The 69,308-nt window shown below is 45.3% G+C and overlaps 5 protein-coding genes across 7 annotated transcripts in view; 3 read left to right on the forward strand and 2 right to left on the reverse strand.

Annotated features, from left to right (window-relative positions):
* The first annotated feature begins 5,467 nt into the window (after positions 1–5,467).
* On the forward strand, positions 5,468–19,115 carry ncln (nicalin). 2 transcript variants are annotated; one of them, XM_088907818.1, is made up of 15 exons: positions 5,468–5,803; positions 7,805–7,995; positions 9,128–9,272; positions 9,615–9,709; positions 11,315–11,395; positions 11,540–11,643; positions 11,875–11,963; positions 12,292–12,431; positions 13,266–13,444; positions 14,495–14,582; positions 14,960–14,998; positions 15,797–15,960; positions 16,344–16,397; positions 16,620–16,698; positions 17,471–19,115. In XM_088907818.1, the coding sequence occupies exons 1-15, from the start codon at positions 5,629–5,631 to the stop codon at positions 17,531–17,533; spliced, it is 1,686 nt and encodes a 561-aa protein (XP_088763944.1). In that variant the 5' UTR covers positions 5,468–5,628; the 3' UTR covers positions 17,534–19,115. The 2 variants fall into 2 exon arrangements, with proteins under 2 accessions (XP_088763944.1, XP_088763945.1); XM_088907819.1 differs by having other exon boundaries at positions 5,469–5,803; positions 15,800–15,960.
* A 53-nt stretch (positions 19,116–19,168) lies between these two features.
* cers1 (ceramide synthase 1) lies at positions 19,169–33,561 on the reverse strand. The gene is made up of 7 exons (XM_088907820.1): positions 32,259–33,561; positions 24,254–24,413; positions 23,686–23,866; positions 22,757–22,918; positions 22,078–22,225; positions 21,062–21,207; positions 19,169–20,400 (listed from the first exon to the last, which is right to left on the reverse strand). The coding sequence occupies exons 1-7, from the start codon at positions 32,511–32,513 to the stop codon at positions 20,358–20,360; spliced, it is 1,095 nt and encodes a 364-aa protein (XP_088763946.1). The 5' UTR covers positions 32,514–33,561; the 3' UTR covers positions 19,169–20,357.
* Positions 33,562–34,674: 1,113 nt separating this feature from the next.
* cope (COPI coat complex subunit epsilon) lies at positions 34,675–41,235 on the reverse strand. The gene is made up of 10 exons (XM_088907711.1): positions 41,086–41,235; positions 40,454–40,516; positions 39,880–39,980; positions 39,326–39,478; positions 38,697–38,750; positions 38,214–38,295; positions 37,440–37,595; positions 36,255–36,323; positions 35,600–35,674; positions 34,675–35,033 (listed from the first exon to the last, which is right to left on the reverse strand). The coding sequence occupies exons 1-10, from the start codon at positions 41,185–41,187 to the stop codon at positions 34,986–34,988; spliced, it is 903 nt and encodes a 300-aa protein (XP_088763837.1). The 5' UTR covers positions 41,188–41,235; the 3' UTR covers positions 34,675–34,985.
* Positions 41,236–44,772: 3,537 nt separating this feature from the next.
* tnfaip8l1 (tumor necrosis factor, alpha-induced protein 8-like 1) lies at positions 44,773–57,667 on the forward strand. 2 transcript variants are annotated; one of them, XM_088907822.1, is made up of 2 exons: positions 44,773–45,022; positions 53,659–57,667. In XM_088907822.1, the coding sequence occupies exon 2, from the start codon at positions 53,664–53,666 to the stop codon at positions 54,222–54,224; it is 561 nt and encodes a 186-aa protein (XP_088763948.1). In that variant the 5' UTR covers positions 44,773–45,022; positions 53,659–53,663; the 3' UTR covers positions 54,225–57,667. The 2 variants fall into 2 exon arrangements, with proteins under 2 accessions (XP_088763948.1, XP_088763947.1); XM_088907821.1 differs by lacking the exon at positions 44,773–45,022 and adding an exon at positions 49,944–50,057 and having other exon boundaries at positions 53,659–55,561.
* A 5,424-nt stretch (positions 57,668–63,091) lies between these two features.
* LOC148813849 (uncharacterized) overlaps positions 63,092–69,308 on the forward strand; it is a 7,364-nt gene continuing 1,147 nt past the window's right edge. Inside the window, exons 1-4 of the mRNA XM_088907323.1 lie at positions 63,092–63,280; positions 64,528–64,568; positions 64,676–66,044; positions 66,729–67,405. Coding sequence (XP_088763449.1) covers positions 63,092–63,280; positions 64,528–64,568; positions 64,676–66,044; positions 66,729–67,316 — 2,187 coding nt within the window. The 3' untranslated portion in view covers positions 67,317–67,405. The remainder of the gene's footprint in view (positions 63,281–64,527; positions 64,569–64,675; positions 66,045–66,728; positions 67,406–69,308) is intronic.

Consider the following 69,308-nt stretch of genomic DNA (forward strand, 5'->3'; position numbering starts at 1 on the left):
AAACAACACTGAGGTTGACGTGTGCTCAGTCCGACAGCAGTTATTTCGCTGTGATTGAAAGTGTGCACATGTACCGGCTCTCAGCGGACACGATCACGCGATCGCGTCGCAACCTTTACTTTGTTTGTTCAGTTTTCCCATTTTCACTGCAAACCGCCTGTCCCATCGTGGGTGTGAGAGTAACGAACCACATGAGGGCAAAAAAAAAAGAACTAGCTTTGATTTTTATGCTGTGGCTTTTTAAAAAAAATTACCCTTCGAAATGAGCACCAAGCCGAAATGGGCTTTTATCCATTCAGTTCTGTCCTTGCAGTAGAGGAGTAACACTCAGGAAACTGGGGCTTGCAGGCTACTCTCTGGGCCCAGGGTCAGGTAAAGAGCTCGCTGCCATACTTAAAGAAGAGCTGAGACACAATGTATTTGAGATAAAAAACAATATAAAACAGAGGAGGCACAAACACAACTGCATCTTGGACCTAGAATGCATGTTTAGTACAGGGTCTCATGCAAATATCTGTACCCCTGTAGGCAAGGAATTGCAATGGAAAGGCAGTAGAGATCACTGCGGGGGTCGAAATAAGAGAGCTGGGATCTGTGCATGGCTCAGCCCCCAATTCCATGCATCCCTGACCAGCGTGTTGGAAAGAAACAGGGCCGGGAGCAGGAATAGAGCATTTCCGCACCTCAGCCTCCGTGCAAATAGACAGCCAGTGAAACAGGATACGAAAGAGATGAGTAGCCCCCTGCGCTCCTGAAACACATTAATGTGACTTAATGGAGTATCTGGCTCCACGAGGCCTTACCGTCCATTATCTGAGGCTTGGCATTACAGCAGAGATGGACTGTCTTGTTATAGTGACCTTTTGAAAAAATCATCTAGAAGCTACTATGCCAGTTAACCGCCTTCCCAAATTCCATAATGCATCAATCATCACTGTTATTGTATGCGCCCCTACCACCCCAACCCCCCCCCCCTTCTGGCACTTCCCTGCATCCGTTACTGATTTACGTCTGAGCAATTGTCTGTGCCTGATTTACTACATGTGGCATCTCTCGCTGCTCCTGTCCTCTTCTTGCTTTGATCTGGGGGACGGCGTCGCGTAATGAGGGGTTGTGGGTTCGAGCCCCTGCTGCGGACACTGGCACTGTTGTACCTAGAGGGGGAGGTACTTTGTCCCGGCTGCTCCAGCCCAGTGATCAGTGCTGCTGGAATGAATCCCTGCAGTGGTCCAGTGTCCCACCAGGTGGGGGGAGGGTGTTGCTCATGTACTCTCTCATCTGATGATGCTAAAGAAACCAGGACGAGATCTAGGTGTGTGAGATGCTCCGGTATGGTATGGACTTTGCCCTTTTTTTTACTTGATTGGAATGAAAACATCCAACATAAGCGCGGAGCTGTAGTGTCAGAGCTTTCTTCTGTGGAGATGGCAAGGGCAGTCTATCCTCCATGCTCCTGTACTTTGAGCTTTGCTGGGATGCCTTGTGCCCCACCGCGCTTGGCTCGTGACCCCGCCCCCTCCCTCTTCTGTTCTTGAAGTCTGGGAGACGTGGACGCTGGTGTCCGAAACAGCCCCCAGCCAGGGCAGACGAATGCTCAGCGGAGCCTGTTGGCAGTGAGGGAAATGGTGAAAGAAGGGGTTTAGGGAGTCAATAAAAACTTTTTAAAAAGCCTACTTAGCGCTGAAAGGCTAATCCCTCAGTAATCCCTGGCAATTACTCACACGGCGACTGCACCTTTTGTTCACATGGGGAAAGTGCATCTCCACCTTGAAGTCAGAATCCGCACAGAGCTGAGTCATTAGGTTTCCACAGTATGGCAGGAAGACCGTCAACAGCGTGGTCGCCCTGTACTGGCGATTCGGTGCCCAGAACTGCATGCGCCTCTCCTTCATAGTGCTGGCATCTTGTACAGTGAGGCCTGTGCGCACTGGGGTTTGAAAGCATGGATGTTCACTCCTAAAAGCATCACAACGCAACTCACAGACGTATGTCAGAAACCCGCCATTGGAATAAAACCATAAGAACACAAGGAGGGGTAAAAATTAGAGCAACAAAGGTTACAGACGAGGGGGTTACACTTGGCCCGTCTAGCCTGTTTGGTAGTGAGGAGTTAATTGATTCAAGGATCTGTTTCTTGAAAGAAGGCCACAAGCCTCTGGGTAGGGAAGTGCCTCCTGTTCTCGGGTTTAAATTTCCATTTCTTCCACGTGTGTCCCTGAGGTTTTTCCCCAGCATTCCGTCCCCCTTCTTGGCTTCCTTCACCAGAATGGGCAGTGAGAGCCCTCACTCTCGGGGGCAGGGAGCCGTTTGGAGGGTGTGTTGCTTGCGGTACAAGTACAAGCTCTTCCATCTCTGCACTGCGCTGCAGGTTCTCACACTGTCAAACAAGCTTAACAGATCGTAACAGGTGCTCGTTAAAGCCCATAAAGGGTGGGAAAACAAAACTGAGGCAGGGCAAAAGACAGAAGCGCATTTCCAGATTAAGTTGTCATCAAGGAAGACAGCGGTCTTGGCTCTCCTTTCTTTCTCTGTCGGGTGCTGCTGTAGGCCTCTGCTGTCATCGCTGTTGGAAAACCATCCATAACCGCACCCGGAGGATAGGATATTCTTAAGACCTGTGTTTAATGCATAATTGTCTGCTTACAAGTGAAATCCTGAACAAGGAGCGCAGATAGTTCAGCAGCTAATTGGTCTGGGCGCTTTTGTCTGCTCGTCGCCCTGTTCACAGCAGAGGCGAGATTCCACACGCCGATGGAAACAGCAAATCGTCGTGTCCATTAAGCGAGATTACAGGGCGTTATTTAGCCATTAATCTTCTACCTACTCAAGCGGTTTGCCAAAAAAGCAAACATGACATCATTTCATTCCGTACCATCTCTCTGCCACTGAATGCCCGCGTCTCGCTCTCTGGGCTGAACAGCGATCCCACTTCAAACCCACCTCCCATCCTCTGGGGGTGGAACTTGCCCGGTTTGCCCAAATGATTTATTAGAATCACATAAAAGCCTGGTGGCAGGGGTAAGGCCATTAGGAGCTCAATTAATGGTTTTGTAGTCTAAGAGATTCCAACCGTTTTTCTGAATATTGTGCTTCCCTGACATTTAGAAAATACACACGTCACAAAAGCACGGTAATTGCTTCCCAATCTAGGCGATGAAATGTTATATAAACCAAACATAAACTTGTCTCGGAGGTGGTAAATTGAGTAGACGCTTTGTTTAGTCAACGTAGGACTTCTAACAACTTGAAACATTATCGCGTTATTCACAGTGATTTAGTGTGGATTGTACTAGTGGGAAATGGAGCTTAACTGAGAGCAATTAACACAAAGTTGAAGGAAGGGCGCGTACACCGAAATGTGTTATTATTCTGTGGTGACAAGACGTTCAATATAACAAAAAAAAACGTGCCACCTTCTACAAACTGTAGAGGCATCTGACCACAATTGTTATTTTACTTTAGATTTCTTTTTCCTGTCTGGCCCACACTACCTTAATCCAGTTAGAAAATATTTTTCCTTATACAGCTTTTATTACGCTTATATTGCGAACGACACAAAGACACAGTTTTTTTTTAAATGAATGGCTCGGATGGTTTAGCGAAGGGAATGCGCTACAGGCAACGCAACTCAGGTAGTCGTAATGATGATTTGTGACAATCCGCAATCAGTGTGCCGCAGGGAAAAAAAACCAACATTATATTGTGGAATTTCACATTTCTTCTCGTTGGCACCACTAGGAGCACAAACGCCAAATTTGAAATGGCTGGGAATGGTGACTGTGCCCTGCAATGGACTGGCGTCCCATCCAGGGCGTACCCTGCCTTGTGCCCGTTGCTTGCTGGGATAGACTCCGGCTCCCCCGTGACCCTGAACTGGGAGAAGTGGTTAAATAATGGATGGACAGATTGTGGGGGCATGATTCATTTTTTTAGTTTGTCAAAGCACCAGTATGGGACGAATCTGATCTTGTGAAGTGGGTCAGATGGAGGAGGAAACATAGATGTAAGAGATCACAACATGGACACTTTCAAGGTGAATTTCAAAACTTGAAGTGAAGAGTCTAATCCCGTAGTTCTTGAACTGAACTGCTCCCCTTTTGTTTTCAAAATCTGTTCTCGCACCCCTGACCAAAAATCATTGAAGCAGGTTCACCTCTTTAAATCTAAGACAACTAACTATAAAATAAACAAATAATATTATACATTTATTTTAATTTCGCCAGAAAGTGAAGAGTACATTAAAAAATCTGCACTTTTTAAAGTTTATCTTAAAATACCTAGGTTTGATGGTTCTTACAGGCCTGTGTTTCATTTGTGTTTTCGATGATTGCCTTCTAAAAACATGTGGCCTTACCCACACCTCAGGTTAAGAACCCCACTACGCTAAAACCATGTGGTTTCCAAAAGTGGAAAAAAAAACAGAATTTAAAAGAGTGACACAGATCTTAAGTGAAGAAATTGGGATCAATTGGATATAGACTTGGGAGAGAAAGCCTGGGTACTCTTCAGAAACATGGTACTAGGGGCACAGGAAAACAATTATAACAAAGGCCAACAAATGACAATATAGAACATGGTGGCCTGCATAGATCTGATAGGCACTTGAGAATTAGGCAAAAAGAACCGCAAACTGGATCCTGACCAGAACATCGAGCTGCAAATACAAGTCCAGAAAGACAAGGCCGAGAGAGACAGGAAAGGAATATATTTATGGCAGCAAAAAAGAATGCAAAGTCATGCTTAAAAATACACAATGCATTAGACCTCAGTTGCAATACTGTGTTCAGTTTCAGACACCAAGCTTTAAGAAAGATATTGCTTCTCTATTAGCATTAATAATGAATGCGTTCTGTTTCAAAACAAAGCCCGCTTTTATGAACCATCTTTCCCAAACAGTGAAGACATGGCCTTAGGTGAAACGAATCCGGTAAGAATTTGACTTCATCATATTTTGTCTGTTTATCAGCGCCCTCTGGCGTCCATAAATTCATTAAAGGTAGACATTAGCTTTTTCAAAGTCATCAAACCAAAACAAGCGTTTCTAAACAACATTTATCTACTTATTAGTAAATGTTTCTAATAAGGGAAAATAATGAAAAAATATAAAACAGATACGCATACAGTTGAAATTTTAGTTTGACTTCTTTTCATAGTTTTGATAATTTACCAACTGTAGTTCCTGTATCTGTTCTTAAACAGATTTAATTTGAGCTTTGTTAGAACGTAACCTACGTCTCTTTTAGTAAAGGACTACACTACCCAGAATCGTTTTCTATTTCTGGAACAGACTTAGGTGTCTGTGGGCTCCTAAAGGACCTTTATTCAAAAAAGTGAACATTTCAAAGGACATATTATATATCTAGATATATATAAGGATTTATATTTTGTAATGTCATAAGAAACAAAGTTAACGTAAAGACAGTGGCGTCCATCTGGTGCCTGAAAGCCCCTTTCGTATTTAGGTGTCTACTTAGAACGCCTGTAGGACCCCGTATTGTGGTCGTGCCGTGTTTGTCAGCGTGAGCTGTCACTTTCAACCCATTGAATCAAACCGAAGACTTTCGTTTCTCTTTTTCTAAAGATTTGAAGCATTTCTTTTTTCTTTTAACCTTTGTTTACGGCGCCAACATGTTCGAGGAGGCCAGCGAGGTGTTTGAGAACATGCTTAAGTCTTCTTTCCCGTTAACTTTCATTGTTTTTCTGCCGGCGGTGCTTATTCTGGTCTCTCCGCTTCCAGCCGAAGCTGCACACGAATTTACAGTGTACCGTATGCAGCAGTATGACCTACAGGGGCAACCGTACGGTAGGTAGCATGCCTGGCTCGCGATGAATCTCAGAAAATCGTACCCAGGGTTTTTGGTTACGCGTAACGGGTATAAATAACAGCGAGGGCAACGTTTAAGCCCAAAGCAAAAAGAGCTAGATGAGGCCTTCATGTTGTAGAAGTCACCGAGGCTGTTTTGATATGTTTTCTAAATTGACTTCACGTTTTGACGACACTCGAGCGATACTGACTTGCGCAACAAGAAAAAAATGTCGTTTTTTTCCGCTTAAGTGCTGATTAATCGATAGCGACAGGAACGGTGGCAGGGCGCCTGCGGTGCAGCCCGGGGGCAGTGTCATTGTACTGGTTTACCTTAAACGAAACACAACGTGATATGAGAATGTGATTTTGTTAAAAGATCGATTGAGCCCAGAGGGACATGAACCAGATTGATTCAGGGACGGCAGGAACCGACGTGTCCCCAGTGCACGGTAGTTGCATGTCTTATGAGTCTCAAGCGTCCTGAACAAAATCTGAGAAGGAGCACGTACGACAAAAGTTAAAGGTTGAGGCGAATTTTAATCTCGCTCGGATCTATGCAAATCGGGCGACACGCCTGAAAACGCACCTGGTGTTGCTGGCTGTCACGCAAGAGTTGAAGATTCGCCTGCACCTCGTGTAAAACTGTCACAAGGTCGCACACGCCATCAAACGTCTTGGAAAGAATCTGCACTGGCTGTCTTTAGGGTGACACTGAAGGAAATCGGTAAAAGGTTTATTCCATGCTGGAGGGAAAAGAAAAGAGAGACAACGTTTCTACTGTGCAGTTTTGAAGCCGAAAGCGTTGCCCAGGACAGAAGTAGATGGAAAGATTAAATCTTTACCCGTTCTTTTTCAGCCTACTAATGCTGACACAGCTACCTATTCGAGCTAAAAGAAATCTGCAAATTAAGCGACTTTATAATGACAGGAGCTTCTTCTGTGATCTTGTGGTGGAGAGGCTTGCATGTCCGAAAGAGCACTATGCTGGTGGGGGGGTTTTGGCAGGTGAAACCATACCGGATTGGTCCCAGGCGGGGAGAGGCTAGACAAACTGTGGCACATCAGGTCCTCTAGGTTGGGGACAGTGCCACACTGGAAAAAGCAAACCTGTTCGGAAACTACAGTGAAAAACCTGACTAGCAACAGGTACTCTGCCCACTCCAGCCAGCCGACAGGCAGTGTGATCACTCCTGATGAAAGCCCTCCTGAAGCACAGAGTGTGAAGGGCAGAAGACGTTCAAGTAGTGAGCTGCATCAGCATGCACAAGCTGCAAAGGAACAAGTAAAGGTTTATCCCATGCTGAAAAGAAGAGAGACGCAACGTTTCGGCTGTGGATCCTCAGGTGTCAGTAGGCTACCCTTGACCAGGGTGAAGACTAGTCTACTGGGACCTCACTCCGAAGGCCACCTTGGGTCGTGGAATGTCCGAACCGTGTGTGAAACATCTAGGCACTCAGAGAAACGAAGAGATGAGATCTTGACGTCCTGGCAATCGGCGTGCATCTCCGGATCGGCTCCGATTGTCAGGAAACAAGGCATGGAGCGGTCGTTCTTCATTCGGGTCACGAGGACAGCCCACGCGCGCGTGGTGTAGCAATCGCGCTCTCTCGAAGGAAAAAAACAGATCCTTCCTGGCTGGTGAAAGAATGATGACTGTGCGCCACAACTCAGAAGTGTTGCAAACGTACAGTCTGGCAATCCTGGGTCTCCTCTGGGAACAAAGGAGCCCAGGACAGAAATAAGTGGCAGGAATTTGTTCTGGCCTCATGTCACACGTGCAACGGAGAGGATGCTTAGTGAGTTCTGATGACAGGAGGGCTGCATGTACGTTGAAACCTGTAGGCGATTGTGTTTTATGAACCAGAAATCGATGTGCGTGTCGATGGGGATTTAAAGGCATTCGCAATGTGAATGGTGATATGAGCGGATGGTAGCCGTGCTCTGAATCGGTGCAAGCATAACGCCTGCCCCTCTGCATGTCACTGCTTGCGTTCCCAGGCACGCGGAACGCCATATTGAACACGGAGGCACGCACGGTGGAAGCGGAGGTCCTAAGCCGCCGCTGTGTGTTGCTGCGGCTCGTGGATTTCTCCTACGAGAAGTACCAGAAGGCCCTTCGCCAGTCGGCGGGAGCCGTGGTCCTCGTCCTGCCGCAGAACATGTCCACCATGCCGCAGGACATCGTGCAGGTAAGGGCGTCCTGCACGGCAGCATCCGTCCGCCCAGGGCCAAGGTCGGCCTTTTGGGATCTCGTGCGCCCTGCAAGGTTTCTTTCCTCCCGTATCGTGGTTTGTCCTTGGTTTTCAAAGCCTTGGCTTCCTGTCTGTGCTGCTGTCCTGACCCTTCTCGTTCTCCCTTCATGTGGCCCATCTGCAGGTGCTTTTCTTATGTCCTGTGTGCCGAACTGTAAAACTGTGCTTTTGCGTCTTGCCCCCATGGCATCACGCAGTGGTCCAGGAAGTGGACCAAGCATTGACCAAGCAGTTGTCTTGACGATATCAGTTATTCTGGTGTGTTTCTAAGAGTTCGGGGACAGCAAAACTTGCATTCATTCAAGGTTACGTTGCTAATGCAGTGGTTCCAAACCCTGCCCCTGTAGGAACATGCTTGTTCTCATTCCAAGCAGCTCTTGATCTCTAGTGCTTATTGATAACTCTAGATAGTTGCTTAAGAGTTTTAACTTGATTCATCAGTCACTTCTGGGTTGTACAAAATACCCTGTTCTTGAGTACCGTTTCCAACAATGTCACCACACAAAAATCTACAGCCTCTTGCCACTTGTGATTATTTCTGACAAACAGCTCTTACTGGCTGATTAATGAGTAATGGGAAAGACTGTATCTGACATACCTATCATGAGCATTGTTTCCTTCTGTAGAGGTTCAGTTGGTTACATTTTAGGCAACACATCTGAATGAGGGCTGTTCTGAAACTCACAAACTGGTGTAGGATTGACACCCATGACAAATCTTTGAAGAGATGAAAGCAGATGTCTAAAATGCACCCCAAATAGAGAACTGAAATCAGTGAGCCTTATGAATGTTCTCGTCATTACAAAAAATCCCAAAGATTAAAAATTAGAAGTCAAGAATCGAGTAGATATAAAAAACAAAATAACTGGAAATCTGTTTTAAGTGGAAAAAAAAATAGTATCATTATAGATTATGATTATAAATTATTAAACATTAATTATAGATGTAAGCAGAAATTCTTACAAAAAACTCAGCTGGAGCAAAAACCAGGAGAGACAGGGCTGTCTCTCCCAGGACTGGGCTGGGGTGTCACTCCTCTAATCCCATCTTCTCCGGAAAACCCCTGCAGCAGTTTATGGAGATCGAGCCGGAGCTGCTGGCCACCGAGACCATCGTCCCCGTCTACTTCGCTCTGGAGGACGAGGAGCTGCTGTCCATCTACGAGCAGACCCTTGCCTCCTCTTCCTCACAAGGCTCCGCCTCTGCTGCCGAAGGTAGGGGGCGCCGTCTGCGCAGTCTTGCAGGCATGTTCGTTTTCTCAGGGAACTCGGGCATTGTCATTTTTGTATCATAGTGTGGATGGTTACGTCGTGATGAATTAGGAATGCTCAACAAGGTTATACTTGCAGAACACTGGCTGTAAAATGGGTTGGATTGCTGAATCACTGGGTGATATTTGAATGACAGGCATGGCTGCTTGAGCTGAGGTCAGAGAAGCTGAAATATTGCTAGAAAGTGGATCTGATTCTGTATTGGTGAAATCAATTGTAGAGGACCTAAACCAATAACAAATCTTGTTCTATTAACACAAAATTCTTTGTTTCCTTGTCTGCCAGTGCTGCTCCACACAGCGACAGCCAATGGGTTCCAGATGGTAACAAGTGGCGCTCAGAGCAAGGCAGTGAGTGACTGGGCTATCACTAGTCTAGAGGTGTGTACCCTGCATGTGAGAGAAGTGTCGTACTGTTGAGGACTGATGGGCTAAAGTGCAATGATTTGCCGTTCTTTGTGGCTTCGATTCTGTTACAGGGTAATCCTGCATGCTGTGAATGGATTGCGAGATTCTGTCAAATATTAAGTGGTTTGAAGATTAACATATGCGGGGTAGAGCAGAATATTCTCATTTAGAACTAGCACTTTTACAACGAGCATTTGATCAATCAATTTGGACATCAAGCCTAATCTTAAGAAGAGGTTTACTTTCCATTGCCTTGACTCATTCAGCTGCAGTGATCGCTGTTTACTCGTAGCTTTTCGGTCACATGAATTTTAATCAGCTCATCCCTAAGAAACCACATAGTTCTCCGTATTTCATTGTGTGGTTTATCCTATACATGAAATGCAATGATGCCCCAAATCGCGTTGTTTTAAATATAGTAATGAGTATGTGGGTAGGTCATCCATACCTACCCATGTTCCTTTTTCCTTTATAATGTTCCTAGGCAGGTTTTTCCTCAAGGTTGCCACTGCATTCTGCATGTGTTCCAGCACATGTTTGTGCTTTGCGGTAGTAATGCACAAGTTTTGCTGTGCGAGGATGGCTGTGTTTAATTAGCGGTTGAGTGAGCTGTGATACTGTTAAAGTGGGTTTGCAGTTAAGAGCCTTAGACTTCGGTTGAACAGGCTTGGTGATGCTGACCGGGGATCAGTGGAGAGGGGCTCCAGGGGATTCACAGGGAGGCCGTGATTGCTCCCTGCAGGGGCTGTGTCTCGCTCACTGTTGAAGGCAGGTTTGTGCAGTGGGACCCTGCAGGCCTTACGATGGGGGAAGGAGGCATGCGGTATTCAGCTTGGACGGGGAAAGAAAGGTCACTTGAGAGATGAGCATCTTTCAAAGCAGTACAACATTGTTCTTATGACACAGATCTAGACAAGAAACATGGGGGGTTCTGAGCTGTGGCTTAGGGAGACTGTAGCTGTGCCAGTTTAGAAACGATCCTAGACCTAGGTTGTGTAGATAGCTCTCTCAATATGGGCACCGGTATAGGGGCAAGGAGGGCTGACTGCCCCCCTTGCATATGTCATATGTGTACGTGAGGAGAAAACAAACTCCTTGTGTTTCACCCACAAAAACAAATACCGTTGCCTGCAGTAGTGATGGAGCAATACCTCCCCATACAGCGTAAAGGATACGCTGTTAATTTGTGAATCGCTTCCTGTTGATGCCAGACCTCGGATGCTCACCACTAAATGTGAGGAAGGCCAAGAATTTCGCCATCAGGTTAAACGCAAAGTTGTTTGTTTTTTTTTGCAAGGCGCCAAAAGGTCAGGCTTGGCAGTGAACAGAGACGGCTTCCTTGCAGATCTGTGCATCTTGCCTTTTGCATATACACGGCGACACCAGCCTGGATTTGCTCACCAGTATCAAAATACAAACCATGTCCTTAAAAGAAAGATTTTTGGTTGTTGCTAGAGGTTGTTTAAGACTGATGAGCAGGTTTAAGTTCTGATTTAATCTCATTTTCTTCTCTAAGCGCTGATGGTTGGACTGAAGCGTGGTAGGGCAGTAACCCTGTACGGTTTTCTCCCATCTCAGGGTAGGCTGGCAGGAGTGGGAGGAGAAGATCTCCCCACGATCGTCCTGGTGGCTCACTACGATTCCTTCGGCGTGGCTCCGGTGAGACTCCCCCCCCACACACATTTTCCCTAGACCCTAGTTAACATTCACTTCCCGCAGTTCACTACTCATTCATGAAAGGTTCCAAAGACACTGGCCTGTTTTATGAAGTGTTTCTTGAACCCTGTGATCTCTCCCTGGCAGTGGCTGTCTTATGGTGCGGACTCCAATGGCAGTGGGGTCGCGGTCCTATTGGAGCTGGCCCGTCTCTTCTCCAGGCTTTACACCTACAAGAGGACACACGCAGGGTAAGCACTTCCTGTCGGCCGAGTGGAGCGACCCATCCTGGAGCTTTGGGACAGTTGCTGCACTGCTGGAAGATGGGCAGATTGCAGATTCCTGCTAAATCGATCTCTGGTTGTTATTTGAAAGTGCGAAGTTAGCTGCATGAAACAGATATGTATCTTGCTGGGTTTTATAGGAAAGGAAAGGCATTTGTCTGTTCCCTTGAAGATTTAGTTAAGTGTTTTCTTCCTTAGGTACAACCTGCTGTTCTTTGTGTCTGGAGGGGGGAAGTTCAACTATCAGGGCACGAAACGCTGGCTGGAAGATAATCTGGATCATACAGGTACCGTCTTGGAGACTGCTGCTTTGATTAAGCCATGATGCTTAGGCATGGTGGTTCAAAATATTAAGGTTTATCTACTATAGATCCACCAGAAAGCACAGCAGATGCATTGTTTTTTTGTTTTACTTTAAGGGTATTTTGTTCTTGTAAATATTGCATGTGAATAAAGTTGTACTCTTTCCGACATGCCTCACACAAAGAGTTAGTGATGGTATTGGTCAATGGGGAGGTGTACTGTATAAACACTTTGCACATCCTGAGGGTAATGAGTGAGCAGTCATGCAGGTCTGGTCCCTTTGTCCTGAAAGCATTTTCGTCTCGTCCCCAGACTCCAGCCTGCTGCAGGACAATGTGGCCTTCGTGTTGTGTCTGGACACCCTGGGCAATGGAGACAGTCTTCACCTTCATGTGTCCAAGCCCCCCAAGGAAGGAAGCCCCCAGCACACTCTTCTGAGAGAACTCGAGACCGTAAGGGGTCCTTATTACATCATCATCTGACATATTTCCGGTCTCATTAATTTATATTCAGTTAAACCTGGGCTGCTGTTTGATTCTATAACTTGATTAACAAAAATATTAGCAGCAAAAGATTCTGGGTAAGGTGTTGTGTGCAAGCGTTAAGTCTATTATAGTGCACCTATCTATTGTGCTGTTTCTAAGACAGGAATCTCCAATCCTGGTCCTGGAGAGCCCCAGTCCAGTTAATCTTACATGTCACCCCAATTATCTGTTACTTGAAGATTAGGAGTACTTGTTTAACCAATTGATTGATTGAGTAAGTAATGTATCAATGAAGGGAACACTGTTCCTTGAGGCCTGAAGGATATTTTATTGAAATTACAAATTTATATAGAGGACTTCAATTTGCAGCTGTTTATACAGCTGGGAGTAAGTTTTACTGGAGCAATGTGAGTAAAGTATCCTTGCTCAAGGGACATCGGAAGCGTCTCATCTGGGATTTGAACCCACAACCTTCCAGTTAAGAGTCCAGAAATCTAATTACCGCTCCACACTGCTCTTATATCTTATATAATTTTCAGAATTGTGTTCCAACTGATCTCTCAGACTACGTGTTTAACTGATTCTATTTCCTCTGGGCCTTTTGAAAATTGATGCTTTAGAGGCTGAACCTCCTGGACTGGGCTCTCCGAGGCTAGTGTTGGAGACCCCTCTCTTCTGAGACAGTGTAGGACCGTGAGCTTCATCTCCACTTGTAGTCTTTAGCCTTTATTCTTGCGGGGAAATCCAGGCAGGGCAACAGGTGCTGTGCTGTGCTGACTGCTCTGGGTTTGTCCGTGCCAGGTGCTCTCCAGCCAGTACCCCGAGATGAAGTTCTCCATGGTGCACAAGAAGATCAACCTGGCCGACGACATGCTGGCCTGGGAGCACGAGCGCTTCGGGATTCGCCGGCTGCCCGCCTTCACCCTGTCTCACCTGGAGAGCCATCGCAGCGCACAGCGCAACAGCATCATGGACACGCGGTGAGGGCTCTCCCACGGTGCTCCAGTCCTGATCCCCCAGCAGGGCTGGGAGGAGCTGCTCAAGGCTAGTTCCGCGCTGGAAAGCTGAAGGGAGAAACGCGGCATTTTGGCTGTTGAGGTTTCTTCTCTGGAAGAAGGCTCAATAAGCCAAGACGTTGTTTCTCCTTTTGGATTCTCCGCGTGGAATTGACCTTTACTTGTTCCTTTGCAGACGATGCTCGCTGACGAATCTCCCCACTCAAACGTCATGCATTTTGGCCATATTGAAAACTCCGCTAAACAGGTGTTAGATGTATCAAAAGCCTAAGGCTCCTGTGATTTACGGAACTAATCCGTAACCTCCCTCTGTATGACCTATTATGCATTAATTAGTTCATCTCGTACTTTTATCTGAAGCGCGTTACGATTAACTATTTTTGCATTCAGGTTTTGTTGCACAAAACAGCTGGGGTCGCTGGAGCATTCTGGGTGAAGTGCCTTGCACCACTGACCCCACCTGGCGTTGAACCCGCAGCCTTCCAGTAAAGTGTTGGTGCTCAAATCCAGTCCTAGAGGGCCGCAGTGTGTGGGTTTTCAGTTTTCTGCTCTTAATGACCTTATTGAGCTAATTATCCACTTAATTAATTGGACCAGTTTAACTTCTCAGCACTCTCCAGCTATTGGTTTAAATAGAGCTAGACAGCCTGCTGGATTCAGGTCCTTGCCTAGAGATGTACAACTAGCACTCGTCTACACTGGCCTTTTTGATAAAAAATAATTCTGGGAGAGTGATGGGGGATTTCTGCAGCAAATGCCTTTGATGCATTGTGTTTTTGCACATGCACCTACATGATTTTTGGAAAATTATTAACTTTTTTCTTTTTTGCTCAGTTTAAAATATGGTAGTAGGATAGCTCAGGCTGGCCTACTGTACGTGATGGGGGGGGGGGGGGACCCATCCAGGTGCTTTCCTCAGTTGATAATCTGGTTCTCCTAGTTGCAGAGCATTTTGAAGGGTTTCAGTGTCACTGTGAAGTAGAGCTAACCTTGTGACTTATTTCCCCTGGTCAGGTCTCACGTTGACTTGCAAAAGCTAAGTCGAAATACTAAGATTATTGCAGAGGTGCTTGCCCGAGTCATCTACAACCTCACAGAGAAGGTAATGTCTAAACAACAGCAAGCCTACCTCAAGCACATGACGTTAAAGACTAGAACACCTTCTTCTTTATTGCATGCCTATATTTATTTAAATATTAGAAAAACACTCTTTTGTGCGAAGGTTATTGCAATTGACATTTCGATATGAGAATTAAAAACTAGATTTTGATAAAAATAGTTTCTGTTTTGAATTATTGTAGTATGGTTGCATGCAGTCTTATTGCAGGAAGTCTTTAAAATGAACAGCAGTAGCTGTATAAGGACATAGAGCATGGTGCATTTGTTTGCTTCTCTCAGTTGTAATCTCTGTTGTGTGTCAGGTGTGATGGCAGGTGCTGTAAACAGGTGTACTGAAGCTGTCCCTTGTGTTTCCTTTAGGGCGCCCCTGAAGAACTGCAGATCTTCACTGAACAAATGGTGAGAAAACAGCAGGAGTTGTTTGAGTGCCCCAGGGCTTAAGACCTCTTTAAATGATCTTTTTGACATCAGTATGTTTATGTTGGAGAGGTTATTTAGCAAGGCAAAGAATGTCCTGTTCGATGCGCAACAAGAATGACCGATAGAGAATTACTCCCTTAACTGTGTAGACCCTGCACTTACTCCATTTGGAATTCCACAATTTGTAGAGTTAGAACAGCCTTTAATGTATGTAGGAATAGTAACATTGTGCATGTTTAATCGCTGAAGGAGTAAAAGACTTGGATAGTTCCGGGTTGGGTTGGATTGAAAACCACGTGCAGAATTCTGATTCTGTTTTTCTTTTCTCAGTGTCTTAATTGGTTTGGATTTCTTGGTTTCACGTTCTGTGTTCTTTGGACTTTTGAATTATGGGCCCTGGAAATTTAAATAGTTCTACAAGCCCTTCCCTAAGGTGATCGACCCAGGTGTGCAGGATTTGTGGCTTAATAGTACTTAGTGTCTGCCTTAACGTCTCTGGAACATGACTATTTTAACCAGTTTAAGTGACTAATCGGCTCAATGCGTTGGGTTGGAATCCGTGTGTTGCTGCAGCTCAGAAGACATGGTGTGATTATTCCAGACATTCTGGCACATAGAGCAGCAATCAGGAAGCACAGTCCTGTTGCTAGAGAATTTCACCTCTGCAGAAGCCTGTTCCCCGAAGGCAAAGGGTGGAAGCAGCTAGGTGTCAGTGTTTTCCTCCGGTGGTGTGTAGGCATGGGAGTGAGAGTGAGAGGTCGTTCCCCTGATCTCCAGCAGGTGCAGGAGGAGCAGCTGTCTTCGGTCATCAACTGGCTGACGGCTCAGCCGCGGGCGGCCCAGCTGGTGGACAAGGACAGCAGCGTGGTGAGCACGCTGGAGTACTACCTGGGCCGCTACCTCAAAGACGTCAAGAAGCACTACGTCAAAGCTGACAAGAGGTAAAGCCGCAGAGCCAGAGATCTCCCGTACGTCACCTGGGAGCCCAGACCTGCAGTGATCAATATAACAGTACAGCCCGCTCCTCCTCTCTTTGCTGGGATGAAGGCTTTCGCCCCTTAGTCGAGCTTGGATACAGTGGTTTTGTGTAGAATATGTTGCCTTCTTCCACCTGGAGCTCCACTTCAGTTGAATCCCTGGAGGATCCAGACTGATGCTGGTGCCAGCTGTTTGGATCCTTGAATGCATTGGAAATTGATTTTTTTTTTTTTGGTCAATCACATTCGTCATCTTGAAGCAGCAGGTGGAGCTGATCTGCACATTGAGACCGTGGGGTTCTGAAACCATGCTGATGTGGCTAAACCATATTTCCTTCTCGCCACAGGGATCCTGAATTTGTCTTCTATGATCAGCTGAAACAGACTATGAATGCGTACAGGTAACATGCTTTTCTGGAAGTCCAAAACCTATAAATGGGGATCTAAATCTTTTTTTTGACTGTGTAAAGACAGAATGATACTTTTGTATTTAATGTGGCACACTTTCTGCAAGATAATGCAAGGTAATGCTGTTAGACGTAGTGCAAATAATAAAGACTGCATAGAATCGCAGACTTAGCCTAACATATTCCTACTAATTAATTTTCCTTGTTCCTCTCTAGAGTGAAACCTGCTATCTTTGACTTGCTTCTAGCAGTGTGTATAGCAGCTTATCTGGGAGTGATGTATTTCACCGTTCAGGTAAATATCTTGAAGACAATTCAGAATGAACTTCTCACTTAAACTCTCATCACTTATCAACATATGTTTTATAACACGGAAGCTGCATCCTGTTGCTCCTTGAAATAAATACAAAGGGAACCAGGGGTAGTCTTACCTCTTGACTTGGCTTCCATGCCAGTTCTTCACTGTTGTTGTTGGGGTCACTATTCTGTTGGAGGAACCGCCCTTTGGATGTGACAATGCAAAGTCCTAGTCATTAAGTATCCCAAGGAGCTATTAACATAAAATAGGGGCATTGACACTAGTGTCCTGGCTAAATTCCACTAAGGACCCACACAGACTGGACAGTGTTTTTCCCTTTTAATTCGGCTGAAGTAATTTTTTACCCCTCCATGTGACCTGCTGGGCAGTGGGGAATGCTGTGTCTCCCCCAGGTGGGGGCAGCACTTTAGTGGTGGATGAAGTGGTGGTGGGGGGGGGATTGCTCCACAATGCAGATAAATGTCGTAAAAACTGCCCCCTCACACACCATCGAAATCGGATACAGATACAAACGGGGAGCAGGTTTCCAAGATGAAATCCCACAGCACAGGGTGAAAGGGAAGGCGTGTGACCACCATGTTGGTTCTAGATGGTTTCTGTGTGTCCCCTGTGGGCATCAGTGTGTTCTGTGATATACTCCAAAATCTCATTTGTCTATAAACCAAAAAAATGTAGTAGTGATTCTGACAGCAGCATGAAGATTGGAGCCCCTCACACATCCTCTCTCTCTCTCTCTCTGACTCTACAGCACTTTGGCATGCTCTACAGTGTTGTGCGCAGAATGATGCAATCCAAGACCAAGCAGCAATAACAGGCGTGCTGCCTAGTTCCCAAGTTCGTCAAGACCCCCGAACTCCTGTTCTCTTCAGAATGAAAGGAAAACATGGGAAGCAGAACAAACAGCCAAACGTTTTTTTATTCTTTTTTTTTTTCTTTAAAAAGAACAACCCCTTGTGTGGAAGTTTCAGATGAGCCTGTGTTCTCCGTTGCTAGCACTCGGACAAGTACAGAGAGAGCTGGAGTCCCAGGAATATGCCTTTGCTGCTCGACACTGCCCCCTGCTGGCTGTTCTGCCGTATTGGTTCCCTCTTGGTCCTTATCACAGACTGTATTGGTGAAAGGTGGAGTCCCACTGGGGCAGCCCAACTGGTTAAGTACACATAATAATGGGACAAAGCCCGGCAAGGGATAACAGGCGGAGTCTCGTGAATTCTCAGTATTTGTTTAGCTCACATGTAGCACATCAGTGCCTTTTCCTCCCAACACTACAAAATGAAACTGCTCATCTGAAACAGTAATGTTGTCTTATCTTTCCATGGTAGTGTTCTGCAGTATTCTTTAAAAACTGAACACTAAGCTCATGAATTGCATTTCAATGAATTCTAGAAATTGGTATTCAAATAATTATATTAGAAGGTATGAATTCTGTTAGGCACTATTCAAAATATATATAACTATATCCAGATTCTTATCCTAAGTAAGCACTCTTGTGATATGAGACATGACCTTTCTTTTCCTAGGAGCCATTATAAATTCACAACACGTTTGCAATGGCCAGTGCAAAAATGCTGGCTTTTTGTAACGTTTCTAACATTGATCACAAGATTACCCAACTCCTTTACCATACTATCAGACAGTTCTTGTACTTTAGCTGTGCTTTTGTAAATTATTTTATTCCTCAGTTTGGAAATATTACTCTCCTGAATGGTTTTTAATTGCAGAAAGGCAGTATCGAAAGCTACTTTTATACAATGAGGCCCGCCTGGAACCTTGAAGGTTTCATGGAGATGGTGTATGGGCTACTCAGTCTTTCGCTGTGAGCAAAATTATACAGAGGTACGAGAATCAAACCTACAGCTATCAGATCTCAAACTACAGGTCTGGGAGGAAATAAACATATGAGGAATTTGGCAGTGCTTGAAACGCATTTGAGTTGCCTTGGCAACTTCTGCTGGACAGCACACGAGACCCCCACCTCACTGTCCCATTGTTAGCGTGCAAAAAAGAGCCTCCTTCAGTTTTTAATCTCAGTTTTTAGCCAAGAAGTGTTCAGTCTCTCTCTCTGCCCCTCTCCTCTGGGTTTTGCAAAGTCTTTCTAGTATCCTCGGGCAAAGAGGTTTGTCCTCACGGTTTCAGTGGTGAAGACTGAAGCAGGGCTTCCCTGACAATGCAAGGCCAGCGATGATGGGTACACAACCTTACATCTATTTATTGAAGCAGTGAATGCTGAGCGATGCACTGAATCTTAATTTTCCAACCCTTTGTTTACCTACCCCCCCAAATCCTGTTTGTCTGCACCGATTGCTGAATCGTGTTGTAGCTGTTCCAAAAAACGTGATTCTTGCAAAAAAAAATAATAAAATTCCTCTGTTGGATTGTTTGGGACGAGGAAATTGGTGTCATTCAATCTATTTAGAAGAAAAGTCCAAAGAGGAGGAGTAGCAGGTGTTTCTCATAGTCATTTTTTTTATTAGAAAAACAAAGTACATGTCATATTTGAGTGATCACATTGTAAGTGATTGAATGGTAACACTGAACATGCTTTATAAAAGGTGTGTTGATAGGGAGGAAATTACAAAGCTTTTTGTTGCACAGGAATAGGTTTTCAGCCACATAGCCTGGACACTGGATGCAATATACTCAAAAACTGGTGCAGAAAAAAGGTTGGGAAAAAGTCTGTTGTTCAACCTTTCTTGAATCAAATCAAATAGATTTTTTCCTAAAATCTGAATTTAATCTTTTTTCTGAAGTATGCTGTTGTTACTCAGCTTTCAGCCAACTCACCATGTCAACATTACAAAATACAGAATTGAACAGCAAAAACACAGTGCCAGTGTAATCCCATGTCTAGGAACTAACATTCTGCTAAGAAAGGGTGTCGTACAAATACGCAAACAAAAGTTCACTCTGCCTCAAAATAAAAGTAGGAAATTTCACATTCTGATAAACCTGTACTAAGCAGCACTGTCCCTTTCTCCTAGAAAAAGCAGACATCCTTTGATCATGGCAAATACTGTATCAGTACCTTGTGGTGTGCCAGTTCCTTAATGTAATTGCAATTAAACTCCATATGTACAATAACACAAATACTGCTTGGTGCTATTTGGCAAGCCAGAAGGGGTTCACGTGTGGTGGACACCATTAAATAGCCATTACTTCACTTGGGTTTTCTTAAAATCACTTAAAAGAGTGACCAGACTCTCGGCTTCTTTAAAAAGGTTTAAAAATCGGCAGTCCAGGTTGAATGACCTGCCTGTGTTATTGCAATAAGTCCAAGCATATATATATATACACCTCTAGATTTTTATACCTTGTTGAGGACCATAGCAGGAGAGGGTTAAAACAATCTTGGTGTACAATGTTAATATGTCAACATTTTACATACGCTCGGGACACTACAGAAAACATTCAAGGCACCCACATCACCTACATCCACCTTCTTTTCTGTTCACACAACTTCACAGTAAGACAAACGTCATTGAAAACAACATTCACAGTGCTGTTTAAAAAAAATAAAAGCCTAGACCGGGTTTTTTTTTTCTCTAGGCCAGCAAGCAAGTCAGGCTACTGATGTGAATTAATCTATTTGCTTGTAGCTACAGCTAATTGCCAGAAGGTGGAGTTAGGGGGCGTCATTATGTGTGTTTGTCCTTTACAATCCCATTCTTCAGGTGTTTCCTAAAAGGAAAAAAAAGCCTTCTGTCAGCCTTGTGCAAGGTATCAGCTGGACCCAGGAAAATGAGAAAATAACCAAAATTTTGCAGAATGTTATACAGCTACAGCAACTGAACAATCACTTAGTGCACAACCACACTCAGGCTGAGTGGTATACAGGTTCTTTGATCCTGCATCAGTCCTCCATTGACACAACAAAACCCAGATCAGTCGATCGATTTTATACAAAAGCACCGATGGATTATTCTTGTCTTAACCAGATAAGGTTAATGTGGCACTAGGCTTTGCGCCAACAAATATTGAGTTAGTCTAGACTACAACTGCGATCTTCAACTCCAAAACCCATCGGGTCTTGCATTTACAGTAAGTGTGGATAACATCATGAGCTTTACAATTAAGAAACTAAATAATTCCATTTTGGCTTGTAATGAAAAGAAGCTCTCCAGGACCAGAGATGGAGACTTATAGCCTTGTCAGGGTGACATACTATTTATCCATTTATATGCCTGATGCTTTTTTTCCCCAAAGTGACTGACTTTCGCACCCACTACACCGTGTGACCATTAGATGACACCCTCCAGAGTCTCTCATTACCTCATCAGGTGGGGCTGCTGTTAGATGTGATCTGTCATGGTGTCGGGTGAGAAGGACGGGCATTTCTCACCTCTGTTTCCAGGAGTTGCAGTAGGGCAGGCTGTCCTGTCTCTGGAGCAGCGCTGGCTTCTTGCTGTCCTCCACGTCATACTCCCGCACGTCGTTCACCTCCGTTATCTGCCCCGTCAGCACCTTCGCCACGAACAGCACGATGTACTGGGGGGGGGCAGAGAGAGGTTCAGTTTCCGCCCATCACCTCGTCCTGTGCTCACAGGCCTGGAATCAGCGCCAATCAGGACGCTGAGGCCCCCCAGGTGCCAGCGACACACTGCCACAGCCCAGTCCCAGCTGCGCCCAGGCCCTCCGGAACAAAACCCGAGACTCCTGGGGTGCACTGAACACGGGGAGCTATACAACATCATCTGCTGAGGGCCATCAGCCAAGAGTCTTGTTGGGCACACCAGTGAGCAGAAAGGTGACAGGGCCTTCTGTGTTTATAAAAAAACACAACTGATAGGATACCGTCTTAACCGATTTGGAAGCAGGTAAGGGTGCACTTACTTTTTCTGAATGTTTCTGAATTTCTTCAGATTTCTGAATGTTGTTTTTCTTTTGGGGGGGTTTAATAAATAATGAAAAAGTCAAACCTGTGTGTGTTATCTGTCGCTTGAGGATAGACTTACCTACTGTTAGGACTTGTTGGGGACTGGGTCAGATATGTCTCGATATGTAAAACCATAGAATCTTAAGGTGGTGTACTTTCTCTTTCACCTCACTCTGTGTGACAGGCCTGTGCAGTCAGCAGGGTGGGAGATGCTGCAGTGTGGCGACAGCAGGGGGACTGTCTATGTGACCGTCGCGGTTTCGTGCAGGCTCGCGCCCACACCGCTCCACCCCGCCCCACCCCACCGGTTTGTCCCGCCAAACACCTGGGCGTGAACCCAGGTCTCCGGCGTAACGCAACAGGGGAACCAGCCGAGTGAGCTGAAGGAGACCTCCCCCAGCCCAGACGGCTGAGGTCCCTGCTATGCGCAGGGAGGGCCATGACGTCACCGTTCCCAAACTAGCTCCGCTGCATGTACTCACCAGAAACCAGTATATATTCATCAGGGTCAGCGCCAACAGCAGGGCATTGAAGAAGAAGTAGAAGGGGATGTTGGGGACAGTGTGCAGGCTGGAGATGCAGGTGGCGTAGAGCACTTTAAGGGGAAACCAGTAAAGTCGGAACCAGTACCTGCGCCAGAAAAGAGACAGACAGACACCGCGTCACCGAGAGAATGGACACTCCTGGCAGGACACTGCACGCGGTCCTCAACTGACCTCACGACTTCCAGTCTTCACCAGGCTCTGAGGGAAAGTTCTCAGGCTCCGGATAAATAGACTTTGTGGGGCACCATTGACAGAGACTGTACTTCCTTTTCCAATGAGTCAACCTCAATTTAAAACACTTCTGCTTATGATGCTGTAACAGCAAGGAAAGAGATGTTCACCATGGAAACGTCATGTTCGAATTCCTTGAACGCCCGTACTTTGAATTTTTCTTATAAAGCAGACAGTGTTTCAGCGGCCCCTGTACGGCCCCCTTGTGGAGATACCACAGCTCCAGTCTTTGCTTGGTTTTTTTGCCCCCCCATCTTCCTTAATCAAACTCCATCGCTCATTTCTGACCATCTGCTGCACCACGGATGTCCCTCCGTCCTCAGGAACTCAATGTCCCCGCTATAAAATAACCTCTTCCCTGGACCCTGAGCAGCGCAGGACGTACCAGCTGATGCTGAACGTGACACAGCCCATGGTGGAGACAATGTCGTTGAAGATGTGGTAGACCCCTCCCCTGTTCTTGAAGTAGACGTTGACCTTGGTGAACTCCAGCTGGATGTCATTGATGTCGTGCAGGAAAAGGACTAGCACCCCAATGTTGTGGTACCTGAGGGACACACGGACAGGCAGGGACGGTGAGCATGGCAATCCCTTCTTTCCTGGGATTTCTGTGTCTTCGGATTCACATTCTGCAGCTCAACTCTTCCCACAAGGAACACCTTTACACTGACAGCCTCTTAATGTGACAACACATCATCCCACTGAACGGCCTGGGCCTGCACAGTCTTATTAAGACATTCAGCCTTCAGGAGTCTGGTTTCCTGGTGTGTATCCACAGGAGTCGAAGGTTTTCGGATGCTGTACCCCATGCCACTAGACCTCTATTCCACACTCCAACAGGGAGACAGAAAAAGGAACTACATCCAAATTCTTTATGGCCTGGCTTTCTGTCACTGATTTCAATCAGGCATTTCTATTTTAATCCTGCTGGGCAATGTGGTTTTCACATAAAGGGTACCATATACAGTAGTACCGTATTGAAGAAAGCCCTGATCAGAGGTCAAGGAGAGCTGCTCTAATCTGCTTCCCTTCAAAAAGTCCTATAGGTCTGAGTTCATCAGTACTCAAGCATCTAGGGTAATGAAGACTGATATAAGATTTTCCCAACAGAAAATGGCTGGAAGACACCCTTCAGTCCTTGCTAACATGCATGTAAAGGAACTCTATGGCACTGAGAGCCTGGCAATACAGCAGGGGAAACACACAAGGGGAGGACGCAAGACTCCCGTCAAGAAAGGGAGGTAGGGGAGATGTGTGCAGGGTGGCACGAGCTGTCCTGCGCCGTGTGAGCCAGTTCCACGGAGCAGCCCTCACCTGAAAGCGTACGAGAAGGCGATGAGAGCCAGGGTGATGAGGTGATGGACCACCATGACCACTGAGTCCTTGCGCCAGGCGTCCATGTAGACCGTGGCATATATAGAGTGCCCGTAGAAGCTGCCCTGGATCAGGTAAGCAACGGCAATGTCAGTGGGCACAGACATCCCTCTCTTCCAGTCTGTGGGTGGGGGGGATGAAGAGGTACATGTATCAGACACAGGCCTGGTGCTCTCCCTGGCCATCCAACAGCTACTGTTAACAATCAGCCATTCAAATCATTGCAACTACCATGTCTCGCTAGCAAAAAAAACTTTGAAGCACAATATTTACAACTGGAAATCTTTCCCAGTAAAGTACATTCTGTGTTTAGTCATATCAGAAATGCAAAACACAACAAGCAAAAAAAAAAAAGGACCTTTTCTGGTTCTACATTCTGCAGTCTGTAACTTTCCACAAAGACGTCTCTGTGCTTTGCAAGCTTACAGTATGTTCAGAGAGGGGCGTCTACTGGGAGGTCAGAGGTGACCAGAGCTCCTGTACAGCCGTGACTTGGAGAGATTCCTACCATAGAAGGCAGAGGGGGGGTCCTGGAAGAATGTGTACCGGGTGCAGAAGAGCAGGTAGGAGCTGTAGGACCAGGACAAGCTGTAAAAGAGCAGCTTCCAGGAACTCTCGGGCATCTTGGCAGCATCTCTGGGCTGGAGGTGGCACCACTGACCAAACGGCTAAAAGGAAAACACACTGAGCCTCATCCTTCCATTCCGCTTCTGTGCTGGAGAGCAGTAATTCAGTGTACAGAGGGACCTGACACGGCAGTGCCCGCATCAAATGACGTCTTTGTGTTTCCTGCACAAGTGCCAAAGTCTGACCTCATCTCATCAGAAAACCTTTTTTTTTTGTCTTGTTTTCATTCACCCCGTGTTTGGAAACACATGAAAGAAAAAGAAAATCTGCAATTCTAGGTGGCCCAACAGCCAGAAGATAACTTGTTTGAAAATAAAAGCCTTCCGAGCTGTTGGACTGAGTTTGTGAATCTCTGGAAGCGGTGACCTGCTTTGGAAACGAAAGCTCAGCAAACGCTGGGCTGGGTTTCTAACGGGAGGCCAGCGGGCCCCTGATTCTTCAAGTTCCTTTGCAATTACTTTTGAAGTGATCCCTGTTTCCGGACACCCAAACAGGATCCTGGAGATCTCCTTGGACAAAGGCATCCTTCAGCACCCGGAATGCGATCAGACCCCAAACTGCAGAACTGGTTTTAGTACGCTTGTTTTTTTTAGAGATCAGCTCAGATGCAAACACACATCCCGTGACTGACAAGCATTTCTGTTGCTTCTCCAAGTTACATTTTTACACAGTAAATCTATACAACCCAACCTGCTGGCTCAAACCAGCAGGGACCACCCCCTGTTTCCAAGCCCCTAGGCCTCCCGGAGCTATTAATAGAGCCCAGCTGTCAGGTCAGCACCGCCTTCTCAAGGCCTGCTGGAGTTGGGAATAAAACGAGAGGTGGGCTGGGTCTGGCCACGCTGAAACCTGACCATTGTGCCCGTGCGGATGCCACACAGGGAGGTGGCAATGCCAGAGTGATCGCCTGGCCTGCTGCATGCCGGGTCAGACTCTAGCATCTGTCGTGACCCTGTACTGGATTAACTGGTTACAAAATGCATATATAGATGGATAATACAGATGTTGAGCGCATGATTTATTGTGTTTAAATGGTATTTAATCATGTTTGATCTATGAGATATGGAGCAATTTGCTCTAGAAACTTCATTTGATTTTTTTAATCCTGTCTTTACATTCTTATTTCTCACTGAGCTGGGACAAGGCATTTATACCCTTCCAACAAGTCAAATCTAACCAGCATGCTTTGAGGAGGCAGGAGTAAATCCACTTGAATGTGGGGAGATCATGCAAACTCCTCACAGACAGATACCCAAAGCCAGGACTCTGGCACTATTAGGCAACAATACTAGCCATTGTGCTCCTACACTGTGAGCGAGAGGTTTAAAAACAAAACAAAAAAAAGAAAAGAAGAATTTATTTTATTATTCGACGGAGGACCTCGAAAAGCGACCCTTGGTTTCCCTGGCAACATGCAAGATGGTGCTGAATCTGTTGCCATGGGAAAAACAGAACAGCAGCAGACACATCCTCCTCGGCAGAGCTCCAGCTCTCCTTTGTCGTCTAAAACTAAAAAATGGATGTAAGTTGAACTTACGTAACAGCGCTAAATGAAAAGCAGGACAGGATTTTCCTGCAGTGAACCCATTCAATAACCCCCCCCTTGCTGGGAACATTAGCAGACAGCTGCCAACGCAGTACAGAAGAAATCTCTCAGACAGGCAGCCATGGATGCAGAGGACTAGAGGGCCTTTGTTCAGAGCCCCCATCCTCCTCATCTACAAACAGTATAGCCAAGAACTGAGTGAGTCATTATTAAAGTGCTCCATACCAAGGAGTAATGAAAGGGAACAGGAATACAATCACGTCCGATATTGAGCATAGGAGATTGTGGGCAAATATTTTGTACAGCAATTATAGAAATTTGCTGTCCCTCAACTGCTGAATCTACACAGCAACAACAGGATGTCCATTACAGATAAAATAAAATGTAAAACTGCACAAAAATATATTGAATTCTGGGATTAACAAATCCTTCTGGAGGTGTTAGCCACTGTGTGTTCTTGTTTTGTCTTTAAAAACTGTTGGCTGAATTAGTGGTGCATTTTGTGTCAGACACGCTTGCTGCATTGTTTTTAAAAGCATTCCCTAATTTTCTGCAACCACGCTATTCCAGCCTGATTTTCTTAAATAACTGTACAGAGACTCCTGTGTGTCCAGTTGTCATCTTAACTCCATTCCTGTCATCACCACATAGAAGCAAGCCAGATTGTGCAAGCATCCCTTTGGAAAACACAAAACAGGATAGTCATCATTGGGGATTGCTTTTCACAATCAATACAAAATCAATATATGCATGAATAGGCTGCACCACTGCGGTTGAGGGCAGCTGGGTAACAGAAAGGGAGAAGGATTAAAGTTCTCCAATTAAGCAAATAGCCCAGATAGATCAAAATTCAGATCCTGGGACCTCCTGGAACGGATCTGTACACTATGGTCTTTGTGAGCCAGTCTCAGCCCAGGATGCTGACTATAGCCACAATGCACTGAGTAGCAAAGCAACTAAAGTGTTTCCCAGACTGTGCCATGCGTATAGGGTCTCACTGAAGGCTCGAATCATGCGTAACTGAGTTTTAGCCAGAATGTCAACAATCACTTGTTGTAATTACTGGGAACAATGGAATGTGGGCATGTGCTGTTCCCAGTCTCCACTTGTGCGACCAGCCCTAGCCCCGCGTGACGTGTGGAAAGAGAAAGGGCAATGTGGGCCAGAATTAATGAAAAATGTGGCTCTTTGTAGTCCCCAGACTTGTGTAATTCAGCACGAAGGGTGAGGGTGGGGGTTGGTCGGCTCTCCGATGGTCTCAAAGGAAGCCAAGCTGATTAGAATGCAAAGCGAGCGGGCAGCATGCCGGGCCAGGATAAACACGGACACATGATATTAATAATAATCACTTGCATTTCTATAGTGCTTTTCATCCCAAAGAATCCCAAAGAGCTTTGCACGTAAGAGAGAGCCCATTTCCCCCCAAGTGGGAGCTGCACTAACTGCAGACATTCTGCATCAGCTAATCAGCAAGGGGAGTAAGAATCTGCTTCACCTATTGAATTAAGAGGGACCTTAAACAACTTTACACTGACGAACAGTGTAATGGGATCTTTAATGACTGCGTCATTGGGACCTTGGTTTAACATTTCGCACGAAGGATGAATGACCTTCCTACAGCACAACGGTTAACAAATTGGGGCGTTAAATTGGAAATTGTGATCTCGAAGAAAGAATATCAGCTCCTGGTCTACCTACAGCAGTTACATACTTGCTTTCCCTTAGAGGCCTCTCATCCCACTAGTGACCAGGCCTAGTCTTGCTTAGCTTCTGAGGTGAAATCAGGCTACAAGATTGGGTAAGTGTTGAGTGGGGGTTATTACAAAAGTGCTACCAGGAAATGACTAGATTTCTCACATTTGCACACATGCCTCCTGACGTTCCCTGACTGTTGAGTACAATAAAAGAGGCATTACAAAGGATGACATTCTGCAGCAATTTTTTATTGTTTATGTGTTTGTCTGGCTGCCCTGTTCCATCAATCACTGCCAGCTCTGTCTGACACAATGTGTTCCTGTCTGCTGCTTTCATCTGAACAAGCGGTCCGTTGTATCTACAGGCAATAATATCTTGCTTGTTAGGGAACAACTCACTCTCCGGCATAGGATTCCATGTCAAAACCAGAGTTCGAATCCGATCGGAGACTAGGTGATTCCTATCACTCACGGAAATTTAAAACAAGCGCAGCACTTCAAGCTTTGGTGTTTACATTTGAAGCATAACCGAGACCGACTGTCACGAGCGATGATTTGGTAGAACCAAACGTTCAGTATCTACTAAAACGAAGAGGGGAAAAAAACAACAAATTTGGATACAAAAGTCACCGTATCTGGGTAAACTTTCAGAAACCTGGCTTCCAGTGAGCACAAATTGAACAACAACAACAACACAGACCTTCTCTTGGAATTACAGAGAGATGGATGGTGCACTGAGGAATATCGAGGGAATCCTGTCTGCATCTTTGCAGTGACTTCTGGAAATTGCGCTGGACGAATTTGCCGCACACTAGTCTCTGCTCTGGGGTGCCAAGTCAGCAGTTTGTGCAGTAAAGGAGGCTGCCTGTCAACAGACACAGCATCCCACTGCGGTTACTGGCAGTGCTGAGCATTAGAGCAGGAAGCTAGGAAAATCACTAAATCATCACATTTTAAAAGCTTTTTGACCTTTAAAAATCAGTTCTGCAACCAGCCAGCATGTACAGCTTGTACACACACTTATCTGCCCAATTTTTTAAAATCCTAGAACATAATGTCTTTGTCTGGGTTTCAGTTTTAAGTTTACCTTAAGCAGTCCAACTAAACTCAAGTCTGCAGTACCTTAAAAAGCTGCTATTTTTTAAAATCTGTGGACATTTCGAAATAATCTTACTGTAATGATCCAGTATTGTTTGTGCAGTCAAGACAGTAGTTCACTGGTAAGCTTGTTATAGTTGGAGGCTTGTGGCACATAGACTTGTAAAGCACACTGACGCAGCTCAAATTGCAAGTCAGTGGTTTGGGAACAAATTAGTTGGGTATCATTAGTTATTGAGCCACAGCTCACTCAAAAGCATCTAGAAATCAAGCAAGAGTTGTGGTTCATAGGCATTTTGTAGTATGAGGAGACTGCAAGATCATCCATATGCATGTTCTCTTCAACATCATTGCACTAAAACAATCCCTGGACTTGTTTCACACCTCTGTCCTCAAAAACCGTACAGAAGTAGGTCATCTGCACTGACTCAGCACTCAGCCTCAGTATCCTGCTCTGTTCTCAGGCTGTCATGGCTGAAAGATTTTGGTGTGGAACCATCTGTTATAAAACAAGCAGGCACTGGTCTGTAAGTAGCACAAAAGCCCAGAGCCTTTTACCAAGCTAAGTCCTGTAATACACATTGGGTTACACAAACACGAATCATTTGTTTCCAAATAAAGCTCTGGTTGTCATACAATTAGGGCCAACCGGTAGGAATCAAGCTGAATTCCTCTGAAGTGGACACAAAGAAGAACAATTAACGTGGGTGTCAGAGGCTGAGATTTTGTTGAGTGAGAATGCTGTAAACTACAGCTAAGACATGAATTAGCCAAGATGATCAGACAGAATTTTCCTTCTGAATTAGGCTCGACATGTACAGTGCTGGCTGTTATACGCCCTCACCTCTTGGCAATATCTCCAAGTATTATTTAACAAAGAGATGCTGCAAAAGCAAAAGCTGACATATTAATATATTGGACAGCTCCCATGTGGCCCTAGAAGCAGCCAAACTACTTAATGGTCATGTCTCACATACTATTATGGTTAACATGACTGCAGTAGGATGCATGTTAACAACTGGATAGGCATTGCTCAGTCCAAAACCATTTTAATAGAGGGTTTCCTGCAGTGCTGTGCTTATGTTAGCCTGGGCACAACCACTCATTTGTGGCTTCAGCAGATTGCCACACACCACATAATTTGTGTTCCTGCCCTGTCTTTCACTTTTCCTGTGAGGCTCTGAGGCACACATTGCACAGTAGAGGCAAAATCAGACAAGCCCTCTGCTCATCTTGATTCAGGCTGTCCCTTTGTACAAAGAGCCTCCTCTTGTTCTCCCGGATCTGTCTGCAGAGAGCGGGCAGGAGGGCACCGCTGGCAGTATTGGGGTGCTGCTTTCACTTTCAATGTCATTGAGGTGTCATCACCACCATCCCCCACCCCACCCCCCCAAAACCTCCCTCCCTCCGTCAGGCAGCTGGCCAAACCTCTTCCTTCTTCGAGTCACTTTGAATTCACCATAGTCTTTAAAACAAAGCTGACCAGACCCCGTCACCCTTTAAAATTCTCCTGTGAAGCACAACCAAATGACACGTGGTAACTACTTGGAAGGGCATTTAAAACCCAGAATAGGGGGCATCTCTTTACGCAAAGGGGTGTGGGAGTGTGCAACAAATTACCCAGGCATGTGGCTGAAGCTAATACTTTCACTTCATTTAAGAAAAAGCTAAATCAGATCCTTGTAACAATAAACTACTAATGACCAAAGCTATATATGGGCCTGTTCCCCTTTGTAACCTTTCAAATGTTCTTAATCTTACAGATGGCCCCTGCGATTGTCTCCAGAACATTTATTTTTTCTCCCATTTCCTGGGACTTTTCATATCTTGGGAAAAATGAACATTTGCAGGGAACTGGGCATCCTGTGGGTTTAAATCAACTCTATTCTACTGGACAGGTGACAAACGAACCTTGGGCATAATTCCATACTCCCCCATGCTGCTACACAAAATGCCGAAGGCTGCTGATGATCTTTGAAACCAGAACCTTTGAACACTGTGTCATGCCACTGCAACTCATTATTCCTTCTTCAGCTTGAACGCGATTGCTGGGAGACAGGCAACGGCTCTAAATGACCCATGGAGCTCGTACCCCAATGCTCTCATCCTCCATTGACCAGCAAGAGCATGCCTGACACTGCATCACAGACAACCTCAGAACATACGAGGGCTGAGGAGGTCATCATGTCCACCTGACTGCTAGGGGCTGGCCAGTACCCAGTCTCATAGGACCCCAGAGTGTTAACTTCAGCCTCTCAACACCTGGGACCATTTCATTACTGGAAGACAACCTGAGAACACATTGATGCCATTCAGACACATTTTGATTTGGCTGCAACCCCACTAAGGCCACTGCAGTCCATGCAGGACTTTAGATAATAAAGAATAAGGAATTACAGCTGGGTCAATGTCACCACATTATCGCTGCAACACAACATGCTGAGATAAGAAAAAGATTAGCAAGTCAACAAAGTAGGTCAGCCGTTGATAGCAGGAGAAGTAAATCAGAAAAAAACTGCAATACTGACTCAACTTAACTGTAATTTTTATCTTTTTACATCTTTTTCCAAAAGATAAGTAAGTGGTCCAAGGACGCAATGTCCGTTGTCAGCCCTGGACTTTTATCCCCATTTTTGCCTTGAGGTGCTGATTTTCTTGGAACTGAGGGCAAACTTTGCAGATTTCAGAACTGCCGATAACCTTATGGTGTTAATTGAAGCTTCCAGCCATAGAATTGACTGCATCAGGCTTTTACGCAATCTCTTATCACCTCAGAGCAATACATTTCAACTTCTGATTTCACTCTGTTCTTTTTTACCCACTGAAGGGTCATCATCTCTAACACGTTTGAGCCTGGAAGGAGGCAGAGTTGTTTATTTGGCTAACTACAGCTAGGCATTGAGCTAGACCTATTTCCTATACCTATTGAGCTGGGTATTTGCTTTGACACCAAGTGTATTTTAAACACTGTGATAACTGGCTCACAAAGATGACACTGTCTCCCTACAAAACAAATACAAGATCTCTTCCTGTCTGATGCACAGGTATTAGACTGAATATATAATACGAATATAGCTGACTACAATATTAATAATCAATCTTTCAGGAAAAGACTATAAATCTTCAACACACATTATATGAACTTGGTGCACAGTACATAGACTTTTATTTTTTTAACAAATTCTTGTTCAAGAAGTAGGGAGGACGACATGTACTTGAAATAATCGGAACTATTAGGTACCTAATGATTAAAAATATCTTCGTGTAACAGCATGAGCGCTGCAGTGTTGGGGTTGTGGTTCTGATGCTATGACATCTCGGTACAAGGTCGGTCCGTTCCCATCAAGAGAGCGAGTTAACTGGTCCCACTTTTAAATGCGAGAGTAAAAAAAAAATGCATTTCGAGCTAAAAACGTGGTCGGTTTGAACGTCTGAGGAGGAGGCTACGTTATGGGAAGCAAGCATTAATAATAACGCGCATAACGAAGAAGGACAAATCACGAGAATAACCGAGCGCCGAAATGGTCTAAGCGGCTGACCCGACCTACCTCGAAGACCCAACATGTCAGCGCCTGGCGGAGAACCGTCCATCCCACGGCGCAGAGCGCAAACAGCCCCACCTCAGCCCAGGATATGCAGGCATTTTCCAGAAGCGTCTTTTTGGACAGCTCGAACCCACAGCCGCCGCAGTCTCTGAAGGCGTTGAGCAGGGTGGCGTAGCCCTGACTGATCAGGTCCGCATATCCCGGCATGGGCTCTGCTACGTGAACATTAATACCGGCATCATCGTGTTGTCTCTCCATCCTGGCGATGCGGGTACCCAAGACAGCGTTTTCACAAGGGCGCAGTTGGAGGTCGCTGATACAGACCTAAGTCTTTTCAAAACCCAACACCTTTATACAGGTGATTGTTGGTCACAACCTAAAACCAAAGAAAATCTCGCCCTCTTGCTTCACCAGCAGTTGTGTGTCCTGGAAATTAAGCCAAAGGTTCATTTCACGAGGGGCTGCGATTCCGTTATTTTTTATCATGTCACACTATCATTGATACTGGAAATTAGAGGCCTTGAGAATCATTTACCCCACGGGTAATCTTTAATTTTTAGGACCCAAAGAAACATTTTTGAAAATATTTCTCTATCGTAGGGTCAGACTTAAATCTAAAAAAAACCAACGAACATTGACTAATTGCATTCGCAGCAAGAAGAGAGGGCTGTCAGCAATCGCACAGATGCATGTCTCCGTGCCCTAATGATACTGTCAGATACCGGCGAAATAAACACCGCTGACCAGGTGAAACAGGCCCAACTGGAAAAAGATCAAATCAATTACTGCTTCACAGACGAGAGGATGCAGCCGGAGGAATCCCTCTCTCAGTCCCCTGCTCGCCTGCGTTTCAAAACCAGCGACTAGTCGTGCACCGTTATTTTCGCGTTTTTCCCCGGAAAAAAAGAAAAGATTTCTCAGGAAACCCCGGCCGGCCGGCCGGCGAAGTTAAAATATATCCAGTTAGGTTGGGGGTAAAAAAAAAAAGACAAGACATAACAAAATAACGAAAAGAGAGATGATATTGTGCCCTCTCCCGACCGAGCGACAGAAACCGAGCGCAGGCAGGATCAATGCGGACCGACGCAGTCTAGGAGATGGCACATTTTTAAGGAAGAAAAAACGAAACAAAACGTCATTTGAAAAAAAAAAGAATGTGTCCCTCTGCTTTCTTCTTTCACACCATCGCCCAGGTTTGCAGTCCAGTCACCGTCGCGGTGAAGGTGGGAGGTTATACCCTGAGCATGGTATAACGGAGAACAAAAAACACTAGCGGTGACGTGACGTCACCAGGACAGCTACCCCCCCCCCCCCCCCCCAGCTCGTTTAAAGGACCCGTGCACCCCCTTTTGCACCTGCCACCGCAGGAATAACCCGGGCTTTTAGATCAATCATGTCCGTCATTTCGGATTTGTTGGGGTGTTTTTTTTTTCCATCTTATTTAGCCCGCTGTCTGTTTTATTGCCAACCAGGCAAGGCGCCGGTGAAAAACTCGCAGCCCATTGCGTGAATAACCTCCTTCGCACAGCTGGCAGTAGGCGTCGTTGAACCGTCGCGGGGAACCACGGAGAGCACGCCACCAGCTTGGAGTTCGCATTTCATGAATGAAATAGCGCCCAACCCTAGTAGTGAGCCAGATGAAACCTAATTTTGGGATACTTGATTATCAGAATGCATGGGGTGCTGCTTTTTTTAAAACAGATTGCCAAATAATTCTGCCTCTGAAGCGCGTTACTGCCGCGTTCTCTCGATAAGGGGCCGTATTCACTATTTCCCCTTTAAAACGCGCGTAAACAGAGTAAAAGTCCATCAAACTCGGTGCGCTGCGTTTATCAGTCTTCCTTTTTTTAAACAATGGAGAAAAGAGACAAAAATGCTTAGAGCAGTGCGATTTTTTGCTCTCAGTGCCGTAGTCTGTGAACATCTGTCCATTGTTGATGACAGATTTTTATATCCCTACTCCTGTTCCGACTTGCGGAGCAGTAGCCACCCGTGTTGCAAATGGACTTAGTCCCGACGTTCACATAAATGGCTCAAGAAATAACACGAGTGAACGCGAGTCCACGCCAGATGCAGTTCCGAAACACAAATAACACGGTGGAAGAAAATTTTCTCAAGGGGAGACACCGACTCTATACATCTCTCATTTCCAACTCGAGTATCAACAAACCAGGCTGCAGACTTGCCTCGCTCGCTCCAAGAACCCCAAGCAGAAGTTATTTTAATCACCAGGAAGGAATATTCCCATCTATTACTGCCTTCCCTCCCTCCCACACACCCCCTCAGAACAAGCAAGCCGTTGACACCCCCTTACGTGGGTTTTGGGGTCTCACAGACACCCCAGCACCACAGATCCCTCAGTGAATGTTAGCTTCTACAAACGCACTGAAATGACCACCGACTTCAACTTGACAGGACCCCCCGACAAACAAACCTTTATTGTCTTTTAGAGTGACAAAATAAACGTACACAAAAGGAACACGCACAGCTCCCAGGATGCTTTGCAGCAGACAGACATCAGGGAATGGGGTCACGTTTGCTCGTATTTACAGCCAACTAACGTCTTCAGTTCAGGGACAACAAGAGAGGACACTTCCTTTCTTATCCATCTCCAGCTGCAAAATGTGCCACCAGCTCCGTGTGTTAAATACGGGAAGCGTGAGTAATGCCTGCCGTTTAGAAAGCAGAAATACGATCCCCAGGGGACAGCGGTCCTGGCCGGGCTGAGACTCACGCGCTGGGAGCGTACTGCATCACTAGTCGATCAAACTCGTTCTCCTGTTTGAGGGAGGAAAAGGAGGAAACAGCATTAACAGGAGGAAGAAGACATTTCAATTCTCAGTCAGGATCTCGTTTATTGGCCAAGTACATTTCATGTGCAAGGAATTACCTGTGGTGTTTTTGGCGTTGCAAAAAAAAATTCTACATAAACCGTACATAAAACATAATTAAGACAACACAAATAACTAGGAATTCCGGTTGAGCAAAAAGACAGCTCTTGGGCTACTGGGTGGTTCTGTTTTTAACAGACTGGTAGCATCTTCCTGAGGTAAGTTTATGAAACATTTGGTAACCTGGGTGGGAGGGGTCATTTATCTGAGTCGCCTTCAGGGCAAGAGGTGTCATACAGACACGTGTAAGTAGTATCCTATTGGACACACGTGATAACCGTGTGTCAGTATTCACAATACGTGCCCCCTTATGTGGACTGTCATGCAGAGTGGAGGTGGAGATCATCTGCACAGCTCGAGTGTCTCCGTAATGTGCCCGTCTGAACACGGGTGAGGTGACAAAGACGTTCCTCAGAAGAAGTTGCAATGTTTCACAGTTTTCCCATTCCTTACCTTTGCGACATACTCTTTGAGAAAGGGGTGTCCTTTGTGCGAGTCCTTCAGCTGGGAGAGATAGCGGTTCGTCACCTGCCCAGCAAAACAAGAAGGCTTTAAAGGGGGTGACCCATTTTGAATACACACGCACAGAAAAAAATAGTTCAGGAATACAAAGAAGAACAAAGTCCTTTCAATATTTAATTAACAACACAGCAAATCCAAGTGAGAATCTTAGATTTCTTCCATATATTTACAAACTAAACCTATCTCAAGTGTCCCAAGAGTGTAAGGCATTTTGCTGGACTAACACCAACTGCATCCACAGACATGATGCAGAATGGTGAGTCCTATTTAGTCTGGAGATGGTCACCAAAGGTCAAATAAACCAATCTGTTGCCTCTTATCTCTCAAAACTGTAAGCAACTCATCTTTCAAGGTCTTCAGGAACTCACTGATTACTTCCACCATGAAAATAACGTTTCCAGTGATCACTGAATAATTATTTAATGTACTTTTTCATTTCAAGGTTATAACCTACCACTTCCAGACTTTTAACTGTCTTTATATGCAGCGACATTTTTGTTTGTTTTACATCAGGAACAAAGAGTCGGACTAAAACAGTGATCTTGGAAATGAATGGGATAAAAAGTATTCCTGAGGGGTAGCTCACCTCTGGAGGTTTCCCCAGGTGCTGCGTCAGCACGATGAGATTGATGAGAGTCTCAGGGTGGCTGCTGTCCTGTTAGAGAAAGACAGACAGAAAGGAAGAGAGTTAGAGTGAGAGGTGGAGACAAAGGCGTGTTTTCAGAAATGCACGCACAACAACCAATTCCTATTACTACACCAGAATGTACACAACTCAAATTACAAGATTTCTCTTTGACACTCTCTATTAACTTCTAGCCTAAGTTAAAAAAAAAATTACCTGTAAGAAGACAAAGCCAAAATAAACCACTACCTTTTTAAAAACCAGTGCCTATGAAACGTAAGAATTTAAAAGACATTCAGGCCATTCCGGTTGCTTAAGTTTTTGTTAGCTAACTACTAGGAGAATGCTGCAATTTCCCTCACGGGATCAATAAAGTATCTATCTAATTCTGTCGGGACATTTCTTGTAAAAAGTCAGGTTTATCAGCTGCAACAACATGACTGGATAGGATTCTCCAGTTTTCGACACTATCTGCGCACGGATGGGCTTCCTGTTAGATAATCATTTTGCATCACCGAGACATCAAAAAGTACCAACACACATGCCACAAAAATGTATCACACAAAATCTCAACAGTACCCAAGAAACTAAGCTATTGTTTAACATTCTTATAACAGGGGCATGGCGCCATCTATGGTACAATATGGTGAACTACAACAGCAATGCCCCAACAGATCTTGAGCTGCAGCTGTGAATTATTGGTTTGAGAAAAGTCAGCTTAATCCCAGAGGCGCTTGATCCTTATGGTCTATGGTTCGAACTTGGATCACAACCGTAGCCGACTGATAAGGCCCTCTTTGCCTGCAAGACTGCAGCAAAGGCAGGGGGGAGATGCTCTACTCCCTCACTCACAGTTAACTCTCCTGCAAGACACTGTGAAGCAGCAGTGTGCCTCAAGGCACAAGGGTTTGACAGGTGAGCGTGTCTGTGTGCCTTTGTATACCTGTGGCAGCAGCGGAAGCCAGGTCTTGGCAAGTGCATAACAAAAATAAAAATAAAAAAATCGGATAATTTCTAAGAAAAAAAACAACAAAATGCTGTAGGAAAGCACTCTTCAACCCTGCCCTGTCAGAAAAAATGGCACTGGGTTATCAAGACCTGAATGTGGATCACTAGGCCCTTCCTTCCTCTGCATTCTGACTGTACCTTATCAAGAGCCTCTTGCAACACGCCTTCGGCTTCATCCCACTTGTTCTGCGCCATGTGACACACGGCCTGGCCGTTCAGGAGCAGCAGAGTGGACGAGTACTTGTCCGACATCTCCTGGAAGATGTAGTAGGCATCCTGGAGCTTCTCTCCTCCCTGTTGGCAAAGAGACCTCAGAGTACTGCGACCTCCCTCTGAGCCCACACAGCTAAACAGCACACCGGGATTCCTGAGGATTCGTGGATGGGAATTCACGAGGAACGGCAATTTGAGGACTCCTCCAAAATGTCTCAACAGCAGCACTTCACTCATGGGCTACGTTTTGCACAGGACTTTTATTATTTCAGAACGATAAATATGGTTCGAAAAGAAAATTCGGGAGGGTCCCCCCTCATTTCTGCTACTCTAACGCGTCGTTCTCTGTGACATCACTTCCTGAAAAACTATAAATATCCCAGCAAGCCTCTCTCTTGCTCGCATTTATCCTTCGGCGTCATCCTACACCCCTCCTCTCCATCTGTCCCTGTCCCCTGTCTGTTTGGGGGTCTTGACCTCCTTGTTCCTTGCTGACCCTCAGCTAGGCAGATAAAGCCAAAGCTTTTTGCTAGACTCCTCAATAAAAATTGCTAAACCCGTTTTCTTCGTAGGCGTTTGTCATTCCTTGTGAAAATCCCAGAAGGAGAGGTCTTTCTGCATCTGAAGCACAATCCATCCTATGATGCTCAAGACAAGTCTGAGGTGCTCAAACCCTGGTCTGAGGAGGCAGCTACTCACGATGGCCAGATTGACCCAGGCGGTGGCCAGCTGAGTCAGGGTGGCATCTTCATCCTGCTCCTGCATCTTTTTCAGCTCCTTCCTGTGGAGACACCCAGCAGTCAATGAACAAGTCTATGCACCGAACACAGTGCCAAATAGACTAGAACGTCTGAATTAATAACGGGAGCATTTCCAACATATCTGATTTCCCTAAAACTGTAGAATTTACCAGCAGGTTTTCTTTACAAACTAAATTTAAAAAACTGCACACATAACACCTGCAAATGAACTACTGACAAACATGTTCTCAAGGTTGGAAGGATGACTAAACCTGCACTCTAAACCAATATAGAGTACAAAATAAATTATTTTTAAAATTCACGGCATGCAAATCCTACTTCACACAGAAATGAATTGTTCAATATTTGTACACTGTAATGTTCACTCTCTGGCCTTTCAGATTTGGCCAAAGATTAAAGCATTCCCCCCTAACACATTTACCTGGCTAAATCCAACCTGTCCAGCTTCAGCAGCACCTGAATTGTCATCGCCATGCTAGAACGAGATTAATCAACAACAAAATATTTTTTTAAATAAGCCATGTTAGCACATTCTGGGAGAGGTGAAAGGTAAAAAGGGTACTGGGTGTATAGACATCATTGCTGCAAATTCACCCATTACAATCTGAACATTATGTTCATTTAATCACGGCCTCTGACACGAGGGTACAGGCTTTCTGAATATGTGGAAAAGCCAAAAGACAGGAACTAAAGCAGTTAAAAACTCTAGGATTATCTCACCACTGATTTCCCTGCAACTTCATAAAACATTCTACGTTTTCAAAAAGCATGGAAGGCAACAGGCATATTCCAGATCATGCTTTTAAAGGCAGACACATTTGAAATCAAATCAATTTAAAGAAGAATCAGACTTCTGAAGTGGCTGCAGACGGCAGATTTGGGATTCTTTTGCACTTTGGTGCCGATCAGAAACATTTTCAAATACCCTGCAGGCAACGGAGGCGAGAGGCTGCTCTGCTTCATCCCCGAGCTGATTTCTAAGCACCCTGTCCTCCTCCCTCGAGAAGAAGGGAGACAGAGGCAGACACTGCCGGGCTCAGAGAGTCTTACCACTCCAGGCTGTCTCCCTGGTGCAGGGTGCGCAGGGCCGCGTCCGTGTTTATCTCGTGGAAGTAAAGGGAGGCAGCCATGAGCAGGAAGGTCGTGTTGGCTACATCGACACTCTTCGCCATCTTCTTATCGAGCTCCGCCACAATGGCATCCCTGAACCGAAGGCAGAGATTCTTCAAGCAGCTAAAATAACCATTTTCGCATTCTCTTTCTTACACCTAAACAACTAGTACGGTCAAACGCACAGACTCGAGATAATTCACAAACATAGCAACAGAGGATGACACCTCTGAGCAAAACGCGTAGCACGATGACAGCTTGATCATTCATGAATTTAAGGGCATTTACATGCAGAAAAGATTCTGTCTTGGACTTTTCTTCCAAAATGTCTCTTATGCAACACAGAACTCACATGCATTCCCTCCATCTAGCAAGTACAGACAATCTCATTTACAAGACATGCAGTTAGCTCTGGTTTCCATTCATTGTCCCTTTATTTTGATGTTTTTCAGTTTGATTAGGTATTGTTTATCTTTTACGGACCCAAATCTGACCTTTTGGCCTCGTTAGAGAGGTATTCCGCAAACATTCTGACTGCCTGGAGCTCTGGTGAAGAGCTGGGTTTGACATCATCCAACACCACGCCATACTTCCTCTGAAAATCAAACAGCACCAGGGATTATCACGGTCAGCCCAGCAAAGCAAGAGCATCAACCCTTCAAGCTCCAGATCCAGCAGTAAATCAACCCAGGCCAACACCTGCACACAAACTGATACAATGCAAATCCTGGAGATGTGTGAACGTTGAGCAAACAGACCGTTTAAAATATTTGTGGTTTTATTAAGGTACAAGAATTTCCATACATAAAATAATAACCTAATTACTGTACCCCTGAATATACTCTCTGTTCCCACCCTCATGAAAGGATTCATCATTATCAATTAATCAGACATTTAGTAAAGTTCAAACAGACTTTTAATATTATAGCCTGGTTTCTGCTATGGTAAAAAAACATATGGCAAAAAAGTCCCTTTTTTTGGCCAAGAGACGATGGACAAGTCACAGCAGAGCAGGTGAAAACAGAGAGAGACTCTGCACAGGTGTGGAAATGAAGGAGCAGTACCTACCTGAGCTATGTACGCTCTGTACAAAAACACATCTCTCTCAACCTCTTTCTCCGGACTTGACGGCTGAAAGGGAAGGGGGGGGGGGAGAGAATCACTTTTTAACAACCTATTTCACTTACAAATGTGAGTTAAATTCAGGGAATTGGTTCAATGTCACTGTTTTATAAAGATTTAACCTCGAGTCCCTGTCAGCCACTTGAAGGACACGTCCGTGAATCCGGAAAGGTACTGAAACGCTTCAAAAACTGAACCTCTGATATCTGTGAAACGTTTACATAATAGATACAGCTTTAAACACAGATCCGCAGTTGTGGCCCAAACTCCTCTGTATTTCATTACAACGGCTCGATTTGTCCAACATTATGTAAGAGATGCACTATAAACACTGACAATAAGAAATCACGATCACACATTAAAAAAAAACGGATCTGGATTCTCCTTGACGTCTCTTTCACTCGTACTCAAATATAATCTTATTTTTACAACCGTATCAAAGTAGTAAAAATATCGAAGTATGATGTGTTTATATTATGTGCTCTCGGCTCGTTCTCTTCACTATAGTAACACCTTACTGAATCAACAGTGCAATGTTTAAAAAACAGTCCACAACAACGTTTCCAGATACTCCTTACCTTCGCTTTTTGCGCCTCATTAATGCATTGCTGATAACTACCGATATAATACGCATTTTTTACATCAAAAAGCTCATCAACTTCTCCCTGTTGAGACGCCATGTTGACCGACCCGAGCAACTTCCTGGACACGTTGGCCAGCCACGTCACCTCCCGAGCTGGCGTTTCTCCGCCCCCTGAGGGTTATGGGAGATGTAGTTTGAAAGTGGCAATTTTTCAATTAGAGATGTTTGAGTAGTGAGCTGCGTCAGTGTGCGATGGCTGCAAAGGCGCAAGCGGAGGATGCTTCCAAGCTGAAAAACAGAAAACGGTTCTGGTGTTCTCCTTCTTTAGATTTGGTTCAAGAACCAAAACGTTGTGTTTCTCCTTTTCTATTTTTGTGAGCATTGCAATTGTCTGCCTCTTCATGAACAATGACGTAAAGCCTTATATATATTCTTGTTTCTTATATAATAAAAGCTATGATTACTTAAATAGTTTCATATTTTTATTGCTAAAGGACTGTACTGCGTCGCGATATTTGCCTTACAGCAAAGACCTTTGTTATACTGTATTCGCTATTTGAAATAAGAATAAGAAACTGTATTTATATAGCACCTGTCACTTGTCTAATTATCTCTAACACTTTACATATAGGAGGAGGATTGACAGCATCCACCGCTGAGGTTCTGCCCCCTCCTGGTGACAAGGGGCATCCATTCTGCACCAGCAGCCCCCACGCACAGGACCTTCCTTAACCAAGTAAGCAAAGGAGGAACTCTAGGGAGGCCACGTTTTTCAAGCCCAGAGCGCTCAGATTAATGTCCCATCCGAAGGACGGCGTCTCCTACAGCACCGTGTCCAGGGCCGCCATGCCTGGGCAGACAATGGCCTGGAAATTGTGAACCAGGGATCAGAGCGCCACCTACTGGCCGATCAACAAAGCTAACAGCAGTTGACTTTTTTTCCTTAGAGCAGGGGAGTCCGTCCAGTTTTACGGGTGGTCTTTAATCATTTCTAAAGTTTCTAAAGTCTTGGATCTATTTAACTGTGGTCAGTTAATCAAGGGGTGGGTTCGACTGAGTAATGTAGCGATCACGTTGAACAAAAATGAGAGCCCTAGTGGCCAGCGAAACATTACTCGCCGAATTGTTCTGTTACTTAAAAACGTCTTCCTAGTTTTTCATAGTTTTCAGCACCATGTGCTTTAGGGTGACCTACAATATAAGATTCGTGCGGCGCTCTCCATAACGAGGGGTCAAAGGTCTCTCATCGCAGTACTAACTCGTCCCAACCTTGCTTGGCTTTCGAAAGCCACTTTAACGTAAAAGTTTAAGTCGCGATCGAAAAAAAGCAAAACAACTATCTCTACATTTGCGGACAATGCGAGCAGTACATTTAAATAATCCAAAAAAAAACAATTTTCTAAGCTCTTCTTCCAATCCAGCGTCGCGGGGAGTATATCCAGGTGGTTTATCCTATTCTGTCTCCCCTGGAAAACTGTATCTGCAATTTCCCTCACGGGATCAATAAAGTATCTATCCCCCCCTCGGCCATGCGCATGCGCTTCGCAAAATAAGCGGCTCCCGCGTGCGTTTGTCTTTGCCGATTTCAAAATCAGGAATAATAAGGGAGTCTGTCTGTTCGTGTGCGCTGAAATCTGCTACTTATCCCGAAAGAGGACACGCACACGCGCACACACACATACACACACGGTATGCGTCCTTTGTCCTTGTGTGTTCCATATAAATCATTTCACCTGCAGAGGAAGCAAAAAAAAAAAACCCAACTGTGTTCTTGAGGTAGCGGTGCGGTACAGATTTCCAGGGGGAAAGTGACTTGGATACGACCCCTTCGAGTAACAGACAAGATGCACCCTGGACGAGACGCCGGGGCAAACAGACACAAACACACACATACACTCAGGCCCAATAAACGTTCTGTACCAGCATGCTTTTGGACTGTGGGAGGAAACCCACCCGCACACTGGGAAGAACATGCAAGACTGGATATAGTGCGGGGAAAACATTGCTCTTGATATATCGCGTTATTTCTCATTCACATCTTATCATTTCTTTTGCAATTATAGGCCAAGGTAAGGAAACCTAGCACTTCGGATATAAAGTAAATCAATCGCGATATAGGTTAGAATGTAATTTCTTTTTAATCAGAATAGAAATCCCCGATCATGTACTGTTTGCTAGTGTTTAACACAGGAAAACGTACAATGCCGAGCGTTTTCCTTCCCCCTGCGTTAATATGACAAAGCAAATGTGCTGTGTGTCTGGATACAATGGGGCACGGCATTTAATTACAATATATATTTATTTACAATGCGTGTCTAGTTCGGAAATTGTCTTAAATACAGGAATTCCTCTAACAGGCCTTCCATTCATGCGACGGAAAGCTGTAACAATACCGTCCAGATAACATCCGTCTGTTAATATAAGGGACTATGTCTGGTCCGCTCTGGGGCTGATTGGGAAACCCCACTGTGAAGCTTTCCGTCTGAGCTCATAGAAACACACTATATCAACAAACAATAGGCACCTATAGCTGTACGGGTTTCCGAAGTAATGACAGTTCATCTCTGCCACTTGGTCAAACCGAGATAATTAAAGGTTCAGGTCATGAGAAAATGTGTAAAGCAAATCAGAGGCCGACTTCGACAGCAGGGCTGTGTATCTTGTTCCAGACTCCTACAACCCTTTGTGTACAGAAATACCTCCTGTTCTCAGTTTTAAAGGAGCTTGCATTTAGTACCCACATGTTGTGACGGAAAACTAGCTTTTAATTTAGTCTTGATGTATATTCTAGTAATAATATTCATGTTGCATTTTGAAGCACAGTGGTTAGGACTGCTGCCTCACAGCTCTGCAGCCCTGGGGTCAGTTCCTGACCTGGGGTGCTCTTTGTGTGGAGTTTGGATGGTCTCACTGTGTTTGTGATGTTTTCCTCCTACAGTCCAAAAACATACTGGTAGGTTAATTGGCTTCTGGATAAATTAACGCTTTCGTGCGTGTGTCTGTGTCTGTCCTACGATGGACTGGCGTCACATCCAGGGTGTAGCCCGCCTTGCGCCCGTTGCTTGCCGGGAAAGTCTCCGGCTTCCCACCAACTCTGATCTAGAAGAGGAGTATTAGAAAATGGATGTTACGTTTTGTGGATATCTTGTTATCGTCAGTAGTAGTAGTCAGTAGCATCTGGACTGCGATCTCTGCACTGTCAGGAAATGACATCATTTTATTTCTAAGACGAATAAGAACGTTATTAGTTTGGATTTCAGTTTTATCTTTTTTTAATTAAAAACGTGAATGCGTGCAGCTGCAGCTCTGTTTGTTTATATTATAACAAATAAATCCCTCTCAGTTCCCTCCCATTGTTCTGCTAATGCCATTTCCTTTGGGAAACTGAGCCACGGCGCTGGGACCCGATCTGTGGATAATTACTGGAAACGGGGCTGGGGGCAGGGAAGGGATGGGGCGGGCACATAACGTTCCGTGCCTTATCCGATTGGGCAGATTACAGCAGGTCCTGTGCTGTCATTGGCCACCCACGTTGTCAATCAGGCGGCCGAAACTCCAGCCTCCCAAGTCTCCCAAGTTTGAAACTTTGTAAGGAGTCAAGTTTCAACCCCCCCATCTGTAACTGATCCCAGAGAGAAAAAAAAACGTCTTCAATTATTTACAAGCTATTAACTGACACAGACCATACCGTCTAACGCAAGACGCGGATAAGCAGGGAATTAATTACCCGATTTCGACAAGTTAAGGCTCCGACATTGCGAAGCGAAGAGAGAGAAAAAAGACCATTGTCTGATTTGGCCATAATGAAGGTCCGGGATTTTGCTCCGATGAAGATTTGAAAAAGCAACTCTTGAGTAAAGTTTACAAAACGGACGGAGAGGCGCTTCTTGTGCGTTTACGCGCTGTATCCGGTGTGCATTGAAGAAAGGAAGGTAAGACATTGTTAATTTCAAATCTTAACCTATATTCGTGATAGATCGCATTTAAAACATGCCAAAGAACGCTTCTAGGTAAGTTCTACATGTATTCCTTGTGTGCAGAGCACGGTCTTATTAATTATGGGGGGCGTTGCCATTAGGAGAGAGCATTTTAAATTAAAAAAAAAATTAGTAACGGTAGAGTTGAAACGTTTAATCAGAGTTTACTTCCCCTCCTGGCTCCGCACGAGGTGCCGTTTCTTTGCCAGGTCCATAAATGTTTTAACTTCTTCACCGAACTTGGTGGTGGTCGTGTGTGCGATGTTCCCCGAGAGCTTGACAGCTGTCAGCGTCTGCTTGCTTGTCGAGATAAACAGAAGTAGCATGTCTGCTTTCTCTCACATGCGCTGCCTTTTTTTTTGGGGGGGGGGGGTCAAATGAATTTAAAAACGAGCGAGCGCTCTCCTGTCTCCCCACCCACCCAGCAGATCGGTTAGAAAACGGAGATGAACTTTGGCCTCGCATTGACTCGGCGACAGGGATGGCCGGCCTCAGCTGTGTGTGTGTGTGTTTCCACATACATGGGTTTGCATGAGAAAGCCTGAAGAGAAACTCTGCACAGCTCAGTTGCATTCGTGAGAACGGAGATCGATTATCAGTGTTTAATTTGTGCGTATGACGAAACGCAGCTTGTTTGGAGGGGAAACAAGCTGTATGGTTTTAGGGGCACTGGCGCGCGTGAAATATATCCTGTTTGATTTGTTGAGTCATAAAAACATCCTTAAGGAAACACAGCGATAAGTCTTCGCTGTGCATTGTCTGGATCTGCTTGCCCCTCCGAATTGCACTCGAAGACAGATACCTAAAGCTGTATCTTCTTACGGTATGTCGGCAAAATAGGTCAAAGAAAGGGACATTGTTGTTGTTTTTCTTCCAAGACTTTGAAATGTTAATGTACCATTTGGTTGTGGTTTGGGGTACATCATCGCCTCTGCGCGCGATGCGTTTTTGTGGTTCCGTTAACGCTTTGAGAAACAGCTCACTTATTATTGCCTGGTCAGTTGCAAAAAGGCATCAAGAAACGATTAAATATAAACGTCACTTCGTATCAGCTCTTTGCTGTGGGCTTTAAGCTAACTCCACCGGATGTCGATGTTAGGACTGCGTTTTCTAAATGAATGCGTCTTTCATTAGATTTGTTTTTTCTCGCCTGCAGTGCATTTAATCAAAACAATACTATACACTAAAGAACATTTATTGGAAGCTTACAGTTCTAAATCCGTTCGCACAAATACGCTACATTCCTTTAGTTCTCAGTGGGACTTTGTGGATCAATTCATAAGAGTATAATCCCTTGTTAGATAATGACAGTCAAACAATAAATAATCCACAGAAGCTTAATTGTGTTTTTTGCTGGGATGAATGCAAGATAACACAGCGCCTAACATCTTAGTGATAAAGTATGTGAACGTTCAGATTCCGAGAGCAGCAGCGAGGAAGCTCATCCGGGCGGAGCAGCTTCCGCGGTTGCCTAGGTAACCCGCAGATGCATCGCTGCCTTGGCAACGCCGGTGCCGGCTATGCGAGGACGTGAAATTTAAGAGAGGTGTGACCACCGAGGACCATGTGTTCTTCAACAAAACAGGATGACTAAAAAGCAAACACACCTGCCATGTTTTACAGAGAAACGCTAGATCTGTATGTCAATAAACCTTAATTACAGGGATATAACCCAGAAGTAAATGCTTTCCTGAATACAACAGCTATAGCATGTTGTTACACAAAAGATTGCGTCTTTCATTTGGAACCCAATAACACCATATTAAGTGAAACCTTTAGAAGTGTTGGTATTCCTTTTAAATGTAGATTAATTGTATTTGTTGCGCCGCGGCTGTACACTAGGGGGAGAAATTGCTATGTAGTTACCCGACATTGTACTGCGGCTGTCGCCTCAGCTGGGTTATCAAGAATGAAAACGTCATTAAAACTAGATTATATAATATTTCAAACGCCCTGAGAAAATAAACAGTTACTGGAAAACAAAGCCTTGCCTGCGTTAGCCAGCGTACAACTTCGTATGAATCCGTTATCGGGAAGCCGCCGGTTCCCAGTTAAGGGTTGAGTCAACCCAGAGCTCATCCCGGAAGACCAGCGCGCAAGGCGGAGCTGACCGCTGGACACACACACACACACACACACGTCCAGCTCAGAAACAGCAGTTACACTGATTAGCATACGTTTGGACAGGAGCATGTGGCGAAATCTGGCACTGGGAACATGCACACTCCACACAGAAAGTGCTTCCTTCGAGAACTGATCTCGGGATCTGTAACAGCTTTGAATATACTACAGTAATTCTGGCTGCAAAGGTATATTTGATTTTTTTTTCCACGCCAAAGTTGCATGACCAAAAATCCACCAAAAAAAAAGAGCAGTGAATTCAAACCACACCTATTGCACCTGACTTATTTGCTTTTAGACTTTATGTCACCTTCTTTGTACTGCTTTCTGTTCAAGGTTTGTGGAAGTTATGTTTGCCTACGATATCATTAGGGTTCTGCCTGAAAGCAGCTTAATACACCTGTTGCATTATTGTCAAAGACCTTTTTCCCGCCTCATTATGTCTAACAAAAAAAGTTATGCATTATTAATTAGGTTTTTTTTTTGTTTGATGCCCTTAATAATTTATGATGCAATGGGCTGAGCAGATCCAAGTAAATCCGCCTTTGGACAGCGAAGCCGTGTTTTCCCTGTTTGGAATTCTGTGGAAACCCTGACAGGCACAATGGCCAGGACGCAGGGGTGACGTGGAGATCGATTACAATACTGCGGGCGGCTCTTCCTCTTTCCTCTTGGCTGCACAGGCCACTGTCCGGAAGGGCCGGTAGGTGGGTAGTTCTGGATTCGGGCCGCATCAAGCCAGTTGGTCCAGAGCTCATCCTGGTTTCCATGGCGATACGCAAACAGAGAGCCCAGTCCACCACAGACCCCTCTCCCAGCAAACACTGGTCCCCATTCCTACAGCTGGGTGGACAGGAGCCACTGACTAACACAGCAGCGTCTGTAGTGGGGACTCGAACCCACAGCCCACCTGTAATGAATGCCGAGACTGACGCACAACTCTACACTGCCTGCTAGACTTGGAGATAATTGGGTCAAAAAGAACATTCAGAAATTCAGAGCCAAGTCAAAATAATCAAATATCCTCAAATCAAAAGTTCCTAAAAGAAAGTTCTCCATTGACCTTGACTGAGATCGCCTGCAAGATGTCCAGAGACTCACCCTCAATGCCACATTGCTCCCTTTCCAGGGGGAGACGAAAGACAGACATTTTCTAAACATCTGGATCAGGGTCATGGAATCGAGAGCCCGAGACTGTCCAGGCACCCGACGAGCGCAAGGCAGGGTACACCCTGTGCCAACTCCACACCGACAGAGCCCGAAGTCCAGGATTGAGCGTAGGGCCTCAGCTCTGTGAGGCAGCAATGTTAACCCCTGCGCCACCGTGCCATCACTATCTTTAATAAGTTAGATATTTAATCATATATATGCGCAGTAGTTAACACTTGCCTTCCGCTCAAGGAAGGAGAAGAAATGAGATTCTGACAGCACCTTGATTGTATCTCTGTGCACACAGACCCACAATGGGCAATTGCAGTCCTGCAGGAACTGCAGATATTTTTCAATTAGCAGCCGATTAAGGGTCTGACAATTCTGTTCCATAAAATCATTAAGATCAAAGAAGTACAGTGGAAACCCAGTCCTCTGGAAGCCTTTGAGGATTGCATTTTCTTAAGGCACTAGATCAGAAATTCCTAACTCCGGTCCTGAGAATCCAATAGGTCTTCTCTAGGTCTCCTTAAGTCACAATTGTAATAATATATTTTAATATGAACATGCTTCTTCTGTCGTCTCTATAGTTGTTTATACAGTAATAACTATATATATAGTTATGTGGCAAAGGCGCTATATAAATTAAACATTTTATTAAATTGATTCAGTTAAGGTTTGACTGGGATTGCACAGCCTCAAGCTGCGACTGTTTTTAAAGAGATAAGAAACCCGTTGGATCCTGAGGTCTTGTGTTAGAAACTCCTGCCTGAGATCATCAGATTCCAATGATATAGAGAAGAAGGAGAATTCCTTACACTTATACAGCACTTTCCTGGACACTCCACTCAAAGCACCTCACAGGTAATGGGGATCCCCTCTTCCAGTGTGCAGCCCCACCTGGATGATGCGATGGCAGCCAGAGTGTACCAGTACGCTCCCCACACACCAGCTCTCAGGGTAGAGGAGAGTAGAGTGATGAGGCCAGTTCAGAGATGGGGATTAATAGGAGGCAATGACCGGTAAAGACCAGTGGAAAATTTGTCCATAACACCAGAGTAACACCTCTACTCTTTTCAAGAAACGCCCTGGGATTTTTAGTGACCATGGAGAGTCTGGACCTGGGTGTAACATCTCATCTGAAGGACGGTGTCTTTTTTACAGTATAGTGTCCCCGTCACTATGCTGAGGCATTAGGACCCACGCACTGCATGGAGAGCGCCCCCTACTGGTCTCACTCACACCTCTTCCAGCAGCAGCCTTAGCTTTCCCAGGAGGTCTCCCATCCAGGTACTGGCCAGGCCCACACCTGCTGGGCTTCAGTGGGGCTGCCAGCTGTAATTTGCAGGGTGATATAGCTGCTGGCATAGAATGTATGAGCTCTTTGTGTCTGCAACAATGTGTTGTGGTCTGTACGTGCACACTTAAGTTAAAAGACTTAAATAATAAAAAAGAAAGGAGTTGTTCCCGGGCGGATGAGAGTGAGGGCGGGCGGAGAGGAGGGAGGGAGGGAGGGATGTCTTCCTCCCTTAGCTGGCGAGAATAGTGAATTCGCGAGCTCACCTGTCGTGGAAAGCAGACGGAGTGCTCCGCTGGCTTTAGAGGAGACCGAGTTACAGGTCAGGTCACACTTCTGCACTGACAACCCCCGACATACCCAGACAGACACAGCCGCTCAGTCCCACCATGGAACAGGACTCAGATTTGGACCTGCTGGATGGTGAGTCACGGAGATACTTGCTGGTCATATTGTGGGTCAATAGTTGGGGTTTTTCTCTGTGTGGGAAAGGGGGTCACCTTTCTGAAACACCGTCTTCCTGCATGAACAGAACAGTTTCCAGAGAGGAAAGATTCTGGGTACTAGATTTTACAGTTTTCTTATTCAACATTTTCTTAGTTATGTTATCTTTTTTCATTTTATTCATTCCAGTCATTTATTCTGTTTTTGGCAATGTGATGTGAATGTTGTATTATTACAAGATCATAGCTTTCCCCCAGTTTATTCTAAAGAATAGTGAAGAAACATGGAATATGATAAAAATCCTGTTTTGTATGAAGTCCTTGCTGTGTTTTGTTTAGATTAATTTAATTTTTTATTTTTAAAATACATAAGAAAGGACACCCACCATACATTGTATACAGATGTGCCTCTTGTCCTGACTGGAGGATCTCATCCAGCTGTTCCTTGAAAGAAGGCAGGGATCTGGGTTCAGCATCAGAGCTTGTTCCACACTCCCACAGCCCTTTGTGTACAGTGGTGCCTCCCATCCTGACTGGAGGATCTCGTCCAGCTGTTTCTTGAAAGACAGATGCAACATGCCTGTGTAGTTTGTTCCAGGCTTCTTTAAACTTTCATTTTCCTGCACAAATGCAGAGTGTTTGTTAGTCAAGTTGATTGCAGGCACCAGTATTATTGTTTTTATCTCAGTTTAAATGTATTTAAGGAAATTTAACCAGGTTATTGATAGGTGTTGTTTCAACAGGCTTTTAAAGTACTCCTGCATAGATAGCAAAATATTAGAGAGGTGTCGCTACTTAAAAACTTATGACTCAATGCACGTTCCTAGGGGACCTGTTCATCACGATGAATTAATTCATTCTTTGATGAGTATGTGCAGATCAGCCTGTTCTGAATTGATGCAATCTGAAGGAATTCATTATGTCAGAGGATAGCTGATCAGTAAGCTCTCTCAGACTACATACGCTGCTGAGTATCCATTAAGATTTAACTTTGAAGTGTTAGGTTTAAAATATGAAGAAAAAAATTGCTATGTGATTTGTTCCTATCCCTTTCTTGTTTATTTGAGATTTTTAAATGGCATCATTAATGCCCATATTAAGTGTGAGCATTGAAACACATAATCAGTTTCATGCTGTTTCTGAAGTGTGAGCAGCTCCTGTCATCTTATTGTTAAAGTGCTGTAATGCCAATAGGACAACAGCATTTTCTCTCAATGGAAACTGAGATATGAAAGTGCAGGCTGCAGGAATTATGATATCTACCACACAGGAACCCAGCCTGACTCTAGCTTCCAGTTCTTGTTGCTTGGCTGCATTCCTCAGATTCCAGTCTGGGGTTTTCCTGGGAAAAGAGGCTGAATATCATTCTATTAGCAAAGCAAAGTAACCACATATCAAAATATCAATTACACTGTGTTGTGCAGAAGCACTTAGTGAGACTAAATAACTTTAAATTTCTTCTATTAACATCATATACATTTTTGCAGACCTTTCCCCAATTCCATTTACTGGCACTTGTTATAAAATGTATGGTATACTGTGGTTTAATTAAAGTGGTCCCTTAAATGCATGCAGAGGCTTAATATCTCTTAGGCATGTATAATTCTAAAACACTCCCTCAGTCTTGCTAAGCCTTCAGCATGTTTGGTTGAGGGATGACACTGGCTCCCTGCATCCCCTCAGCAACACCGTATTTGTAGGCGCTTTGAATTTTTCCTGTCAGATTATGAGGCTTGAAAAAATTGATGTTTTTTCGAGGAGGAAATGCAGAAATGCAAAAATGCAAAAATGCTTTGTTATGTGCCTGTTTGTCAGCGAGGACCTGAGCTGCTGAGGCTGACAGAGGAGCATTGTGCTTGTTGCTGATGGTTAATGGCTGGGTCCTCCTGCACATTGCTGGCTTTGTATTCCAAACAGAGATAAGACACACAACCAACAGGATCAGTAATGCAGACTTTGCATATCAGTACACAGCTTCTCCACACACCTATAGACCGTGGTATTGCAATAGACCTGGTTGCCCCTCCCAGCACACAGCTGCTAACTGGCTTGTTTTTTTCTTAAATGTGCCAACAATAAATTAATCTTCTCTCCTCAGTCTTATCTGCAGCTTGAGAATGCGATCTCATTTATGTTCTTCAACGCGCCCATCTCCCCAAGACGTCTCAGTGTTTTGATGAGCACTGCTGACTTCTGAATGACAAAACACTTCAGAGCATAAAGGTCACAAAACAAAGGGTGGCCGTTCTGCGCGTTTGAAGTAGTTTACGCTTTGTGAAATGCAGTTGTGTGCTGCGTGGGCATACTGGCCAAACCAATCAGAGATGCCAGAAAACGAAGATTGCAGAAGCTGAGCTAAATGTGTAATACTGCTGCTCTTCAGATCAATAAAGACAGCAGAATTGAGGTCCACGATGCACAACTCAGATTGGCAAACTCCTCGCAGGCAGTTTTGAACTTTTTCTACTCTTTAGTTGATGGCGAATCACCCACTAATATTTTTCCTAGCCTCGAAAGGTTTGGAAAATTACACATTTAATTCAGTATTTCCGGTGTCAGAACTGAGGCATCTAGAGTAGTGAAAGGGACTTAGCAGAGAAACTAACCCACTGTGTGGTTAAGGAAATCGGAGTCAGCACTAATTTATCCCTGTTCATTTACCAAAAGGCAGAACATCATGTAGTTATGTGCGGGACTGAAGTAATGTGCACATCTGCGCCTGTTTAAGTAGAGTCAGATTTCCGAGACCTCAGTGTGCTCCTCTGAGTACCAGGAACCATATGTACTGTAGATCCTGAAGACAGAAAAAATCAGACCACACTATTCATGGGTTGACTGAAAACGCCTACAAACCCCACTAGCCCCTAGCTCACTAGAAACTAGAATCTGCTTTCAAGCAGCCAGGTCTCCATCCTTTTCCTTTACAGTTTATTTGTTTCTGCTACTTTTAATATTAACAGTATAGATGTGTTTAGACAGGCATTCTCTGTCTATTTGCTGATGGGAGCATGTTCAGTTTTTGGGTGGACAGTTTAATATCTGGTGTTAAAAGACGATCCCCCCACTCCACTAGGAAATACATGCAAATAAGTCGAGGTTGATCTTGTGTGGGACAACTGAGAAAAAGGAAGAAAAACAAACTGATTAGGTTGTGGATTCTTTTTCAGGTGTGAAGATTTTACTGTGAGCAAGATTTGTTCTGCTTTCTTTTTAATTACTCAGTGTGGAGTTGTCCCCTTTTTGTAACTTTTTCAGTAGGTAGGTTATACTGTATATCCTGATCAATGTGATAGAGGGACGGGTTCTGTAGGGTGGCGTGACTCTCCCAGCTGAGCGAATGGTAGCCTAACTGGGAAGATAATCTGCCCCCAACCCCCACTCTATTTTGCAAGGATTGAGCCAGGGAGCTGCTACAAGGGTGTAGATGGGGTGGTGGGAGGGGTGCAACAGATACTTGCAAAGGGAAGTCCTGGGTGCGCAAATGTAGATCTAACCTTCTTCCCGAACATCTCTTACAAAGTCCACGAAGTTTGCAGGTGAAAGCTTCCTGGCTTGAAGGAACTTTGTTTCTGTCCCTGTAGACTCCATGGACACCTTCAGCACCAAGAACCTGGCCCTCCAGGCGCAGAAGAAGCTGATGAGCAAGATGGCCACCAAAACGATGGCCAACATGTTCATCGACGACACCAGCAGCGAGATTCTGGATGAGCTGTACCGCGTCACCAAGGAGTACACCCGCAACCGCAAGGAGGCCCAGAAGATCATCAAGAACCTCATCAAGATGTTGGTGAAGCTGGGCGTGCTGTACCGCAACAACCAGTTCAACAGCGAGGAGCTGGCGCTGGTGGAGAGCTTCCGCAAGAAGGTGCACACGCTGGCGATGACGGCGGTCAGCTTCTACCAGATCGAGTTCACCTTCGACCGCCGCGTCATGGCCAACATCCTGAACGAGTGCCGGGAGCTCCTGCACCAGGCCATTAACCGGCACCTCACCGCCAAGTCTCACTCCCGGGTCAACCACGTCTTCAACCACTTCTCCGACTGCGACTTCCTGGCCGCCCTCTATGGTCCCACAGACGTCTACCGCCGCCACCTGCAGAAGATCTGCGAGGGCGTCAACAAAATGCTGGATGAAGGCAACCTCTGACCTCTGACCCTTGACCTCCCCTTGAGCTCCAGGGTCTTTTTTTTCCAAGTACATCTAAATATTTTTTATTGTTTCATTTCCATGTGTTTCTACACCTACTTAATAAGTCCAAAGATGGCCCCACGATTGCAGATGTGACCTCACCCTTGAAATTCAGACTGCGATGAATCAAACGATGAGTCTCGATACTTCGGTTTCTCCCTGTGAAAAAATGTTCCACGCCATTGAAGTGCTTTCTGTTGGTCTTTTCTGTCTAAAGTGGATTGCTTGTGTGTCTTTTTTTATTTATTTTTTTTGAGAGAAGGAGAGGTAGGTTTTGAAACATGTAATCAAGAAGCTTTGACATTCAGACACATTTGTGTTTGTTCATGAAGGCTGTTTTGAGTCTGGTATTTTTGCTTTGGAACCAAAGCTTCAGAGGCCTTTTCCAAATATCTTCCGCTTTCTGTTTCAGAAAGAATAGGTTTTGCATAGAATTGGTAACAAATCTCTCGCAGATATTTAGCACTGTAATGTCCAAGCATGTCTTAAGCATCCTGGAAAAAGAACTAGAAGAATTGGGCAAAAAATATTTAAGACCTCAAATGGGAAGATAACTGTCATAACTAATCAGCAAAACACTTAAGATCAGTTTTACACAATGCAGAATCTCATTTGATGGTAGTTTTCTGCACTGATGAGCTCTGTTAATGATTTTGGTGTAGGAATTTGGACTTTATCTCCTTACAGTTTCCAAGTGTTCCTTCAAAGTGCCAGATCAGCTCAAGAAGAAATGGTTTATTCCATAGCATTTATTTTCTATGTTGGGGTTGTTGGACTCATATAGACAAAACACAGATACAGACAAATATATCCTCTAGAAAGAAAAAGATGAATCTATGCAATTCTTAAAAGGTTTTGTCTTATACAGGTAAATTCCTCACATACTGAAAAAAAAACATATTACTGAGAGGGTTTCTATAGGATTAGAGTGCAGCAGTATAGTCAATCAGTGTGCATTATATGTTGCAATGTTTACAACTGTAGAACCTGGGTCTCCCTGGTGTTTTTATGAATTTTTAGAATATCAAGGGCTTTTTTTGTTTTGCAACCTGTCGGACCAAAGAGAATGTGGGAATTTTATATTGGGACAAAGCTTTGTCAGGCACCAGGAGTTCTCTGAGTGCATTAGCCTGGAAAAACCGAGAAGGATTTGTCAATCAGTCCCCTGTGGAGCAAACTCAGAAATGACCCTGCCTGCCAGTAACGGAGAGGGCCTGTAAGCCAGGCCGGTTTTGCTCATTGACTGTTTTAGAACCTGAGTTTACAGCTGTATTTGTAAAAATAAAAAGAAACCGCAACTCTCAGTGCCTGTCACCCAAAATGAAACAGGGGACTCAGCCAGCTGGGCCCTGGAAATGAGCATCCCGACAAGATTATTCCATTGCTTCATCTGTCTCTTCTTCGGAAAAGGAAGAAAAGAAAACGAAAGCAAACTTGGTGCTCTGGTACATGTTTTATAGATCTGGCCCCCCATTATAAACAGTGTTTTTTTCCCTGGTTTTTAAGGTGTGCGGGGAAAGGGGAGTTGTGCCTCTGTAGTGGCTCACTTCTGATTTAGAGGGCCTCTGGGTTTTAGCGAAGGAGCTCGAGTGTCGTGGGGGGGTTACGGCTCTGTGAAAATGTCCGAATGGAGTAATCGGCAGAAACGAGAAGGGGGGGGAGAAAAAGAGCTGCCCCCTCGATAATCGCAGAGCTCTGCTTCGTCACCTCTCGTTCGGTAGCTCTCTGGCGGCTCAGGTGCGCTCGGGCCGCACTCTGAAGCCGTGACGGGCTTGCGGGGGAAATTGCTGTGTGGAACTGACTCACTGCTGGGTGCAGGGAGGCCTTTGAAAAGCCTTGTGCGTCAGCCAGGCGCTTCCAGTAGCGCAGCCTCCCTCCTCTTTGCAGGGGTGTTCGGCACTGCCATTAGGCTTGGAGGTGCTACAGCCATCCCACCTAACAAAAATCAGACTCTCAGACGAGACAGATACCTGAGCTCAATAAAATTCTTCTTCAGTGCTTGCAGGCTTAACCTGAAGGAACAGCTGCAGAAGCAGCTTCAGAGGCAGCTGGGGCTAAAACAGACGCCAGAGCATATTGGAGCTCCACTTTCACCTGGGTGTTACCTCATTCTTTCCTTAACTAAACCGAGCTCCGTCACACGGTGCAATGAGCTGTACAGCTCTGAACCCCAGCCCCTGCACACACACACACCCCCCCCCCCAAATCACCCATGCCGCTGTCTGTGCAAAGAGACTGGCAAGAGACTGTGCAAAGAGGGAGCACTGTGGTCCCGTTGCTCCCAAACGGGCCCTGGCTGGGCTGTGACGTCAGACCGAGCACCAGACTGTTTTGGAAACCGTGCGGCGCCCAAGTTCCCCTAAAACACGGGCCAGCGGGATTTTCCTCCTCCGATGGTGCCGGATCGTCTTCTGAGGGCTCTCCGGGCTGCCAGAGGGTTGCCGAGGGGATTTGTATTTATTGTGTTTATGGGCTGGCGCTGGAATGTGAAGAATAAACATTCGACCGAAGAGAGGAAAGATACTAGTGGCAGCCATGGCAACAGCCGCCTAGACTGTTGCAGTCGATCATCACATGACCCCAGCACACGCTCTTATCCACACTGTAACATTCGCCACGGGTGAAAAGCACAGCAAGGCGTGTCCACATTGCCTCATTTGCTGCCCTGGTGCGGTTTGCTCACTAAATACCTGGGTGTGTTCTGAAACACAATTCCTCTTTGATATTTAATGAGCCATCTGCCCTACAGTACGTGTGCACCACCAACCCACATAGGAACCTTGCTCATTTTATTCGGCCAGAGCACTATTTAATTAAGCAGTATGCAGGCCCAGGTAATTATACCTGCATGGTTTGTTGGGGTTTTTTTTAGAAATTGGGATTCGTATCAGAATAATTGTAGAGAAACGTTTGATCCACCATTTGCTGGTCACACTTGAGACAGAAACCATTAGCTGAGCAGCTTTTATTAGAAAAGGTCAGCTGGCACTCTCTATATATACACACACACTGCATTCTCCTGATCTCTTCCACGCCTTCTCAGGGGATAATGGTCTGAGACAGCCTGTGCATTTGCTCAAAAAAAGCCTTGGGAGAGGCTTGGGAGCACTACGGCCATCCCATTAGAAACTGAGAGACTCCTCTACCTTCTCTGCAGATCCTGTGCCCAGCTGCTCTTGTGACAAGAAGTTCTGTTATAGAAACTCAGTCTTGTTTATTTCTATTTTTTATGTTTATATTTTTATGATGGATCTTTGTACCGTGCTTGTTATGATTATTTTGCATCGAGTTCTTAATTTTTATGGAAGAAAATTATTGTAAATACAGCTGGTTTTTGTTTTCTGTGTATTCCCTATTCTAGAAGAGTAAAAATATACTTTTTTGGGGGGAAAAAAACAAAAGCTTTGCCTGTGGGTGTTTCTTTGTCGATGGAAGTCGTTTTAATCCACAGCTCTTTGAACTGTGCTGCGGCGACACGTCTAGTTTGACATAAATCTTAAACTGTCTTTGGGTTGCATAGCTTTTTTTGCGCCTATGTGAAGTCCAGTTATAACCATGAATAGGAAATACTTCTTTACACAAAGGGTTGTGGGGGTATGGAACAAGCTCCCCTGTTGTTGAACTGTTGTTGAAGCTGATACCCTGGTTTCTTTCAGGAAACGTCTGGATGAGATCCTCCGGTCAAGTCAAACTATTTAATGGTATAAATGGGTTGAATAGTCACCCTTTGTTTCTTTCTTTTGTTTTGGCAAATTCTTTCCGGTCTGCTCACACTTTGTGGATATTTCTGTGTGTGCTATGAAAAAACCTCTTCCTGGATCCCAAACCAAAGTTATTTGATTTGTATTTTTGGTTTAATCTTGTTTGTTGTGCTTCCATAAACAGACGCACCCCACCCAATACGTCAACAGACTGGGCCATGCCAGGAGTTTGAAGCGACAGGAAATGAAGTTATGAAGCGATCTGAGTTAGGCATTCTCTTGAGTCAGCTCAGGAGGGAGGGGGGATGGATTTCCTTTCGGGCCTGTGCCATGAATAAGCTCACAGTTTCTGTGACAATCGCTCAAGAACATACTGGAAATGACAGACCTACACAACACAATGTAACAGACACGCGACTCAGATATACAGCCAAGTGACATTTGTAACAAAAGACGGGGAGGGATGACAACAACTAAGTTCGATCAGACTCGGCTGTCAGTTATTACAATCACTCCTGACTCATTTCATCTCCGAAAACACTGTAAATACTGTACGTAATCCCCATCTCTCCCTCGTTAGTCTTTTGCATCCTTCCTCCACCCCCATCTCCACCTCTCTAACTGCCCCTTGGTCACTCCTCATTTTCCACAGGGGTGTCTTGACCTTCTTGTCCTATGACCAGGAGGTCAGCCCTCAGCCAGATGGGTTAAGTCATAACGTTTCACTAAACACTGCATAATCCATTCAGAACACTATATCCTTGGGTGTTGTTATTCCTAGTGAAACACATTTATTGCAGTACAGCAACCTTCACCCAAGCCATAGTTTTGAGAGGCATTGCATTTCCATATGCGTGTTTGGAGGAAAGTTTTCTTTAAAAAAAACTTTGTAATATCCTAAACTAAACAGAAGAATTAGCCGATAGAATAAGAAACAAATCCTTTCCTTTTGTTTTCCATCCCACTGAGGTGGAAAGGTTTTTTTTTGTTCTTTATGCTGAGGGAAAAAAAAAACAAATGCATTTTTAAAGGTGTTATCAGTGTTGCTATAAAAATCTTAAGTGGTTTCTCTCAAGAAAAAACTCAAAAATTGCCCAATTAAGATGCTGTATTATTAAAGCTTTAATAGAGTCTAGGTTTTAATGAAACTGGTTTCCATAGAAACATGATTGTGACTTTTTTATGTTATAATTGCCAACAGACTAAATAATGGCTCATGCCAGTCACCAGAGAAAAGAAAGATTTTTAGAGACGGTGCTGTGGAACCCTCATAATTTTCATCTAGGGTTTTGCTCAAGAGATTCTTTGCAATATCTCAGGTGAAAGCACAGAAAACTGTTTTAATACCAGGATGCAAAATATTTCTTTTTTTGAGCACCTAGTGGGCACTGTTACCTTTTCTACAAGTCCTACAATGTGTTCAAATGCTGTGCAGATATGCATTCCTTTGTCTCTTCCTAATTATTTTTTGTCTTCAATAACCCAAGACACAGAGGTCATCTGGTCAGGTTCTTCACTGTCTGCCCACGATTGCGGCTCTCTAGGGAAAATCCATAATTCAAACCTTTGGCACAACCTCTGCCCCTTTTTTTTTTAGACTTTTACTAACATGAAAGACTAAATCAGGTCATTTGAAGTTGATTTCTAAATTGAAGACGAGTGCAGCCCAGATTGACATTTTTCAATTACTACCTCAGGTGTGTTGCAGCTGTGTGCAGTTTTGTATACTGTATGACCTGAAAATATAAATATGACCTGAACAAGGTCTTGATCGTTTATTGGCTAAAATCCAGCTGCTGCAAATAATACAATCCACCCCGTCACTGCTGGCTTCCTCCTTATAATGAAATTCAGAGATGAACCTTTTCATGTTTGTGTTCCTTCATCCTCATAGGGTTTGCCTGCCTTCACCGCGAAGCAGAAACCTGTCAGCTACTAGCTGTTCATTACAAAGATCACAGAGTTCCAGATTCTTTTTTCCTAGCACGTCTACCTTCCTATTCGGAAAACAGGCCTGCCCCGAGTCGTCAATATAATATATGACGGGTAATTTTACATTCCTCTGCGACAAATCTAAAAAAACACATTTTATTTGCACTTACCTTGCTCCTCTCAAAACCCTCCCCCCCTCCCCCAAGAAATTACTTGTTTCTCAACACTGCGTGTTGTCTCCAGCCAGCCCCGTTTCCACTCTCCGGATCACACAAAGTGCTCTGGAGCCTCCAGACCTCTGCCGTCTGCATGTCCAGCTCCTTCAGGGTACGCACGCTGTACAGCAGCGCAGGAGTCAGTCTCAGAGCCAGCCAGCTTTGAGAACCACTCTGCAGTGCAGGGCATCCAGCATGCTGGCCAGCCTAGGACTGGAAACAAGGGCTGTGAGGGGGGCTGGAATATAACAGTGGCTTTCCAATTCCAGTTCGATTCCGGTTCTGGACTTTGGTGGAGCCGGCTCAGGTGATAAGAGGCCTTCTTGCATCGTGGGGGCCTCACTCCCTGCCCTCGCTGTGTAAGAGCGGGCTGCGGTGAGGAGGAGACTGTGCCCCATCTCCTGTGGTCCTGCCATTTTGCTAAGGGCTACTGGGTTGGACCCAGCCTGGTTACAGGCTCTCTCACCTCACTTTTCCCTGACCGCAGCCTTATAATAATAATTGCTTACACTTATGTAGCGCTTTTCTGGACACTCCACTCAAAGCGCTTTACAGGTAATGGGGATCCCCTCCACCACCACCAGTGTGCAGCCCCAGCTGGAAGATGTGACAGCAGCCATAGTGCACCAGAACGCTCCCCACACACCAGCTCTCAGTGGGGAGGAGAGCAGAGTGAGGAAGCCAATTCCTAGAGGGGGATTATTAGGAGGCCATGATTGGTAAGGGCCAATGGGAAATTTGGCCAGGACATCGGGGTTACGCCCCTACTCTTTTCGAGAAACGCCCTGGGATTTTTAATGACCACAGAGAGTCTGGACCTGGGTTTTACATCTCATCCGAAGGACGGCGCCTGTTTACAGTATAGTGTCCCCCATTACTATACTGGGCGATTGGGACCCACATGGACCGCAGGGTGCGCGCTCCCTGCTGGCCCCACTAACACCTCTTCCAGCAGCAACCTTCGTTTTTCCCAGGTGGTCTCCCATCCCGGTACTGGCCAGGCTCACACCTGCTGAGCTTCAGTGGGCTGCCAGCTGTGAGCTGCAGGGTGATATGGCTGCTAGCCTTCATTATATACAGCATCTCTCCTGCCAAACTAGCCTCCGACGTGTTGGACAGGATCTGGGCCGTGGCAAACAGTGGAAAGGGCAGCCCCTGGCCAGTGAGGAACATGGGGGTGTTCAAGGGCTTCGCGGTTCCAGTCAAGGGAGCAGGTAGCCGGGCCCTGTCCTTTATTAGAGACCACTATTACCTCAGAGATCTCTGGAGAGATAGGGAAGGAGGAAGCAGGAAAATAGAGGGCATAGGACTGAATCTCAGCAACCTATCATATTGACAGTCGTGTAAAGAAAAAAGACATCTGTCATGCTTTGGAAGCCAAGAAAAAACAAATGCACCTGAACAAATGAAATTGTAATTTAACTATTGCATTGAAATCTAGATGTGTGTATATATATAATATTGTAAAGTTTTCCTTTTTTCGTGATTCTTTGTAGTTGTTTGTGTAAAGGAAATAAAGTTCTTTAGCAGCTCCCTAGCACAAAGAAAGACCTGTGTTGTGCTGAAGCCGGAATTCTCCAATAGATTTGAGGGAACAGGCTAGTAAGGAATGTGTGCTCCAGACTGATGCCCTCTCAACCTGTCTGGATTTCGGAGGCAGGTGCATGAATGATTACACAGTAAATCAGCAACAGAACAAAATCCCAAAAGGGAGGTTATTGTGTATTTGTGTGTGTGTGCATGTGTGCTTACAGAAATAAGAGTTGTTTTTCTGGGACAGATGTGACAAAGCCTTTTATTTTTTTTCCCCAAAGTAAAAGCCCCGATGGATTAATCCATCTCATTCCCTGGTGGCTGCGGTTCTGATTTAATTTCAGATCAAAACCCCCTAATCTACAGTAGGTAAAATTCACTCCTGATACTGGGCTTCTCGTTCACCTGGCCTGCTGTCTCCAAAATAATAGCTTTTCAAAAAACAAATTGGGGCTTCCCGTCTGATCAGATTTAATTGAAATGTTTTTAAAGTAGGAGATTAGAACACATTGTAGTTTTCAAATTTGGTTGTACAGTTGTATTGGCCATGGAAAGAGATTTCCAGGCGAAGGTTACTGATTTTTCTGAAAGCCTGATGCGTCCTGTTGCTGCATTGTCGGTTCATAACAGTCATTCTCGATGATATTTTAAGCGCTGCTGCATTGACCCTCTTAATCGTGTGTCCATTTTTCACATTAGACCCACCAATCTGGACTCACCACTTGTTTCGGATAAGGCTTCATAGGTATAAGTCTTATGTGTCATGGTAGCACAGTGGTTAGCATTGCTGCCTTGCAGTGCTGGGGTCCCAGGTTCAATTATTGTAGTGAGTGCTATCTGTGTGGAGTTTGCATGTTCTCGCTGTGTCTGCCTGGGTTTCCCCCCACAGTCCAAGGCCGATTTTTTAAAAGAAAATCTTACAATGAGTACAACTCTAACTTAAGCCTTCTATCCAATAAATGACTTTAAAAAATTGTCTATTCTCAATCATACCATTTTGCAAGACGTTGCTGGGGCTGGATTTGCACGATAAAAAGAGTTCCTACCACTTGTCGTCGTCCATGTCTCTATAACCTGTCCTGGTTCTGAAGCTGCAACTGTCCAAAGAAATACCTGTAGGTTCATTGGCCTCTGGGAAAACTGGCCCTAGGTATGAGTGTGTGTGTGTCCCTGTGTGCCCAGCAATGGACAGCTGTTCTATCCAGTGTTCCCTGCCCTGCCCTGTCGCTTGCTGGGATAGGCTTTAGCTCCCCCTAGCCCTGTACTGGATAAAGTGGTCAGAGAATGAATGGATGGATGGTAATGTCTTGTACTGCACAAGCACAACGAGACCCTGAAGGCTTGTTGTTCTGACACAGCAACCTAGCAGAGACCCCCATCTTTTGTCCTCCAGCCTGACCGTACAGTTTGCCCAGACTGGACGGGCAGAGCGCCTCTAACTGACATGAAACTGCAAGCTGCAGTTCGCTCAAAGGCTCAGCAGGTTCTCTACAGCACGGGAGCTCTGGAAGGGACCGTGGGCCCTGTGCAAGGGCTGAGGAGGAAAAACCTGTCCTTCAGCTCCTGCAGAGGCCTGGACGACCACAGTTTCAGGGCCAGGGCAGGGAAAATCGACATCGGACGACAGCGAGCGGTAGGGCTTGGAGGGACACTTTATAATGCAAATCCAGCCACAGCAACCACTTGCCCAGTGAAATGATTGAAAACGGCCTTTTAAGAACGTTTACAACTTTGTCGAGGGTTAATGCTAAGTTAAGTGCAAGGCCAGCACACAGTACAGAATAAAGTTTATTTTGTTATTAAGAAAAGGCCCTGGCTGTCTAACCCTTGCCAAGCAGCGCTCTGCCAACGGCGTGCCAAGCAGTCAGCTGGTGACGTAACCCAGGCTCGAACTGGGACTGCCCAGGGCTCGGCCTGCGCTCTAGGAATATGCCCTCATTGGTGGAGCCACCTAGGACACCTCCAAATTTGTTTCCCCCTTGTCTACTTTTCTGTAGAGTATCGCTGTAAAGCTGGGGAGAGGAAGGATAGATCTTAGGAGACTTCTAGGATACAGGGGTGCGCGATTCCGATAGTCTGACAGTTCGGGCAGTTTTTGTTCTACATGCAACGTAGGACAGAGAGCCTCCTGCCCATTGGATCATTATGCTGTCTGTTAACATACAATATTTGACACATTTCATATTTTCCTCTTCGTCACAGTTAGAAAAAGAGGAAGGGTTGATACCGTATGACCATGAGCCACGACTGGCATTTCCAACATGAAATCACATAGTCTCACAAAATCCTGCCGCTGCTCTTATTTACACAAGGCTTTTTTTAAAAAATATAATTCTAAATGGTGCTTATTTATCCTGGACAGCCTGGAAAGTCAGTCACAAAATTTCCATACTTAAAAAAAACCCCAACACGGAATAAATGGAGAACTAATAATGAATAAATGTCCCGGATTAGTAATGGAAAAAAACGTGACAAATTTACAGAATGAGTAAGGTTTACAGGGCAGAAGACTACTTCTGTACTAATGGCAGGGGAAGGCTGGCAATTTTGATGTTGAACAGCAATATAGTAAAAAATTGGGAATTTAAACAGTCTGACAAGGGGTTGGGGTCAGCTAGCAGTAACAGATCCTGTCACGTTGCTTAAAAATACTTACAGAAAAGTGAAAGCTTTCTGTGGGTCTCCTCTAGTGGCATAAATTGAGTTGTATGCATGGAACAACAGCGCGACAGAATGACTGCTGTGAAGGAGCTTGATTGCAGCCACTAAGACAGTCTCTCACCTTTTAAAACTAGTTGCCCTGGAAAAGAAAAACGAGGGGCGCATTTTTGCCTTTTGCGTCTAATAATGCCCTCCCTCCCACTCTGTTCTCGTTTCCAGCCCCCTCCTCCTCCCCCGGTGTCCCAAGCTGTGTTTAATTGGTGGGTACTAAAGCCAGAACAGAAGTAATCAGATCAGAGTTTTTGAGCCGGGGACTCACGTGGAGACGCGCCGTCTGCGCAGGATTACAGCGGGACCTTGATTGAAGGCAGAGGCAGAGACGGAGCGAGCGAGGGAGCGAGAGGAATCGCTGGGAGAAGGAGTGGGAGGCAGAACGCCAGAGCCAGGGAGACAGCCGAGCGCAGGCAGAGGGAGAGCTGGGGAGAGAGGAAACCGGGGGCCCCCCGCGCCTGCAGAGAGGGCAAAGGGGCGAGGGAGCAGGAGAGAGGGAGCGAGGGAGCAGAGAGGGGAAGAGAGTGGGGCGGGAGCGCAGAGGAGAGGGTGGAGGAGAGGAAGTGAGCAAGGAAAGAAAGTTAGAAAGAGAGGAGAGGAGGCAAATAAATGAGAGGAGCAGCCAAAGTGAATGGCAAGGAAGGAGACGGCAGCTCATCCTGCCAGGAGCTGTGATCTGCTCTGCCCAGATGGCGTCTGCCATGTCACCTGGGGCTGGACACGCTCTACAGCAAAGGCTTCCTCACCAGCCCTGGCCAAAGCGGCCAGCTCTCCAGAGCCAGTCCGGATTAGCAGAACAACGCAGGCAGGCGGCACCAGCCGTCCTGAAGCAGGGCAGCTTCATTCCTCAGGGAGCGCCAGAGCTGGGTTTCTTCCCAGCAAAGAAGAAGCCGGAACCGAGCTCCAGCGGGCAGAACCATCGCAGGAGATTACTGCTTTTCGGTGGGCTGAAGCATTGCGCTTATCTGGGCTTTTCTGGGCAGAACTCCTTCGGGGAATCCAACAGCGCCGGCCAGAGCTCCTTATCAGATGGAGAATTTCATGGACAGAAGCCCGACGCCGAAGGAGGTTTCACTAAGGGGAAATATGTTAAAGCACTGGGCACTGCTGGGCTCAAGTATCGACCTGAACCACATGGCTTTGAAAGGAAGCATGGGGCTCGACCAAGGGTTACAGGACTAGAGAAGTCCAGAGAAACTGACTTTGCTACAGGGAAGTATCAATCACAATTGGACTTTGCTGGAGAGGACCACCAGAGGAGATTAAATAAGACAGAGCAGGGGGAATCGATATTCCCAGGATTTCACAGATACCATTTGCTAAAATCGAAAGTTCTTAGTGGACAGCACCATGACCGTGACCCTTTAAAACCCTCAGATTCAACCAGAACGATCTGCCCACCTGAACGCCGGTGTAATGGACCTAACTCTCGCCGGGACATTTCCGCAGGAGACGTTCAAAGGAGATCAAGGTGGACCAGACGGTGGACTGAACACCAGCTTGCCAGCGTCTCCCAAAAGCTGCGAGATGAGCCAGGCAGCGATCAGCAGCCGCAGGAGAGAGAAACTGGCATTGACCTAGCGGATCAGAACCCCGTGCCAGTCCGGGATCAGATCAGACAAGTGGTTCTGGACCTCGAGGGGGTTCTGGAGGGACTGAAGCAAGTCCATGTGGAGATGAAAGAGGTAAGCGATGTTGAGCTCTGCTCTGCCTGTGCACAACTGTTTATCATTTGTTCCCCATGTGTTCTGCCACAGAGTCAGACTGAGCTATAAATTTCAGGAGCAGGAGCCCTGTGTTTATGTAAAAAAAGCAGTGTTATACACATTCACCAAACTGTGATCACACAGGGGGGAAGATTAATTACTGGATACACTCTGCATGAAGTGTCACACCCTATACTTTTGACTTACCAATGTTTTAAAAGGTAAGGATGTTATGTGATGCACTTCATTCTTCAGTTTTGCTCAGAGGATGAAAGCCATAAGGGGGATAAGCAACACAGCAAAATTCCTTGCCAATGAATCATGGTCTTTCTTCTTTTTAGGAGTCTGATTGTCGTCTCATACACTGCACCTACCTACATACACCAAGCACAAACGCAGGACATTTTTTTGTCTTTTTCAGGGGAAACAGGAATAAGAGGTTACCTAGAGATTTGTTATTTGTTATAAGAGTGGTAACAATGCATTTTAAAATCAGCACCACACACATTTTGGACAGCTCTTAGCATTTAAGATGCTTCTCACCTTCACAGCGGTTTTAGGGCATCTAAAAATTAAATTCTTTGTGATCTGTCGCCTCAAATTTGTCAAGTTGCTATGCATGGCTGGTGGACGGACATCAAAAATCTGCTCTTTTCCTCACAGGTTGTTCAGCAAATCGAAAAGCTGACCTCCAGCCTTGATCTCACAGGGGAGGAGCCTAGCAACAGTTACCCTAACAACACCCTCTGCAGCAGCAGCTCCAGTGGGGTCATGGTGTCCAGTCTCAGCATGGGGCAGCCAGAAGGCTCCAAGCAGGGAGACGCAGGCTCTCCCTATATAAAACTCCTCACCGGTCCACATCCTCCTACTCCTAATCCGGCAGTCATCCTGACTCCCCTGAACCCGGATCGTGTCACTCTGCTGCTTCCATCAAGCAGGAGCGCCCTCTCTGCCACCAAGGAGAGGCCAGGACTGGTCTGGCTACCACGACTCCAAGGTCAAAACCCACAGGGTGGGACGGACAGCGGGCTGGCTGCTCCCGACCCACATTCGCAGAACCAGGCCCAGGCTCGTCCCGTCACCCAGAGACCCAGTGGCAGACTGGCAGGACCCAACAGTCTCCAAGCCGCCAGAAGCAAGAAACCGCCCCCATATCCTCGAAATGGAGAAAGAAGAAGCAACCATCCTGTCCGTACCTCTAAGACTCCTCCCTACCCAGGGAAACACAGACTCCTGTCCACTACAGTGTGAGGCAACAGGAGCTGCCATCATCACAGAGCTGTGACCAGCTCGGCCCAGAGCCGGGAGAGCCGAAGACTCCAGTCTGCAGACACTGAAGGGTGAGTGATGCTACCACTAACAGCAGAGCCAAATAAGGTAAAGGCTGAAAGGGGCTCCCAGAAACTCATCATTCATTTGCTCTTGGGTCTGATTTAACGCTTGTAAATCTCTTCTTCGGGATCAAAATCAAAACTAGTCTTCAGTGTGGTCTGTCATGGCTGGTGCCATTTTGTTGTTCTCCTGAATGGGTAATTCATTAGTTTTGTGACTCAAGCACAGAAGACAGATTTAGTTTTAAAAATCCATTGAAATCTATTGGTTTTACAATGTCGATCTCAAAGGTAAGTGACCGGGGCTGCTATAACAAGAGTTCGAGTGGGGCTTCAAAGTGAAATGAGTGTGATATTGTTAAGCTTAGCTTCATCTGTGTCCTGAACACGCCATCACTTAAGATGTTTAGATGCACCAGCAAACAGTGAATTACAATAATCCACCCTGGAAAAGACACACCAAACATCTTAGCTTTTGTACTTCAGAGAGAGAGAAATGGAAATGGAACTACTCCATTTTATTTTCTACCCACTTGTTCCAATTCAAGGTCATGAGGGAGCCAAAGCCTATCCCAGCAAGCAAAAGTGGAAGGCAGGCAGGGTTTGGCCAGCACAGGATGACAATCCAGCACAGGCCAGACATACACAGACACACACACTCACACCACAGCCAATTCTCCAAGAAGCCACATAACTTACCAGTCTGTCCTTGGACTGAAGGAAGAAATCCATGCGAACATGGAGAGAACATGCAAACTCCACACAGACAGCACAAAAGGTCTGGAATTGAACCCAGGGCCCCAGTGCTGTGAGGCGACAATGCTTACCACTGCCAACATGCAACCCTACAGTCTGTCAATTGGCAAATTAAAACTGCCATGCATTTTTTTTTAAAGGCGCCGTCCTTTGAATGAGATGTAAAACTGAGGTCCTGACTCTCCGTGGTTAATAAAAATCCCAGGGCGATTCTCCATAACAGTAGGGGTGTTAACCCTAGTGTCCTGGCCAAATGTCTCCTTGGCCTTTACCAATCATGGCCTCCTAATAATCCCTATCTCTGAACTGGATTCATCACTCTGCTCTCCTCCCCACAGATCCATACAAACAACACACACCACTACACCTAACAGACATGACGGGCGCTGAGTTCATGGTCATGTTAAGAAATCTAGTTTAATAAAACAAAAAACCAGACATCACGTTTCTGCACAGTTCTCACAACTGTCTTCTTACAGCAAAAGGAGTGTATAGCCATGACTACAGCCTCGCTCTGCATTTCACAATGTCTCAGGCGGCCCACTCGGCTGTGCAAGAGGTCACCTCTGACCTCCGACAGCTCGACAAGCTCCATCTGCTTCTCTATAAATACCGTAAAAGAGGTGAAGGGGCACCACCACAGCACACACAAACACCACCCACACAACCCAGCATTGCTGCGTGTCTCCGACTCAGTATTGAAAATGATCTTGCAGAATAATTAGGTCTGGGAATTGTAATACCAGATGTTCTGTATTACCTAATGCGAAACAATCACTTCACTGGTAGGTTGGGCATATTTAAAACAGGAGCAAAAAAGTCTAACTTGAAGAGTACATCCTGTTGTGAACGAAACCTGAACATCCAAGAATTCAGTTTCACAGGAAAGCAACCTTGCATCTGTTATTTTCTAGAACAAATACGAAAAAGTACTCTTTCCTGTTCCTGTCACATTAAATAGGATTTTCAACCACACTCTGGAAAATTGTATTGAAATTCAGTAGCAAATTCTCAAATTATAAAAAAAGCTTGGCTGCCCTCCTATGGATGAAATCCACCTCTGCACAGTAGTTTATTTTTCTTCATCTTTATGGGAAGCCCAGGATTTGTAGACGTACACCCAGAACATGTTTCACAAATCCCGTTCTTTTGGAAC

Source organism: Atractosteus spatula, chromosome 28 (assembly GCF_055471065.1).
Source record: "Atractosteus spatula isolate fAtrSpa1 chromosome 28, fAtrSpa1.hap1, whole genome shotgun sequence".
Classification (NCBI taxonomy): Eukaryota; Metazoa; Chordata; class Actinopteri; order Semionotiformes; family Lepisosteidae; genus Atractosteus; species Atractosteus spatula.

Coding starts and splice junctions, on each gene's coding strand:
- ncln (XM_088907818.1), top strand. CDS start 5,629: ATGTTCGAGGAGGCCAGCGAGGTGTTTGAGAACATGCTTAAGTCTTCT. Junction 7,996..9,127: donor TGCCGCAGGACATCGTGCAG/GTAAGGGCGTCC, acceptor AAACCCCTGCAG/CAGTTTATGGAGATCGAGCC. Junction 12,432..13,265: donor TTCTGAGAGAACTCGAGACC/GTAAGGGGTCCT, acceptor TGTCCGTGCCAG/GTGCTCTCCAGCCAGTACCC.
- cers1 (XM_088907820.1), bottom strand. CDS start 32,513: ATGGAGAGACAACACGATGATGCCGGTATTAATGTTCACGTAGCAGAG. Junction 22,919..23,685: donor GCCTTCTCGTACGCTTTCAG/GTGAGGGCTGCT, acceptor TGTGTCCCTCAG/GTACCACAACATTGGGGTGC. Junction 21,208..22,077: donor TGAATATATACTGGTTTCTG/GTGAGTACATGC, acceptor GCCCCCCCCCAG/TACATCGTGCTGTTCGTGGC.
- cope (XM_088907711.1), bottom strand. CDS start 41,187: ATGGCGTCTCAACAGGGAGAAGTTGATGAGCTTTTTGATGTAAAAAAT. Junction 38,751..39,325: donor CAGGGAGACAGCCTGGAGTG/GTAAGACTCTCT, acceptor ATCTCGTTCTAG/CATGGCGATGACAATTCAGG. Junction 36,324..37,439: donor TGCAAGAGGCTCTTGATAAG/GTACAGTCAGAA, acceptor TTTCTCTAACAG/GACAGCAGCCACCCTGAGAC.
- tnfaip8l1 (XM_088907821.1), top strand. CDS start 50,024: ATGGAACAGGACTCAGATTTGGACCTGCTGGATG. Junction 50,058..53,658: donor AGATTTGGACCTGCTGGATG/GTGAGTCACGGA, acceptor CTGTCCCTGTAG/ACTCCATGGACACCTTCAGC.